At 48.5% G+C, this 69992-nt stretch overlaps 3 protein-coding genes across 4 annotated transcripts; all 3 read left to right on the top strand.

Annotated features, from left to right (window-relative positions):
- Nucleotides 1–11129: 11129 nt before the first annotated feature.
- On the top strand, nucleotides 11130–16048 carry LOC120854988 (phospholipase A2, membrane associated-like). The gene is made up of 5 exons (XM_040229451.1): nucleotides 11130–11219; nucleotides 13404–13453; nucleotides 13867–14011; nucleotides 14262–14368; nucleotides 15567–16048. The coding sequence occupies exons 2-5, from the start codon at nucleotides 13414–13416 to the stop codon at nucleotides 15707–15709; spliced, it is 435 nt and encodes a 144-aa protein (XP_040085385.1). The 5' UTR covers nucleotides 11130–11219; nucleotides 13404–13413; the 3' UTR covers nucleotides 15710–16048.
- LOC120854987 (phospholipase A2, membrane associated-like) lies at nucleotides 11176–69364 on the top strand. 2 transcript variants are annotated; one of them, XM_040229450.1, is made up of 5 exons: nucleotides 11176–11219; nucleotides 66082–66131; nucleotides 66319–66463; nucleotides 66711–66817; nucleotides 68887–69364. In XM_040229450.1, the coding sequence occupies exons 2-5, from the start codon at nucleotides 66092–66094 to the stop codon at nucleotides 69027–69029; spliced, it is 435 nt and encodes a 144-aa protein (XP_040085384.1). In that variant the 5' UTR covers nucleotides 11176–11219; nucleotides 66082–66091; the 3' UTR covers nucleotides 69030–69364. The 2 variants fall into 2 exon arrangements, with proteins under 2 accessions (XP_040085384.1, XP_040085383.1); XM_040229449.1 differs by lacking the exon at nucleotides 11176–11219 and adding an exon at nucleotides 63873–63937.
- On the top strand, nucleotides 34232–40322 carry LOC120854986 (phospholipase A2, membrane associated). Its single transcript, XM_040229447.1, has 5 exons — nucleotides 34232–34321; nucleotides 36471–36520; nucleotides 36702–36846; nucleotides 37098–37204; nucleotides 39846–40322. Exons 2-5 carry the CDS (start codon nucleotides 36481–36483, stop codon nucleotides 39986–39988), a joined length of 435 nt encoding a protein of 144 aa, XP_040085381.1. The 5' UTR covers nucleotides 34232–34321; nucleotides 36471–36480; the 3' UTR covers nucleotides 39989–40322.
- Nucleotides 69365–69992: the final 628 nt, after the last annotated feature.

Here is a 69992-nt window from a genome sequence, read left to right as displayed (position 1 = left end):
TGGAAGAAAGGCTATGACAAACCTAGACAGCATATTAAAAAGCAGAGACATTACTTTGCCAACAAAGGTCCGTCTAGTCAAAGCTATGGTTTTTCCAATAGTCGTGTGGATGTGACAGTTGGACCATAAAGAAGGCTGAGTGCCAAAGAATTGATGTTTTCAAACTGTGGTATTGGAGAAGACTCTTGAGAACCACTTGGACAGCAAGGAGATCAAATCAGTCGATCCTGAAGGAAATCAACCCTGAATGTTAATTGGAAAGACTGATGCTGTAGCTGAAGCTCTAATACTTTGGCCACCTGATGTGAAGACCCAACTCATTGGAAAAGACCCTGATGCTGAGAAAAAAATTGAGGGCAGGCAGTGAAGAGGGTGGTAGAGGAGGAGATGGTGGGATGGCAACATTGACTCAATGGGCATGAGTTTGAACAAACTCTGGGAGATAGTGAATTACAGGGAAGCCTGGCATGCTGCAGTCTATGGGGTTGCAAAGAGTCAGACACAACTGAGTCTTGTCTCAGTCTCACAACTGAGAACAAGGGAAGGTGCTCCTTACTTGGACACTAATATCTTTAATCTCCCAAATGAGCCAACCTGTGGCCCTGGACACAATCAGGAAACTGACTTGTCAGACTGAGAAGCTGCTGCAGGAGCTACCATCTCCTGAATCTTGACACCCCTGCTACAGTTGCACCAGGAACATGGGTGCCTCAGACCCCAGGATTTCTCCCATTAGATCAGCTCTGAATTCAAGACTCATGTGACTGTAACTTATTTACAGAATTTACATCTAATTCAGAAACTGAGCTGCCAAAGAAACCAGGACTGTTGCCTGCAGGAAACCCCCTTTAAATATAAAGACACACACAGCTTGAAAATAAAGGGATGGAGAAAGATATTCCATGCTATCACTAATAAAAAGAGGGTAGGAGCAACTATCTTAGTTTCAGACAAAGCATACTTCAGAGCAAGGAAAATTACCAGGAATAAAGTGGAGCATTTTCATAATAATAAAGAGGTTGGTTTTCCAGGAAGATATAACAATCTTTATTGTGTATGTCCCTATCAACAGAACATCAAAGCTGAGCAGGACCATTAATCAATTAAATGACTAATAGAGTACTTCCGTCAACAACAGCAGAATCATGGAGGACTTCAGTCAATAACAGCAGAGTACACATTCTTCCCAAGCTCTTGTGAAACATTCACTAGGATAAACCAAATTCTGGGCGATAAAACACACCTTAAATTTAAAAGAACAGAAATCATACAATGCTGTCAGGCCACAGAAAAATTTAACTAGAAATGAGCAACAGAAAGATAGCTGGAAAATCTTAAAATACTTACCAATTAAAGAGCACAGTTCTAAATAACACATGAATCGAAGAAGTCTCGGGATTAATTAAAAGACGTTTTGTGCTAAATGAAAATGAAAACACAACTCATCAAAATTTGTGTGTTACACTGAAAGCAGTGTTTGGGGAGAATTTGCAGCATTGAATGCATATATTAGAAAAGGGGATCCAAAAATCAATAGTCTAAGCTTCTACCTTTGGAAATTGAAAAAGAAAAAGCAAATAAAACTCAAAGTAAGTAGGAGAAAAGAAATAACAAAAGTGAGAGAAATCAATGGAGCTAAAAGCAGGAAATCAGCAGAAGAAAGCAACGAAACCAAAAGCTGTTTCTTTGAAAAGATTAATAAAATCAATAACCTCCAGTGAGGCATCTAAAAAGAGAGAGAATATACAAACAGTAATTTTAAATGAAAAAGGGGTCACACTATTGATCCCATGGATATCAAGAGGATATCCCATATATCCCATGGATATTAAGAAATATTATGAGCAACTCTATGCTGACAAAGTTGATAGATTAGGAGGAATGGGACAATTCCTCAAAAAACACAATGTATGAAAACTCATAAAGAAGAAACAGATCCCTCAAATAGGCTGATATTTATTAAAGAAATTGAGTTGATAACTAATAACCTTCCAAAACAAAAACCACCTGGCCCAGATGATTTCCGTGGTGAATTCTATCAAATATTTAAGGAAGAAATTACACCACTTTTCTACAATCTCTTCCAGAAAATTCTTACAGAAACTCCCTAACTCATTCTACAAGGCCAACATTATTCTGATACCAAAACCAGACATAAACATTACAAGGAAGGAAAACTACAGACCAACATCTCTTATAAGCATAGGTGCAAACATTCTGAAAGAAATTAGCAAATTAGATCCAGTAATATATTAAAGAAAAAAACGGTATTTCACAGTCAAGTGGGATTTATTCCAGATATGCAAGATTGGTTTGATATTTGAAAATCAATTAATGTGCTGTATCACATCAGCAGGTTAAAGAAGAAAAGCCACCTACTCATAACAATAGACACAGAAGGCTTTTGACAAAATCCAACACTCACTCATTTTTTCCCCCAACACTCAATCATGATTAAAAACTCTCAGAAATCAGGACTAGAAAGGGACTTCATCAGCTTGTTAAAGAACATCTAGAAAAAAATCTACAATTAAAATCAAACTTAATGATGAAAAACTAGATGCTTCTTTACCAAGATCCGGAGCAAGACAAAAATGTCCCATCTTACCATTCTTATTCAGCATGACACTGGAGGTTCTAGCTGATGCAAAAAAGAACAAAAGTATACTGATTGGGAAGAAAGCAATAAAACTATCCTTTTTCACAGATGATATGATTGTCTATGTAGAAATCAAAGAAAAACAAAGAGTCAACAGCAATGGCAAAAAAAACCCCTGTGGAACTGATAAGCGATTATAGCAAGATTGCAGGATACAAGGTCAATATGCAAAAGCCATTGCTTTTCCAGCAAATTACAGCCATTATCTTGTAATTTTTAATGGAGTATACTCTGTAGAAATACTGTATCACTATGCTATACATCTGAAATTAATATAATGTAGTATCAAATATACTTCAATAAAGTCAATTACTTCCCTATACATTAGCAATGAACAATTAGAAATTGAAATTTTAAATAATATTATTAAATTAGCCCTCAAAATGAAATAGTTAGATATAACTCTTACAAAATATGTACAAGATCTATATAAGGAAAATATAAAACTCTGATGGAAGATATCAAACAATGAAATGAAGAGATATTCCATGTTCATTGATAGAAAGTCTCAATATTGCTAAGATGTCAGTTCTCCCCAACTTGATCTATAGATTCAAAGTAATCCCAATAAAAATTCCAGCTGGTTATTTTGAGGATATTGACAAACTGATTCTAAAGTTCATGTGAAGAGATTAAAAAAAAAATCCAAAATAGCCAACACAATATTGAAGTAAAAGAACAAAGATGGAGGACTGATACGACCTCACTTCAAGACTTACTAGAAAGCTACAGTAATCAAGACAGTGTAGTATTGCCAAAAGGACAGACAAACAGATCAATGGAACAGAATCAAGAGCTCAGAAATAGATGCACACAGATGAAATCAACTGATCTTTGACAGAGAAAGGCAATTGATGGAGAATGTCCTTGACAGAGAAAGGACAATCTTTTCAACAAATGGTGCTGGAACAATGACTTCCACATTGAAAAAGAGAGAATCTAGACACAGACCTTACAATTAACTCAAAATGGACCATAGGCCTAAATACAAGACTACAAAACTTCTAGAAGGCAACATAGGAGAAACTCTAGATGAGCCTGGGTTTGGTGATGTCTTTTTAAATACATTGCACTTCATTAAATGAAAAACTTCTATACCTCAAAAGACACAGTCAAGAGAATAGGAAAACACAGACTGGGAGATAACATTTAAATAATTGAACAATATTTTCCCCACACACAGGGGCATTGGTTTGCAATTCTGAAACTATTTGATTTGCCCTGCTGCTGCTGCTAAGTCACTTCAGTCGTATCCGACTCTGTGTGACCCCATAGACGGCAGCCCACCAGGCCCCCCCGTCCCTGGGATTCTCCAGGCAAGAACACTGGAGTGGGTTGCCATTTCCTTCTCCAGTGCATGAAAGTAAAAAGTGAAAGTGAAGTCGCTCAGTCATGTCCAACTCTTCGCGACCCCATGGACTGCAGCCTACCAGGCTCCTCCGTGCATGGGATTTTCCAGGCAAGAGTACTGGAGTGGGGTGCCCTAGAGTTGGACAAATGAGTAAATACACTGTGAATAATGAAGCTCTTGTTAGAGAAAGAAGTTCTAAATAGGGAAAGGGAGTGGAAGGGAGATTCAAGATAGAGGGGACACATGTGTACTTATGGCTGATTCACATTATTTTATGGCAGAAACCAACACAACTTTGTAAAGCAATTATCCTCCAATTAAAAATAAATTTTAAATAAATGAATAAATCGGGAAAGGGAATCCTCTGGTGTTGGATTGGAATTGGAGGCTTCGATGTTAACTCATTGTGTGAGTGCGTATGAGTGTGTATGTTTGTGTGTGTGTGTGTGAGAGAGAGAGAGAGAGCGAATGTTTTACTTCCCAACTTTGACTGCTGAAAAGGCCCAGAAGTGACATCCCAGTAGCAATATGCACCCCTGGCTCCCAGATCTTTGTTTCTAAATACCATTATCAAAGGGAGAAAAACAAGAAAGAGAGAAGGAAGAAAGGAACCAGGACTTCTTGGAGAAATGGCTGATTCCAGGGCTTGGAAATGTTAAATAAAAGATAAGCTTGAAACATCTTGTGGGGACAGGAAGGATGCGCTAAGAACAAAAGATGTGATGAGTGTGCCAAAAGGACATAAACTGTCAACTTGAAGGTGCTCTCCACAACCGAGATGGAACATTTTGACCAAGAAAACAAATAATGGTTGTACTGAATTATAACCCATAGATGAAAATAATGAGTACATACTGATGCTATTGTTCAATCACTAACTCGTGTCTGACTCTTTATGACCCCATGGATTGCAGCATGCCAGGCTCCTCTGTCCTCTACTTTTCTCCCGGAGTTTGCTGAAATTCATGTTCATTGGGTCAGTGATGCTGTCTAACCATCTCATCCTCTGCTGCCCTCTTCTCCTTTTGCCTTCAATCTTTCCCCGTATCAGGGGAATGAGTCAGCTCTTTGCATCAGGTGGCCAAAGTATTGGAGTTTTAGCTTCAGCATCAGTCCTTCCAATGAATATTCAGGGTTGGTTTCCTTTAGAATTGACTGGTTTAATCTCCTTGCTGTCCAAGGGACTCTCAAGAATCTTCTCCAGAACCACATAATGATATAAATAATTGAATACATTAAAGAAAAGCTCTTACCTAGAGTGGATTTCAAATTCTTAATATTGAAGGAATGAAGGTCCCAAGAGACACCGATTATTAAACTGTTGTAAGAACAAAACATGGATTCAAGCTAAACTAGTTAGTGGACATATGAGCAGAAATGATCTCTCAGTAGCTCCCTCTGCCCAAGATAATTACGAATTTCAAAAGGAAAAATAGTAACTGTTCAGTGGAGAAACCGGGCAAATACCACCTTAACCACGTGATCAAGATGAACACCAATACACTAACATGTGTAAGCAGATACCCAATGGGAATTTGCTGTATGACTCCAGTTCAGTTCAGTAACTCAGTTGTGTTCAACGCTTTGCAACGCCATGGACTGCAGCACAGCAGGCCTCCCTGTCCATCTCCAGCTCCCAGAGTGGGCTCAAACTCGTGTCCATCGAGTCGGTGATGCCATCTAACTGTCTCATCTTCTGTTGTCCCCTTCTCCTCCTGCCTTCAATCTTTCCCAGCATCAGGGTCTTTTCCAAAGAGTCAATCCTTTGCATCAGGTGGCCAAAGTATTGGAGTTTCAGCTTCAGCACCAGTTCTTCCAATGAATATTCAGTACTGATTTCCTTTAGGATTGACTGGTTGGATCTCTTTGCAGTCCAAGGGACTCTCAAGAGTCTTCTCCAACACCACAGTTCAAAAGCATCAATTCTTTGGCGCTCAGCTTTGTTTATAGTCCAATTCTCACATCCACATGTGACCACTGGAAAAACCATAGCTTTGACTAGACAGACCTTTGTTAGCAAAGTAACATCTCTGCTTTATAATATGCTGTCTAGATTTGTTAAAGCTTTTCTTCCAAGGAGCAAGAAGAAAAGAATTAAAAGAAAATGTCTTTTAATTTCATCTCTGCAATCACCATCTGCAGTGATTTTGGAGCCCAAGAAAGTAAGCCTGTCACAGTTTCCATTGTTTCCCCATCTATTTGCTATGAAGTCATGGGACCAGATACCATGATCTTAGTTTTATGAATGTTTAGTTTTAAGCCAGCATTTTCACTCTCCTCTTTCACTTTTATCAAGAGGTTCTTTAGTTCTTCTTTGCTTTCTGCCATAACGGCAGTGTCATCTGCATATCTGAGGTGATTGATATTTCTCCCGGCAATCTTGATTCCAGCTTGTGCTTCCTCCAGCCCAGCGTTTCTCATGATGTACTCTGCATAGAAGTTAAATAAGCAGGGTGACAATATACAGCCTTGACATATTCCTTTTCCTGTTTGGAACCGGTCTATTGTTCCATGTCCAGTTCTAATTGTTGCTTCTTGACCTAGATACAGATTTTTCTGAAGGCGGATCAGGTGGTCTGGTATTCCCATCTCTTTCAGAATTTTCCACAGTTTATTGTGATCTGCACAGTCAAAGGCTTTGGCATAGTCAATAAAGCAGAAGTAGATGTTTTTCTGGAACTCTGTTGCTTTTTTTGATGATCCAACAGATGTTAGCAATTTGATCTCTGGTTCCTCTGCCTTTTCTAAATCCCGCCTGAACATCTGGAATTTCATGGTTCACATACTGTTGAAGTCTGGCTTGGAGAATTTTGAGCACGACCTTGCTAGCATGTGAGATGAGTGCAATTGCACGGTGGTTTGAACATTCTTTGGCATTGCCTTTCTTTGGGATTCATGACTCATGGAACTCAAACTGGGCCTCTGTGATAACCTAGAGGACTGGGACTGGGCGGGAGGTGGGAAGGAGTTTCAAGAGGGAGGGGACATATGTACACCTATGGTTAATTTGTATTGATGTATGACATTGTAAAGCTATCATTAATCAATTAAAAATAAAGAAATATTTTTTAAAATGGTAATGAGAGCTCTCAGTATCACGTACCATAGATTAGATCTCCTGAGAAGGGTACAATATCATTTCTATGATATTCTTGCCAAAAAATACATAACTTCATTCTGATCATGAGAAATATCAGACAAACGTAAACTGAGGAACGCTCTAAAATGCCTTAGCAGTGCTCTTCAGAAGTCTCAAGGCCACAAAAAGCAAAGAAAGACAAAGGCGCTGTTACGGATCAACAGACATGGAGCCCTAAAAATTACATGTGCTGGGAGATCCCGGGTGGAAATCTGGACTAGGAAAAGAAAAGATACTCATAGGAAAACAGATGACATTCAAATAAGGTCTGTAGCTTAGCTAATAATGCCCATTTTCTGGTTTCCATAATTGTACCATGGCTATACGCAGAATGTTAACATTCAGGGGATGAGGGGGATAGAGGAATTCTACGTTTGCAACTGTTGACCTGAAACAAAGACCTAGACTGTCAGATATTTTTCCAGCAGTGGTGGGTTTGTTTGGGATCAGCAGAGAATAACTCGGGGTCTACAACCTTGAGGCACCATATGCAAGTCCCTCCACGGTAAGGAGAGGAGAACTCTTCTATAGCAGAAAAAGGGAAGTTGGGAAGAGCTATAGGAAACAAAGCGTCCGTGGCTTTTCCTTGGCTGGGTCCTTTCCAGGAAGGAAGAGGAGTGTTTCCTTCTTCCTATCTGGCTCTGCTTTCCTTACAGGGTGTGAAAGCTCTGCCTTCTAGCTGCCCGACTCAGTTTCACTGAAATTTCTATTCATTCATTTCTTCCACAACTTTCCTGTAAATGTATTTCCAAATTAGTATTTTAAAAAAAAAAAGGAGTAAAAGAACCAGAGAGTACAGGAAAAAGTCCAGCCATAAATAATCCTGATATTGGAAGCAACCACTGATGAAAGCCTGACTCTTCTAATTATTAATAACACAAGAAAACTTTTCTGAGCACTGACTGTGCCATCTGAGCACATCCATCCCACGTAAAGGAGCAGCCATCTTCACACTCCTGCTTCCTCTCATCCATCTCTCTCCCCTTGCTCATTACCACCTAAATTTCTACAGCTGACTCTTGAACAACAGAGTTGAATTCTGCAGGTCCCGTTACACATGGATTATTTTTCCATAAAAATATGTAAATTTAGTAACTGCCCTTCAGTAACACATAATCTGAGGTTGATTGAATCTGTACATATGGGGAGTATAAGATATTAAAAGCTATGCACAGTAGCTATAACATTATGCCCAGATTTTTGACTGTGTGGAGGTCAGCATGCCTAATCCCTGTGCTGTTCAAGGATCAGCTGTGTCTCACTTGTCTATTGTGTCTTCTGTTTTATTGTCTGTCTCTCTCCACCAAAATGTAAGCGCCATGAGAGCAGAGAATTTTTGCTTCTTCACTGACGTACTCCAAGTGCTTAAATTAATCCTTGGGGGATGTCCCTGGTGGTCCAGCGGCTACGACTCCACTCTCCAAATGCAGGGGCCCGGGTTCAGTCCCTGGTCAGGGAACTAGATCCCACACGCCTCAAATAAGAGTTCACATGCTACAGATAAAAAGGTTGCCTGTGCCACAGCAAGGATCCCACATACCTCAGCATGCAAGACCTGGTGCTGCCGAATAAATAAATACAAACAAATATTTTTAAATGTATTTTTAAAAGGTATCCTTTTAAATAAACATAAATAAATATGTTGGTCTTCGGGTGAAGATGGCTGGAAAGTGAAAGTGTTAGTTGCTTAGCCATGTCCAGCCCTTTGCCACCACATAGACTGTAGCCCACCGAGCTCCTCTGCCCATGGAAGTCTCCAGGCAAGAACACTGGAATGGGTAGCCATTCCCTTCCCCAGGGGATCTTCTCAACTCGAGGATCTCCTACACTGCACGCAGATTCTTTACCGTCTGCAGCCACTTGGATGAAGGTGGCAAGACAAGAAGCCACATCATGGGCTTTGAGTTCTTCAGGGAGATCTTGAAAAGATGAGGAAAGGAGAGGCAGTGTGTGACATCACCAGGGTCTTTGGGGACTGGGGCCTGGACATGATACCGGGGCCGCCATATGGAGGGGGACATATGGAGGGGGACCAGCCTGCTTGCCATTGAACGACAGTATTCTGAACTGAGGTGCCTAACAAAAGGCCACAGTCTAGCCCATCACCTCTGAACCTTCATGTATGCCTGAAACAAATGGCCAGGAGAGTAAAAAAATCTGTTGACTAAAAAAAAAAAGGCAGAACCTAAGTCTTGAGAATTGTTTTACTTGGAGCATTACTGAGGGCTTCAGCCTGGATGCAGCCTCTCAGGTAGCTCTGAGGACAGTACTGAGGGAGGAGGGAGGAGCCAGGGTATACAGGGGCTTTGCGGAAAACACACACACACAGACACCCCAAACAGGTAGTAAAACATCAGAAACTTACTGTTAATTAAAGAAAACCCAGACATCTCAAGTTGCTGAATGTAGCGCTTTTCTCTGTGTGGGCAGATGAAGAGTCTGGCCTTGGTCTTCTCTGGTGGTCCACTGGTCACAGTCCCCACTGATGCGGGGATGCGGGGTCAATCCCTGGTCCGGGGAGAGCCCACCTGCCGGGGAGCAACTGAGCCTGAGCACAGCCGCAACTACGTCAGTCCCTCGAGAGGTCGCGGCCACCTCCAGAGCCCATTTGCCTGGAGCCTGCGCTCTGCAACCAGAGAAGGTGCCGTACTGGGAAGCCCGCGCACCGCAGCAAAGACCAGCATCCACTCGCCACGATTAAGAAAGCCCGCGCCCAGCAAAGACGACCCAACACAGCCAGTAAATTAACTAATTAACTTAAAAAGAGTTTAATGAAATCGCTTCTGTGGTATGCGCCTTACCTAACCTAGCATCAGTATCCTCTTTTTGTATCTGCCCTGAGTCCCCTCGGGATGCTCTGTCAGGGGAGGCTGATGGCTTGACAGCCACCCCATCCTTGGTTTACTGAGATGGCAGGGGGCATTCTTTGTCCACAGACCCCAGATTACCAAGACCCACAGAGATCCCCAGACGTTATATTAATTTGCGAGGAATTTGCACCAGGTAGCACGACTTGAGTAGCTTAAACAACAGAAATATCTGCTCTCTCAGTTCTGGAGCCCAGAAGTCTAAGATCAAGGTGCCAGCGAGGTTGGCTCCTTCTGAGGTCTGTGGGGGAGGGTCTGTTCCTTCCTTTCCCCAGGGTCTGGTGGTGACCTGGCCATCTTTAGGGTTCCTTGGTGTATAGAAGCATCCCCACCTTGATCTCAGCCTTCACCTTCACATGGAATTCTCCCAGTGAAGACGTATGTCTTCTCTGTCCAAACTTCCCCTCATTCTAAAGACACTAGTCGTCCTGCGTTGCTGCTGCTGCTAAGTCGCTCCAGTCATGTCTGACGACCCCACGGACAGCAGCCCCCCAGGCTCCTCTGTCCACAGGGTTCTCCAGGCAAGAACACTGGAGTGGGTTGCCATTTCCTCCTCCAAGTCATCCTGCGTTAGGCCCACCCTAACAGCCTGATCCTAGCTCACCACCTCCACAAAGACCCTCTTTCCAAACAGAGTCACGTCCTGAGGTCTTACTGGAGGTCTGAATCCAACGTAGGAATTTGGTGGGTTCACGAGTCAACCCTTAACACAGGTCTAGCTCTTCAAGGAAATTGTCTCTACAAGATGAAAGCGGCCTGGGATGGCTGTTAGTCGGTATAGACGGGTTGTTATACTGTAAACGCTGACAGTTGTTTCAGGTGTCTGTTTGGGTTTTTGTAAAGTAACTTTCTGATAGCCTCCAATTCATGCCTGATAACCTCTGATTGCCAGGCATCCACGTCCAAGACGATTATCTAGAATAAACACCTTGCCAGGCACACCTTTGTTTTAGAGATTTTAGTTAATTTGACTATTTGGGCCACCTGTTTTTTTTTTTTTTTTTCTCTCTCTCTCTCTCTTCCTGCACTTTCCATTACAGCTCAGGTACTTTAAATCCACCAATAAAAAGTGAACACAAAAAAAGCCTAGGCCCCCACCCTTGACCCCAATAAAAGTGGAACCCCAGACCCAAGATCTCAGCCTCTCTCTCTACCCTCAGCGGTGCTGTGGGGCTCCAGGCGTGCTGTGTTCTTCCAGGTCCTGTAAGTAATAACCTTTATTCTTTCAAAGATCTCTGATGATTATTGTTAAAGGGCATCTTGCAGTTGTAAAAAACTGTGTCGCCTGATCCAGCCACAGCACTGGTTAGAGATAGGCTGAGAGTGCCGTGTGACAGGTTTGCTAGTCACTGATCTCAATGACCAGTGGTGTAAGAAACCAAAGTGTATTTCTCGCTCATGCGAAGACTGTTGCAAGTCTGCAAGATTCTTCCAAATAAGTGTATTCCATGCTGGGACTCAGGGATCCAAGCTGCCTTCATCTTCTGCTTCCACCGTGAGGGGCACAGAAAGCCTGGGCATTGTAGGTGGTCTCTGCCTCACTTCAGCCTGGCAGCGGCTCTCAGCACTGACGCACACACACATTTTGCTGGCAAGATTCAGTCTCCTGAGCCTAACCTGGAGGGGGCCCTGGAGAATGTGGGGAGCAAGTGAAATGATGGTGGGCAACATCGCCTCTGCACACTGGCATTTGGGGGATGGGTGTGGGGAAGGGTTAACTGAAGGCCCCGGGAGCTAAATTCTTAGCAGTGGTGAAGGGCATGAAGAAGGCATCTATTTGGGAAATAGAGTCACAGTCTCCCTGAGGCTGAAGAAAAGAAGAAAGAGCAATAGATTCAAGGAGCATCAGTCAGCTCCATCTCCAAACAGGTGACGACTGGGGATGAAGTGTCAGCAGTGCGTGCCTGGAGGTGGGGTGGAGGGAAGCTAGAACACCCTCTAGCTTTTTCTAGAAGGAATGGAGGAAGAACAGACGATTTAGGAAGGAAAAGAGCAAGTGGAGATGCTGGTCCACGTCAGTGGGAAGACCATCTGTCCCACTGCAGTTCTGTCCCTGGGGAGGTCCCAGGGGCCACAGGGGGCAGGGCAAATCCCCAGCACCTCCTGAAAGCCTCACCCCCTGGTACTTCATGGAGGCTTAATATGTACTTCCTGTGGATGACTGATTGATTGAATGATTAATGCTAAATGCCCTATTTCTTATTCCCAAATGGCATACTTAGCGGAAGAAAGGAATCAGTCAACAGCAGGGGGCCCCTGCCCTCTCCTGAAAGTGGGTTCAAGGGGGTGACTAGTGGTTACACCCAGACCTGATTATCAGAGTTTATTCACTCAGGAGAAAGAAATTACAGAATCATCTAAAATTTGGCATCAGCTGATGGCACATAAGGTGTTTCCATCCTCAGCTCTGTCCTGCTAGTTGATTGATGAGAGGCAAAAAAGGCGGGGATTGCCTAGGGGAGAGGGATGCCAAACTCTGAGTCCAACACCTGGCCATAAGGCCACCCCGTCCCCTAACCCACCAACCCCCAAGCTCCCAGAGGGATCAGCTATTTAACTGGAGTTTGGAATAAACAAGGCGATCTCTTGGAGCTGTTAACTTGGGATCCTCTGAGAAGTAAATAGCCAGAAATGAATACCCAGTCCCTGATCACTGGCTGCCTTCAAGTGGCTATGGGGTATGTGTGTGAGAGTGTGTGTGCGTGCACATGCAGGCACCCATGAGCACAAGTCTGCACGTGCCTGATTTGCTGAGACAAGAGGGTATGGTGTGCACAAGTGTGTTGTGTGCGTACGTGAATATATTGTGATAAAGGAGGTCCGCCGTAGTAGGTGAGCACAAGAGTGTACGTTTTATCCACTCACTTGAGTGTGAGTAGGTGTGTGTGCATGTACAAGTGTAAGTGTTCAAAGAGAGGGTGCTGCTTTAGTTCTCAAGAAAAACACTGCAGATTGGACTCCATGGGCAGAATTCCCAAGCCTTGACTCCAGGGTAGAGGATGAGTAAGAAACATCTAACGCGGGACACACAGCCTAAGACCTCAGAGATCTCCCAGTTTTATGCAATGATCTGGTTGCCGCCTTCCAGAAACTCTCAGGTGGGTGAGGAGCATGGGGGTCTCATTGGCGTATATTGCGGGGAGGGGTGATCTTGACCAGCGGAAAGTTCGAGGAAGCTGGGAAGTGCCCCCTCCTCATGTACTGAGTGCCTGATGAAGGCAGTCACGCTGGATCCCGCCTGGGGCTGAGGAGCGTGTCTGCGAGTTCTTTTAAAGGCTCTCTTCATCAGAACTGCTGAATGCTAGCAAGAAAGCAGAGCCCAGGGCAGAAGCTAGTATCACGTGGGAGAGGGGTCTAGGCCGTCCTATCTGTATTTCTCCCCCACAGAACCCTCAAGATGAAGACCCTCCTACTGTTGGCAGTGATCATGTCCTTTGGTAAGAGTCCATCCTACCTCTCATCCTGGTGGCTCAGAGGGTAAAGCATCTGCCTGCAATGCCGGAGACCCGGGATCGATCCCTGGGTCGGGAAGATCCCCTGGAGGAAGGCATGGCAACCCACTCCAGTATTCTTGCCTGGAGAATCCCCTGGACAGAGCAGCCTGGTGGGCTACAGTCCACGGGGTCGCAAAGAGTCAGACACGACTGAGCGACTTCACTTTCATTGTCACTCACCAGAAGGGCGAGAGCCCAGGGAAGGAGGCTCCTTCATTCCCAAGGCTCCCTTCCGCCGTGTCTGTCCCCCTCTCTGCGGGAGGAAGACGAGGACCTTTGTGGGGAGGGGGAGAGGCAGCGAGAGGCGGAGGTGGATGTGCCATCCCAGGCCCCGCCACCAGGCAGTGTCCTTCCAGCCCTTCTTCAGGTCCATGCATATCTGTGGGATTTCGCGGCGATGATCAAGCACACAACAGGAAAGGCGGCCCTGCTCAGTTATGGTGCCTACGGCTGCTACTGTGGAGTGGGTGGCAGAGGAACCCCCAAGGACGCAACGGATTGGTGAGGCCACCCCCAGCCCTCCCGCCTCTGCCCACTGGTGGCCCCAGCTGGGGCGGGAGCCGAAGGCTGGTGCCTCACGTCAAAGAACACCAGCGAGGCTCAGCTGAAAAAGCAGCCATCCTGGTGGAAGCTGTGCTCTAGACTAGTCCCGTGTCCCCGGGTCTCTGCTCGGGGTCAAGGTGGGTGAAACCACGGCACCGGGCTCCCTGGAGCGTGCGGAGGCCGCCCCCATAGCTCAGTCTTGTCACAGGTGCTGTTGGAAACACGACTGCTGTTACAAAAAGCTAAAGTATCATGGATGTGGCACCAAGTTCCTGCAATACAATGTGTCCATGCGCCGGGGCCAAATCATCTGCGGTAAGCACAAGCCCTACCGACTGCACCCAGCCTCCTTTGTTCATTTCCCTGTGTGTTTGCTGTGCCGGGCACCAGAGCTAGATACAAAGGGGCAGGTCTCTGCCTCGAGGGGCTCACGGTTGAGTGGGAAGTAGGGAAAAGGAAAATGCAACACAGTAGACTCTGATAGCAGTAAGGACAAGGGCGGGGCTCTGAACACAGCCTGAGGGTCGAGGAAGGCTCCTCAGAATGGTGACCTCCAAGCTGCAGCCTCAAGGCGGAGAGGAGTCAAGGGGGAGGGTTGGGGCATCCCACCAAGATGACACAGCAGGGTCTGGGGGCCAGAGGGGGCTGTAGCAGTTCTGTGCTGAAGGAGGGAAACGTGAGGATGAGACAGAGCAGTGAGCAATAATGCTGGAGAGAAAGAAAGGTGTAGGGTTCTATTTACATTTTGTCCTAAAGAATTAGCGAGCTCTTGGGGAAAGGAGTGACATGACCAGACGTGCATTTCAGAGGACTTGCTCTGGCTGAGGGTGGATGGAGACTGATGGAAGGGGGTGTATTGTCACGATGCAGACAAGAGACAGCAAGCCCTTGACCTATAGCAATGGTGGTCAGCTGGGGCAGCTCCTCAGCTGTGTTGCCAAGGATCCAGTCCTTTCCCAACCTTCTGCTCTGCCACATCAGCAATGTGATTCCAAGGCACCCTTAGAGCTTCAAGAGTTGTCACTTCACCCTACAAAAGAGGCTTTCCTTTACAAGCCTCTTTTCAGAGAGAGGAAATTCATCCTTCCCGGAAGCCCCAGCAGACTTTCCCTTGGGGTTCACTGGTCAGGGCAAGGTCACGTGCTTCCCCTACACTAATCACTACAAAGAAGACAGGGACGCCCATGACCTATCAAGACCCGTTCCCCAACGCCAGTGGCCAGGGACTTGGCACCTGAACACGTCTGCTGGGGAGAAGGAAGAGACAGTGGCTAAGAGAAAGGCTTTTCACAGAATCCCAGTGCTCAGCTGCTGGTGTTCTCAGGACACTGGGCGTGGGCTTTCCGAGGGCCCACACAGGGCCCTCATCAGCCAGTAATATCTGAACGTCTATCCTTGTCCCAGACTAGAAACCCTGGGAGAACAGGGGCTGTGTCTTGTCCCTCTGAATTCCCAGAAGAAACCATGGAATATTAACTAACCCCACGCTGTTTTTATTTTCTTGTGGTTTCAGGGAATCAAGGTGTATGTAGACGTATAGTCTGTGAATGTGATAAAAAAGCTGCCAGCTGTTTTGCAAGGAACCAGAACACCTATAATAAAAGGCTCCAGTACTACAAAAACTCTCGTTGCACAGGGCACACCCCGAAGTGCTGAGAGGCCCCCGATCCTGGACGCCTTACCACCCGGTGCTGAGCCTCCACTCTAGCACCCAACTCCCTGCCCCCAGCATGTTCCCTCGCAAATGAAGAAAACCCCCTCTTCCATCCTAGAGACCAGCCAGGAGCCCTTCTCTCCCCCAACAGAAGCCTTCTGTCTAGAAAGAGAAGCACAGATCTGGGCATGTATGCCAAGCTCCTTGCCCCTGCTTCCTTGCACAGCCAGAGGTTTTGTTCCTCCCGTTTCCACTCTTCTTCAAGTCCAAAATCATGTTTAGCTGTGGCAGCTATACTCCTGGTGGGCTCTTCTGAATAAAACAATTTATTTGGCAAACTGTATGTGAGTGTGTGTGAGTGTGTGTGTGTGTGTGGGTGTGGGTGTGTGGGTGGTACTCACAGGTACCTCTAGTGTGAGAACAAACCAGGACGAGGGAATAGCGTGTAAATGGGTAAAAATATGGGCTTCCCTGGTGGCTCAGTTAAAGAATCTGCCTGCCGTGCAGAAGACCCGAGATCGATGCCTGGCTGGGGAAGATCCCCTGGAGAAGGAAATGGCGAACCACTCCAGTATCCTTGCCTGGAAAATCCCACAGACAGAGGAGCCTGGCAGGCTCCATGGGGTCCACGGTGTCCCAAAACACTGGCCATGACTGAGGGACTACACTTCCCTTAGCGTCAGGCTGGCTGAGTCAAATCCCCACCACCACCACTTCCCTAAGCCTTAGCGCCCTCATCTGAGTGGAGATCACTTTGTTCCAAGGGCCCCCTGGCTTATTGGGGAAGTTAAATGGATAATGGACATAAACCACCAGCTCTGACCTGTCTGCCTCTGTCCTTATTGTTACAAGAAAAACCCAGCCTTCCACCTCTCCTACCCTGGGCAAGAGCAGCTCCTGCTGGCCTGTTGTTGGGGAGAGACAGAAGTGCAGCTCTTGATGTTTGGGGGTCTATAATCCAAGTCTTCTGTGAGGCACAATCTTCTATGTTGCCGGCCCAGAGGTGGGTCAGTGTAACACTGGCCACCGATGGGACTCTCAGGGCACTTACCCCCTCACCCAGGGCTGGCTTCCTGGGCTTGTGACCCAGGCAGAGCCCCAGTGGGCACTGCGCCTAGTTTACGGCTCTGCCCCAGCCATTGCAATGCTGTTAATGACGTGGAATCCAGCATTTTGTTCTGCATGGGGACCCACAAAGTAGGTAGCTGGTCCATCCCTCACCTGGATGCTACTTTCCCTCTTGTCATCCAAGGTTCCTCTGAGATATTCCCACCTGGACCAGAATTCTTCAATAATCTCCATCAGAGCTGCTGACTCTGTACAGTGGGGAAGGGCTCAAGGAAACAAAGAGTCCGTGGCTTTTCATGGGCTGAGTCCTTCTCAGGAAGGAAGAGGACTCGTTCCTTCTTCCCACTGGGCTCTGCTTCCAGGATGTGAGACATCTGCCTTCTGGCTCCTTAATTATATTTCATTGAGGTTTCTGTTTATTCATTTCTTGCATAACTTTCACATAAATGTATTTCCACATTAGAAGTTTTCTTTTTAAAGAGTATTAAATAATTATTGCTCACAAAGGAAGATTAGGAATCAGAGTACAGAAAAAGTTCAGGCATAATTCTGATTTTGGAAACAATCACTTATACGAGGCTGCTGCTGCTAAGTCGCTTCAGTCGTGTCCGACTCTGTGCGACCCCATAGACAGCAGCCCACCAGGCTCCCCCGTCCCTGGGATTCTCTAGGCAAGAACACTGGAGTGGCTTGCCATTTCCTTCTCCATATACAAGGCTAGCTCTTCTAATTATTAATAAAGGAAACATTTCTGAGCGTTGACTGTCCTGTTTGAGCAGGTCCATCCCATGGAAGGGAACAGGGCCTCCCCCAGGATGCTCCTGCTGCCCCTCATCCATCTCTGTTGCCTCTTCCCTCTTGCTTCATCACCGTCTAATACCCCACAATTGACTCTTGAACAACAAGGGTTTCAAATGCTCAAGCCCATTTATACACAGATTTTTTTCAATAAATAGACATATATTCAGTTCAGTTCAGTTCAGTAGCTCAGTTGTGTCCGACTCTTTGCGACCCCATGAATTGCAGCATGCCAGGCCTCCCTGTCCATCACCAACTCCCGGAGTTGACCCAAACTCATGTCCATCGAGTCGGTGATGCCATCCAGCCATCTCATCCTCTGTCGTCCCCTTCTCCTCCTGCCCCCAATCCTTCCCAGCATCAGAGTCTTTTCCAATGAGTCAACTCTTTACATGAGGTGGCCAAAGTACTGGAATTTCAGCTTTAGCATCATTCCTTCCAAAGAACACCCAGGACTGATCTCCTTTAGAATGGACTGGTTGGATCTCCTTGCAGTCCAAGGGACTCTCAAGAGTCTTCTCCAACACCACAGTTGAAAAGCATCAATTCTTCAGCGCTCAGTTTTCTTCACAGTCCAAGTCTCACACCCATACATGACTACTGGAAAAACCATAGCCTTGACTAGACTGACCTTTGTTGGCAAAGTAATGTCTCTGCTTTTCAATATGCTATCTAGGTTGGTCATAGCTTTCCTTCCAAGGAGTAAGCATCTTTTAATTTCATGGCTGCACTCACCATCTGCAGTGATTTTGGAGCCCCCCAAAATAAAGTCTGACACTGTTTCCACTGTTTCCCCATCTATTTGCCATGAAGTGATGGGACCGGATGCCATGATCTTCGTTTTCTGACTGTTGAGCTTTAAGCCAACTTTTTCACTCTCCTCCTTCACTTTCATCAAGAGGCTTTTTAGTTTCTCTTTACTTTCTGCCATAAGGGTGGTGTCATCTGCATATCTGAGGTTATTGATATTTCTCCTGGCAATCTTGATTCCAGCTTGTGTTTCTTCCAGCCCAGCGTTTCTCGTGATGTACTCTGCATAGAACCAGCCTGTTGTTCCATGTCCAGTTCTAACTATTGCTTCCTGACCTGCATACAGATTTCTCAAGAGGCAGGTCAGGTGGTCTGGCATTCCCATCTCTTTCAGAATTTTCCACAGTGTATTGTGATCCACACAGGCAAAGGCTTTGGCATAGACACACACTACAGTACTACAAAAAGCTGGCTTAAAACTCAACATTCAGAAAACTAAGACCATGGTGTCCAGTCCCATCACTTCATGGCAAATAGATGGGGAAACAATGGAAACACTGACAGACTTTATTTTCTTGGTCTCCAAAATCACTGCAGATGGTGACTGCAGCCATGAAATGAAAAGACAATTGTTATAAGAAAAGCTATGACAAACCTAGACAGCATATTAAAAAGCAGAAACAATGCTTCACTGACAAAGGCCTGTATAGTCAAAGTTATGGTTTTTCCAGCAGTCATGTATGGATGTGAAATTTGGAACATAAAGAAGGCTGAGTGCCAAAGATTTGATGCTTTTGAAATGTGGTGATGGAGAAGACTCTTGAGAGTCTCTTGGACCACAAGGAGATCCAACCAGTCCATCCTAAAGGAGATCAGTCCTGAATATTCGTTGGAAAGACTGATGCTGAAGCTGAAGCTCCAATACTCTGGCCACCTGATGCGAAGAGCCGATTCATTAGAAAAGACCCTGATGTTGGGAAAGACTGAAGGCAGGATGAGAAGGGGATAACAGAGGATGAGATGGTTGGATGGCATCACCTACTCAATGGACATGAGTTTGAGCATGCTCCAGGAGATGGTGAAGGACAGGGAAGCCTGGCGTGCTGCAGTCCATGGGGTCGCAAAGAGTCGGACACAACTGAGCAACTGAACAGCAACAGCGCTGCATGATCTGAGGTTGGCTGAAGCCTGTATGTGGGGAATCACAGATGCTGGGGCCACCGTGAAGTCACAGGCAAATATCCGACTGTGCAGAGGGTCAGTGCCCCTAACCCCCATGCCATTCAAAGATTACCTGTTTTATCTTTTGTTTCATAACCTCTCTCCACTAAAATGTAGGCCCCATGAGAGTACTTTTGTTTTTTTATTAATGTACTCCAAGTGCTTAAATTAGTTCTTGGATGAAGGTGGCTATCAAGAGGCCAAACCACTGATTTTGAATTATTGGGAAAATTCCTGAGAAGATGGGAAAAGGCAGGGCGGTGTGTGACATCACCAGAGTCCTTGAGTGCTGGGACCTGGACACGATACCAGGGGCCACCAAGATATATGGGGGTGAGGCACGTTGCCTGCCATAGAAACAACAGTATTCCAAAGCTGAGATGCTTGACAGAAGGCCAAGGTCTAGCACATCACCTCTGTACCTGCATCTAGGCCAAAGGCAGATGTGAGAGCAAAAATCTGTTGATGGAAAAAAATGCAGAACCTAAACATTGAGAATATTGCTTTACTGGGGGCTTTACGGAGGACTTCAGCCCGGATACACACTGTTGGGTAGGTCTGAGGACTGTCCTCAGAGGGAAGGGAGGAGTTGGGATATGTAGGAGTTTTGCAAAAATAACAAGCAAACAAAAAAGCCCAGGTAGTTAAACACCAAAAGATATCTGCCAGCTAAAGAAAGACCTGATATCTCAGGTTAATAAATTTGGCGCTTTTCTATGTGTTAAAAGATGCAAGAGTCTGGCGTTGATGCAATCACTCCTGTGCCTTACCTCGTGCGCCTTACCTGCCGAGGGCTGGTGCCCTGTTTCCTTCTGTTCTGAGTGCCCTCGGGGGCACTGTCAGGGGCGGCTGATGGCTGGATGGCCACAGCGTCTTTGTTTACTGAGATGGCAGGGGGCATTCTTTGTCCTCAAATCCCATATTGTCAAGACCCATGGGGATCTTCGGAGGCTGTGTAATTTGCTAGGAATTTATACCAGGAACCATGACCTGAGTAGCCTAAACAACAGAAATATCTGCTCTCTCAGTTCTGGAGCCCAGAAGTCTAAGATCAAGGCGCCAGTGAGGTTGACTCCTTCCGAGGTCTGTTCCCTCCTCTCCCCAGGCTCTGGTGCTGACCAGGCCATCTTCAGGCTTGCTTGGTGTGTGGAAGCATCCCCACCTCGATCTCGGCCTTCACCTTCTGGAAGGTGGAATTCTCCCAGTGAAGATGCATGCGCATCTTTGTCCAAACTTCCCCTCTTTCTAAAGATACCGGTCATCCTGCATTCAGCTCAGTTCAGTCGCTCAGTCGTGTCCGACTCTTTGCGACCCCATGAATCGCAGCACGCCAGGCCTCCCTGTCCATCACCAACTCCTGGACTTCACTCAGACTCACGTCCGTCGAGTCGGTGATGCCATCCAGCCATCTCATCCTCAGTCGTCCCCTTCTCCTCCTGCCCCCAATCCCTCCCAGCATCAGAGTCTTTTCCAATGAGTCAACTCTTCGCATGAGGTGGCCAAAGTACTGGAGCTTCAGCTTTAGGTCCACCCTAATAACCTTATCCTAACTCATCATCCCCACAAAGACCCTCTTTTCCAAATAGAGTCACATCCTGAGGTCTTACTGGAGGTCAGGATTCAATGTAGGAATTTGGCGGCGACACGAGTCAACCCTTAATGCAGGTCTAGCTCTTCAGGGAAACTATATTCAGATGAAAGCGGCCTGGGATAATAGGTTACTGTAGTGTAAAGCCTGACAGTTGTGTTGGTTTTTTGTAAGGTATTTTCCTGATAACCTTCGATTGGTGCCTGATAACCTCTGGTTGCCAGGCATCCAGGTCAAAGATAGCTATCTAGAATCAACACCTTGCCAGCCACGCCTTTATTTTATAGATTTTGGTTAATTTGACTATTTGGGCCACCTGTTTTTGTATTGTTTTTTTTCCCCTCTTCCTGCACTTTACATTACTGCTCATGTATTTTAAATTCCCCAATTAAGAGTGAGCCCACAAAAGCCTAGGCCCCCACCCTCGACCCAAATAAAAGCAGAACCCCAGACCCAAGATCTCAGGCTCTCTCTACCCTCGACCTCACTGTGGGGCTCCAGCTGTGCTGTGTAACTTCCTGGTCGTGTAAGTAATAAACCTTTATTCAAGGATTTCTGATAATTATCATGAAAGTGTATCATGAGATCATAACAACCATGAGGTCTAATCCAGCCACAGAGCTGGTTATTGATGGGGTGAGACCACCATGCTTGCTGCTCACTGATTTCAGTGATCAGTAGTTTAACAAACCAAAGTGTATTTATCACTCATGCAAAGACCACTAAATGTCTGCGGACCCTCCTGGACAAGGGTCCTCCACGCGATGACTCAGGGACCCAAGCTGCCTCCATCTTCCGGTTCCATCATTCAGGGCACAGAAACTGGAGCACAGGACGTGGCCTTTACCTCACTTCTGCCTGCCGGTGACCCTCAGCACTGATGCACACGTTTTGCTGGCAAGATTCAGTCTCCTGAGCCTAGCCTGGAGGGGGGCCTGGAGAATGTGGGGAGCAGGCAGAACGGGGATGGGCACCGTAGCCTCTGGTCTCTGGCTTTTGGGGGGTGAGTGTTGGGGACTATTAGCTGAAGGTCACACAAGTTAACCTCTTAGCAGTGGTGAAGGGCTTGAAAAAGGCATCTACTTTGGAAATAGAGTCACTGTCTCCCTGAGGCTGAAGAAGAAAGAGCAATAGATCCCAGGAGCATCAGTCAGCTCCATCTCCAAACAGGTGAGGACTGGCAAGGAGGGGGCGGCAGTACACGCCTGGGTGAGAGTACCGGGACCCTGGCGAGGAGGGGGTGGCAGTACACGCCTGGGGGAGCGTACCGGGACCTCTGGACAGTCTCTTGCTTTTTCTAGAAGGGGAGGAGGAGGAAGAGAGGAACGAGGAGCCAGCAGAGAAGGTGGAGGTGCTGCTCCAAGCCAGGCGAGTAGGTGTCCTCTGCCTCACTGCAGCTCTTTCCCTGCCGGGGTCCCCGGGGTCCCCGGGGTCGGGACGAGTTCTCATCACCTCCTGAGAGGTTCACGGGGGGCCTGGCACTTTGTGGAGGCTTAGCATGTACTTCTTGAATGACTGGCTTATGGAATGAATGAATAACACTAACTGCCCCGATTCTTATTCCCAAGCGGCTTACTTAGCAGCAGAAAGGAAAAACCCTCGGTCAGCAGCAGATGGCCCTTGCCCTCTCCTGGAAGTGGGTTCAGGAGGGTCACACCCAGACCCGGTTATGGGGATTTATTCACTCAGGAGGGACACCCACAAGAAAGATGACAAAATAACCTACAATCTCGGCATCAGCTAATGGAACGTAAGGATGGAAAAACCTCAGTTCTGTACTGTTAATGAGAGGGGAAAAAAGAGGATTGCCTAGGGTGAGTAGCCTGCCAAACTCTGAGTCCCCCAACTAAGCGGGGTATCCCCACCCCATCCCCTATCCCACCAAGCTCCCAGAGGGATAAGCTATTTAACTGGAGTTCAGAATAAACAAGGTGGTCGCTTGGAGACACCGATTCAGGATCCTCTGAGAAGTAAATAGCCAAAAATGAATATCCAGTCCCTGATTACTGGCCGCCCTCAAGGGTGCCTATAGTGTGTGTGTGTGTGTGTGTGTGTACATGTGTGTACATGTGTGTGTACACGTGTGTGTACATGTGTGTACGTGTGTGTGCGTGTGTGTGTACTTTGTGTGTACATGCATACACCCATGAGCACAAGCCTGCACGTGCCTAAGTTGGTATGACAAGAAGGTATGTGTGCACAATGCATTGTGTGCATACGTGAATGTGTAAAAGGACGTGTAAAAGGATGTCCATATTAGTAGATGAGTATAGAGTGTGTGTGTGTACATATGTGTGTGTGAGTAGTTGTGTATTTGCGCATGTACATGTGAAAGTGAAAGTCGCTCGGTCGTGTCCGACTCTTTGTGACCCCATGGACGGAATTCTCCAGGCCAGGATACTGGAGTGGGAAGACTTTCTCTTCTCCAAGGGATCTTCCCACCCCAGGGATCGAACCCAGGTCTCCCGCTTTGCAGACGGATTCTTTACCAGCTGAGCCACCAGGGAAGCGTGTGCACGTTTAAGGTTTGAAAGAGACAGTGCTGCTATGGTTCTGGAGAAAAGCACCGCGGATCCAGCTCCATGGGTGCAGTTCACAAGCCCCGACTCCCGTGTGTGGGGGAGTAAGATACACCTACTGGGGGCCCCACACACAGCCTAAGACCTCAGGGATCTCCCAGTTTGGTGGGATGGCCTGGTCACAACCTTCCAGGAACTCTCAGCTGGGTGAGGAGCATGGAGGTCTCTGCAGCGTTTCATGGGGGGAGGGGGTTCTTGACCAGTGAAACTCAGCAGAGCTGGGAAGCGCCCCTCCACATGTACTGTGTGCCCGATGAAGGCAGCCACGCTGGACCTGCCTGGAGCCAAGGACCGTGTCTGCGAGTTCTCTTAAAGACGTCTTCATCAGGATCATTGAATGTGAGCAGGACAGCAGGGGCCGGGGCAGATGCTGGCGCCACCCAGGAGGGTCTGTCTGTAATTCCCTCAACATGAAGACCCTCCTGCTGCTCGCGTTGGTCGTGGCTTTGGTAAGAGTTGACAGTGACCTCTCACCATAAGGGGAGCAGCCCGTGGAGGGAGGCACCTCCAACCTCAGCTTCCATTCCCACTGCATCTGGCCCTCTCTCAGTGCGGGGAAGAGAGGTTGTCTTGTAGGGAGGGGGAGAAACAGAGGGAGGTCACAGCATCTCAGGCCCCACCAACCAGACAGTGCCCTTCCAGCCCTGCTGCAGGTCCCTGGACACCTGGCAGATTTTCAGAAAAAGATCAAGTGCACGACAGGAGGAGAACCTGTGACCACGGGTGGCTTCTGGGGCTGCCCCTGTGCAGTGGTGGCAGAGGACCCCCCAAAGACACAACGGATCAGTGAGGCCACCCCCAGCCCTCCCATCTCTGCCCACTTGTGGCCCCGGCTGGGGTGGGAGCCAAAGTCGCATGTTGGTATTCCACGATCAAAGAACCCCAGGAAGTCCCTGCTAAAAAAGCAGCCAGCCTGCTAGAAACTCCGCTCTAGACTATTGGAATGTGCCTGGGTCTCTGCCCGGGGTCAATGGGGGGTGACCTGCGGCCCTGGGCTCTCTGGAGATTGGGGGGCAGCCCGATAGCAGAAGCTCATTGCAGATGCTGCACAGAGCATGACTGTTGCTACAGAAAGCTGAAGAATCGTAGGTGTGGCACCACATCCCCGAAATGCAACTTTACTCTCCACTGGGGCCTAATCGTTTGTGGTAAGAAAGAGTCCTACGCCTCCACCCAGCCTCCGCTGTCCATTTTCCTGAGTGTCCTCTGTGCTGGGCACCAGAGCTAGATGTTAATTCAAAGGGACAGTGCCCCTGCCTCAAGGAGCTCGCGGAGGACTGGGGAGTAACAAAAATGAAAATACAACATGGTAGATTCTGATAGGAAGTGAGGCAAAGGACTCTGAACACCAAGAACGGTGACCTCCAAGCTGAGTCTTCCAGGCTGTGAGGGGTCGGGGAAGGAGGGTTGGGGACATCCAAACAAGAGGACATAGCGGGGTCCAAGGGGCCAGAGGGAACTATAATGATTCTGTGCTGATGAAAGCAAATGTGAGGATGAGACCCAGTGGTGAGTGATGATGCTGGAGAGGAAAAAAGGGGCTAGTCAAGTCCCCAAGACGGTAGTGTGTTTAGATTTTGTCTGAAAGAATTAGGGAGTTCTCAAGCAAAGACGTGACATATTCAGGTTTATCTTGCAGAGGACTGACTCTGGTTGAGTGTGGAGGGAGACAGATAAAGGGGGGCCATGCAAGAGACAGAAAGCTGTTGACCTTTAGCAATGATGGGTCCAGATGCAAGTGGTGGAGACTGCCATTATGATAGGCCCGAAACAGGGTCACCTGAGCTTGGTGCTTGACTGGGAGCTGTTGGATGGCTATACCACCGTGTGGATGGTACAACTGAGAGGGCCTTGTAGGAGAGGGCAGGAAGACTTCCACTGGGAACAAGTTGAGTTTGGAAACTTCCAGAACACCAAGGGAAATGAGCAGCAGGCAGCTGGATAAAGGAACACACAGATGAAGGGGAGGCCTGGACACAGATTCAGGAGATGGCCGCAGAGAGCAGAGACTTGGATGGACCCACCCACTTGATCATTAAAGGCCCAGAAAGGAGAAAAGCAAGGAGGTCAAGGAGTTGGGCCAGGAGGAGATGATTAACAGCAGCCAGTTTAACAGAGGGGTCTTCCAGGATAAGGGCTGACCGGGCTCCTTGGATGTAGAGGCAGGAAGACCACTGATGACTCAGTGGGAGCTGTTCCTATGGGTCTGTGAAGGCAAAGCCAGGTTAGAGTGGGTTGGAAGGTGGGTGGGAGGAAGAGAGGTTGCAAGTGTAGACAACCTTCTGGAGCAAGTTTGGCCATAAAGGGGAGGAGAGGTGGGCGGTGGCTGGGAGAGATTGCCTAATGCCCTGGACAGCTGACCCACGAGTGGGATTTTGAGAAACCATGGACTTTTCCTTAACAGCCTAAGGTCTCTGAGATCAGAAATTATGTCTTCCCATCATCACCTTTCCATAAGGTCATGTGTCTTTAGTAGGCTCTGGCTCAGTTCAGTTCAGTTGAGTCACTCAATCTTGTCCAACCCCATGGACTGCAGCACTCCAGGCCTCCCTGTCTATCACCAACTCCCCGAGTTTACTCAAACTCATGTCCATTGAGTCCATTATCCCATCCAACCATCTCATCCTCTGCCATCCCCTTCTCCTCCTGCCCTCAATTTTTCCCAGCATCAGGGTCTTTTCCAGTGAGTCAGTTCTTTGCATCAGGTGGCCAAAGTATTGGAGTTTCAGCTTCAGCATCCCTCCTTCCAATGAATATTCAGGACTGATTTCCTTTAAGATCGACTGGTTGGATCTCCTTGCAGTCCAAGGGACTCTCAAGAGTCTTCTCCAGCACCACAATTCAAAAACATCAATTCTTTGGCACTCAGCTTTCTGTATAGTCCAACTCTCACATCCACACATGATTACAGGAAAAATCATAACTTTGACTAGATGGACCTTTGCTGGCAAAGAAATGTCTCTGCTTTTTAATATGCTGTCTAGTTTGGTCATAACTTTTCTTCCAAAGAGTAAGCGTCTTTTAACTTCATGGCTGCAATCACCATCTGCAGTGATTTTGGAGCACCCCCCAAAAAAAATTTGTCACTGCTTCCATTGTTTCTCCATCTATTTGCCATGAAGTGATGGGACCGGATGCCATGATCTTAGTTTTCTGAATGTTGAGCTTTAAGCCAACTTTTTCACTCTCCTCTTTCACTTTCATCAAGAGGCTTTTTAGTTCCTCTTTACTTTCTGCCATAAGGGTGGTGTCATCTGCATATCTGAGGTTATTGATATTTCTCCCAGCATCTTGATTCCAGCTTGTGCTTCCTCCAGCCCAGCGTTTCTCATGATGTACTCTGCATATAAGTTAAATAAGCAGGGTGACAACATACAGCCTTGACGTACTCCTTTCCTAATTTGGAACAAGTCTGTTGTTCCATGTCTAGTTCTAACTGTTGCTTCCTGACCTGCATACAGGTTTCTCAAGAGGCAGGTCAGGCGGTCTGGTATTTCCACCTCTTAAAGAATTTTCCAGTTTGTTGTGATCCACACAGTCAAAGGCTTTAACATAGTCAATAAAACAGAAATAGTTGTTTTTCTGTAACTCTCTTGCTTTTTCGATGATCCAGCAGATGTTGGCGATTTGATCTCTAGTTCCTCTGCCTTTTCTAAATCCAGCTTGAACATCTGCAAACACACAGTTCACATACTGTTGAAGCCTGGCTTGGAGAATTTCAAGGATTATTTTACTAATGTGTGAGATGAGTGCAATTGTGCAGTAGCTTGAGCATTCTTTGGCATTGCCTTTCTTTGGGATTGGAATGAAAACAGACCTTTTCCAGTCCTATGGCCACTGCTGAGTTCCCCAAATTTGCTGGCATATTGAGGGAAGCACTTTCACAGCATCATCTTTTAGGATTTGAAACAGCTCAACTGGAATTCCATCACCTCCACTAGCTTTGTTCATAGTGATGCTTCCTAAGGCCCACTTGACTTTGCATTCCAGGATGTCTGGCTCTAGGTGAGTGATCATGCCATCGTGATTATCTGGGTCATGAAGATCTTTTTTGTATAGGTCTTCTGTATATTCTTGCCACCTCTTCTTAATATCTTCTGCTTCAGAAGGCTCTGGATGACAAGCAACAAGATGCCCACCTAACAGAGGCTCAGAGGGTGAGGAAGTCTGACTCTCCTGTAACAGAGTCTGGGAGAGGGCAGTGCCAGAGTGGGGGCACCTTCTCAGCTGTGTCGCCAGGGACCCAGTCCTTTCCCAACCTTCTACCCTGCCACATTGGCAATGTGATTCCAAGACACACTTAGAGCTCCAAGAGTTACGGCTTCACCTTACGGAAGAGGCTCTCCCTTCACACATGGCTCCTTTTGGAAATTCATCCTTCCCGGAAGCCCCCAGCAGACTTTCCCTTGTGGCTCGTTGGTCAGGGCAAGGTCACGTCTTCCCCTAACCCTGATCACTTTGATCACTGAAAGGAAACAGGGGCGACCATGACTGGCTTACACCCATCAAGAAGCATTCCCCGACTCCAGGGAACAGGGGCTTCGCACCTGAACACATCTGCTAGGGAGGAGAAAAAGACAAGGCTTACAGCAGGGGTTTTCACAGAATCCCAGTTCACGGCTCGTGTCCCCATCAGACTGGCTATGGGCTTCTAAGGGTAGGAATTCTGTCTCCCCATCAATCAGAAATATCTGGACATTGGTGCTTGTCCCAGACTAGAAATTCTGGGAGAACACGGGCTGTGTTATTCCCTCAGATTTCCCATGAGAAACCCAAGAATATTAACCAACCATCCAGTGTTTGGTCTTCCTGGGTGGTGCTAGTGATAAAGAACCCACTTGCCCATGCAGGAGAAATAAGATACTCAGGTTCCATCCCTGGGTTGGGGAGATCCCATGGAGAAGGGAATGGCTACCCACTCCAGTACTCTTGCCTGGAAATTCCATGGACAGAGGAGCCTGGTGGGCTATAGTCCATATAGACGCAAAGAGACAAAACTGAAGCGACTTGGCACACACATGTATCCCATGTATATTTTCTTGTGATTTTAGAGGATCGGACCTACTTTAAATGTCAATGGTGCAAATGTGATCAAATAGTATCATTTGTTTTGCAAGAAACAAGAAGACCTATAATAAAAAGCTCCAATACCACAGCAACTGTCAGTGGAGTATGCCCAAGTGCTTGAGAAGCCCTGGAGCCTGGACACCTTGCCTCCTAAAGCCGAGTTTCCACTTAGCTCCCCACTCCCTCGCCTAGCCACATTCCCTGGCAAATGAAGGAAACCCCCTCTCCCATCCTAGACACAAGTCAGGAGGTCTTCTCGCCCCAAACAGAAGCCTCTGTCCAGAAGGAGACGCTCAAGTCTGGGCGTGGATGCCCAGCCCCTTCCCCCGCTTCCTTGGGAAGCAGGCCATTTTTCCACCGTTCCTCTCCTCGTCAACTCCAATGTTATGTTTTGCTGTGGAGCTACACTCCTGGTTGACTCTTCTGAATAAAGCAAGTCATTTGGCAAACCATGCATGAGTGTGAATGTGTGTGTGTGTGAGCGTGTGTGTGTGTGAATGTGAGTGTGTGTGTATGTGTGTGTGTGAGTGTGTGTGTGTGAATGTGTGTGTGTGAGTGTGTGTGTGTGTGTGTGTGAGTGTGTGTGAATGTGTGTGAGAGTGTGTGTGTGTGTGTATGTGTGTGAGAGAGTGTGTATGTGTGTGTGAGTGTGTGTGAATGTGTGTGTGTGTGTGTGAGTGTGTGTGTATGTGTGTGAGCGTGTGTGTGAGTGTGTGTGTGTGTGTTGTGCTCCCTGGCTCTTCTGGTGCAAGAACAAACCAGTAAAAGGTGAGTGTAAAGGGTTAAAAATACTAACCTTAGAGTGAAAACGGCTGAGTCAGAGCCCCACCTCCACTTCCATAGTGCCCTTATCTAAGTAGACCACATTTTGGTACCAAGCACACCGGCTTGTTAGAGATGGAAAAGGGATACCAGGTGTGAAGCACTGGGCCTGGCGTGCCCACATCTGTGCTTCTCACTGTGAGTAAAACCCAGCCTTCCAGCCTCCTTCCCTGGGCAAGAGCAGCTCCTGCTGGCCAGCTGGGGGCAAACAGCACGGCTGCTCTCGATCTGGGGGAGGCACAGGCCCGTCTTCTGTAAGGTATGTTCTTCTCCCACGTTGCCAGCCTGCTGAAGGTGGGTCAATGCATTGGGAATTCAGACTACCACCGGCACTCTCCGGGCATCTACCCCCTCACCCAGGGCTGGCTTCCTGGGCTTGTGACCCAGGCAGAGTCCCAGTAGGCACCGCACCCAGTTCACGGCTCTGTCCCAGCCATTGCAGTGTTGTTCAGGACGTGGAATCCAGCATTTTATTCCGCACTGGGACCCACAAAGTAGGTAGCTGGTCCTGCCCTCACCTGGATGCTAGTTCTGCTTTTTTTCTTCTAGCTTCCTCTGAGATATTCCCACCTGAACCTGTACTCTTTAATAATTGTCATCAGAGCCGCTGGCTGTGTACAGTGGGGAAGGGCTCTAGGAAGCAGAGTCTGCGTCTTTCCATTGGCTGAGTCTTTTCTGAGAGGGGGTCTTTCTTTGCTTCTTTCCACTGGGCTCTTCTATCCTTACAGGATGTGAGTGCTCCCCCTTCTGGTCGCCTGACTGTATTTAAATGAGGCTTCTGTTCATTCGTTTCTTACATAACTTTCTTGTAAATGTATTTCCAAATTAGAAGGTTTGTTGTGGTTTTGTTTTTGTTTTTTTTTTTAAAGAAGAGAAATGAATATTTTTTTCCTCACAAAGGGAAGATTAGGAAACAGAGTACAGAAAAAGTTCAGCCATAATCCTGATATTGGAAACAACTGCTGGCTCTTGACTCTGGATTATTAAAAATTGAAGAACCCTTTTCTGAGCAGTGACCGTCACACGTGATCACATCCATCCCCTGTAAAGTAGCAGCCATCTGCCCCCGTGACACTCTCGCTACAGCTCTCCATCCCTGCTGCCCCTTTCCCTCTTGCTTCACCTAATATTCCACAGTTGACTCTATTTTTTTAACCTTTTATTTTCTGCAGGGGTATAGCCGATTAACAAGCAATATTCTGACAGTTTCAGGTGAGCAGCGGAAGGTCTCAGCCACACATACACACGTACCCATTCTCCCCCAACTCCCTTCCCGTCCAGCCTCATAACTTTAAGCTGAGTTCCCCGCGCTATACAGTAGGTCCTCGTTGGTTATCCATCTTAAACACAGCAGTGTACCCGTGTCCGTCCCAAACTCCCTAACTATCCCTTCCCCCATCCTTCCTCCCAGCAACCATTAACACATTCTCGAAGTCACAGGTGATTCTCGAACAACAGGATTCGAATTGTGCAGGTCTGTGTAGACTAGGATTTTTTTTCAATGAACAGGCTCTACAGTAATGCAGAATCCGTGGTTTGTTGAATCCATATATATGGTGAATCATGGATACCAAGAGCCCACTGTAAAGCTATGCACAGATCTCTGACTGTGCAGAAGCTCAGTGACCCTAAGCCCTGTGATTTTCAAGGATCAACTGTATCTCATTCACCTGTTACGGCTTTTGTTTCATTGTCTGCCTCTTAACACTAAAAAGTAAGCCTCGTGAGAGTGTTTTTGGTTTTTCACTAATGTACTCCCAATGTTTAAATTAGCTCTTGGGTGAAGGTGGCTGAACAAGACGCCACCATGGACTTTGAATTCTCAGAAAACCCTGAAGAGACGGGGAAAGGAGAGGCATGTGTGACGTCCCCAGAGTCCTTGAGTGTGGGGACCTGGACATGGTCCCGGGGCCCCCAGGATGTAAGGGGTGGGCAGTCTGCCTGCCGCAGAGGCAACAGTGTTGTGAAGCGGAGGCACCTATCAAAAGGCCCAGGTCTGGCCCATCACCTCTGAACTTCATTCAGGCCAAAACAAATGGCCATGAGAGCAAACACCTGTTGATGGGGAAAAAAATGTAGAAACTGAACGTTGAGAATTATGCTTTAGTTGGAGCCTCACTGAGGACTGCAGCCCAGATACAGTCTCTCAGTAGCTCTGAGGACTGTCCTCAGGGGCAAGGGAGGAGCCAGGATATATAGGAGGTTTTTCAAAAATAAGTAAATAAACAACAGCAAAGAAAACTTGGTAGTCAATCTTCAAAAGATTCTCCCAACTAAAGAAATACCAGACATCTCAGGTTAAGGAATTTAGTGCTTTTCTATATATGGGAAGAGGCTAGAGTCTGGGTTTCAGGACATCGCTCCAGTGATATGCACCTTGCTACCGAGGGCCAGTATCCTGTTCCCATCCTGAATACCCTCGGGGGCCCTGCCAGTAGTGGTTGCTGCCTTGATGGGCACACATCCTATTTTACTGAGATGGCAGGGGGCATTCTTTGTCCAACATCCCAGATCTCACAGACCAACAGAGATCCCCAGAGGATTTATTATTTGCTAGGGTAGTGCTCCAGGTACCACAGGCTGCTGCCAGTGGTAAAGAACCCGCCTGCCAGTGCAGGAGACATAAGAGATCTGGGTTCAGTCCCCGGCTCAGGAAGATCCTCTGGAGCAGGGAACGGCAACCCGCTCCAGTGTTCTTGCCTGGAGAATCCCAAGGACGGAGGAGCCTGCTGGGCTACAGTCCCAAAGAGTCAGACACGGCTGAAGTGACGTTGCACACACACCACCAGCTGAGTAGCTTAAACAATAGAAAAATCTGCTCTCTCAGTTCTGGAGCCCAGAAGTCTAAGATCAAGGCGCCAGTGAGGTTGACGCCTTCTGAGGTCTGTGGGGGAGGGTCTGTCCCTTCCTCTCCCCAGGCTCTGGTGGTGACCTGGCCATCTTCAGCACTGCTTGGCGTGTAGAAGCATCCCCACCTCGACCTCGGCCTTCACCTTCATGTGGAATTCTCACAGTGATGGCGTGTGTCTGTGTCCAAACTTCCCCTTCTTCTAAGTCATCTGCATTAGGCCCACCCTACTAGTGTTAGACTCTTTGTGATCCCATGGACTGTAGCCCACCAGGCTCCTCTTTCCATGGGATTCTCCAGGCAAGAATACTGGAGCGGGTTGCCATTCCCTAACCTTATGCTAACTCACCACCTCCACAAAGACCCTCCTTCCAAATAGAGTCACACCCTGAGGTCTTACTGGAGGTCAGGACTTCAGTGTAGGAATCTGGTGGAAACACAAGTCAAGCCTTAATACAGGTCTAGCTCTTCAAGGAAACTGTATCTTCAAGATGAATGCTGCCTGGGACGGCTGCGAGTCTGTACAGCTAGGTTACTGTAGTGTAAAGCCTTGAACCTGAATGGGACCTTCTGATCTTCGCCCCACTGTATCCTCTGCCTGCCTTTTGTCTGTGGAAAAATCTTAGCCAGAGAATAAGTTTAATCAGAGAAGTGAACACATGAAGAAACAAAGGAGAGCAGTCAAAGGAGACCAGATGATAATAATGTACTCAGCAAGCACGCCAAGGACTTCCAGTTCCTCCTCGAGGCTGTAGATGAGATTCGGAGTCGTCTCCTGTGTGCTAATGCACAGGTACTGAAACCCCCACCAGGTGGAAGAAGGTAGCTACATGACGGCCAGACTCTAGCTGTGATATCAGCTGCCACAATTCTGAGAACTGTCCCCACGGAAATGGAAACCAACCAAGCCTGGAACTTTCTTGCACCTAAAAGAATCGAGATGACGCTGGTTAGACCACTGATGACCAATTTCGAGATGAGCGTCAGGGCTGACTGTACTGTCTCTGTGTGTGGCCCCTTCCCTCTGCCGAATGGGCTTCACTCGCAGCTCAGCCCACAATGCCGCAGACCAGGTTCAGTCTCTGTGTTGGGAAGATCCTCTGGAGAAAGAAGTGGCAACCCGCTTCAGGATTCTTGCCTGGGAAACCCCTCTGGACAGAGGAGCCGGGCAGGCTACAGTCATTGGGGTCACAAGAGTCAGACACAACTTAGTGACTAGACCACCGGCACTGGGTTCCCCTGTCTATGGACGTTCCTCCCACCTGACTGTCCAGTGGGGAGGGCAGGCGTTTGGACAGGCACCCACCCTCCACGCCACCCACCCCCAGGATGTCAGCACCCAAAATAAAGCAAGCTTTCCTTTCTACCAACTGGCCTCTTTGTCGGCTTCTGAGCGGTGAACAGCCGGGACCTGGGTTCTGTAACATCCTAACAGTCGTTTGGGGGGTTTGTTTGGGTTTCTGTAAAGTAAATTCCTGATAACCTTCAATTAGTGCCTGACAAGCTGTGATAAGTACCTGATGTCCTCTGATTGCCAGGCATCCACTTCAGTGATGGCTATCTAGAATAAACACCTTGCCAGCCACATGCCTATAGCAACCTTGCCAGGGCCATATGCCTCCCCTCACTAAGGCGCCTTTGTATTGGAGATTTTGGTTAATTTGGTTCTTTTGGGCCACCTGCTGTTCCTCTTCCCATGCTTTACACTGACGCTCACATGGTTTAGCTTCACCAATAAAGGGTGAGCACACAAAACCCTAGGCCCCGCCTTCGACCCCAATAAAAGCAGAATCACAGACCAGTGACCTCCAGCTCTCTGTCTGCCCCTGACCTGCTGTGGGGTCCCAGGTGCACCGTGTAACTCCCAGGTCCGGTAAGTAATAGGCCTTTATTCTTTCAAAATGTTCTGCTGATTATTGCTGAAGGGCATCTGGCAGCACTAACAACCCTACCGTCTGGTCCAGCCACCACGCTGGTTACTGAGGGGTTGAGATCGCCATGCACCAGTTGTGCTAGTCGCTGATCTCAATGATCAGAGACTTAACACAAGCAACTTGTATTTCTCGCCCAGGCAAAGACCACTGAGGGTCTGCAGAGCTCTCTCCAACAGGTGTCCTCCAAGGTGTGCAAAGGGGTGTCCTCCAGTGACTGAGGGATCCCAGCTGCCTCCGTCTCTGGTTCCGCCAGGAGGGGTGGAGAAAGACTGAGGCGCTGCATATGGTTTCTACCTCATTGCAGCCTGGCAGTGGGCATCAGCATTGATGCTTACGTGTGTTCTGGCCAGATTCAGTCTCCCGGGTCTAACCTGGACGGGGACCCGGAGAATGTGGGGGGAGCAGGCTGAATGGGGATGGGCACCATAGCTTGGGCACACTGGCTTTGGGGGATGTGTGTTGGAGCGTGTTAACTGAAGGTTATGGGAGCCAAATTCTTGGCAGTGTTAGAGGGCAGGAAAGTGGCATCTGTTTTCAAAATGAAAGCTAGAATCACTCTCTCCCTGGAGCTGAGGAAGAGAGAGCAGTCAGCCCCATCTCTAAACAGGCAAGCACTGGTGATGAGGTGGCAGTATTTTCGGGATTGGGGGGAAATGCCGGGAGTCTCTGGCTTCTTCCAAATGGGGGTGGGGAGGAGAGGAGAAGAAAGAGGAGCAAGAAGAGAAGCTAGAAACGCTGTCCTAAGTCTAGGGAAGGGACCATCTGCCCCGCTGCGGTCCTCTTCCTGCTGGACAAGTTCTCACCATCTCCTGAGAGGCTTCCATGATTCCTCAGACTTCGCTGAGGCTTAGAATGTACTTCCTGTGAATGGCATGTTTATGGAATGAACGAATACCAGTAAATGCCCTGTTTCTTATTCCCAAATAGCATATTAAAAAAAAAAAAAAAACACCTTGTTCAACAGCAGATGGCCATTGCCCTCTCCTGGAAGTGGGTTCAGGAAGGTCACACCCAGACTCTATTATGGGAATTTATTCACTCAGGAGTGAGACCCATTGGAAAGATGACAAAATATTCTAAAATTTTGGCATCGGCTAATGGCACGTAAGCTTTTTTCTATCCTCAGCTCTGTCCTGGCAGTTGATAAGAAGAAAAAAGAGGATTGTCTAGGGGCTGAGGCATGCCAAACTCTTAGTCCAGTAACTGGCGGTATCCCCACCCCATCCCCTATCCCACCAAACCCCAAGCTCCCAGAGGGCTCAGCTGTTTAACTAGAGTTCAGAATAGACAAGGCAGTCACTTTGAGAAGTCAATCTGAGATCCTTTGAGAAGGAGAGAGCCAGAAACAAATACTCAGTCCCTGACTACTGCCCGCCTTGATGAGTGGCTGTGTCCTGTGTGTGTGTGTGTGTGTGTGTGCACACGCAGGCACCCATGAGCACAAGCCGGCACGTGCCTGGTCTGGTATGACCAGAGGGCATCTGTGCACAGGGGTGTTGTGTGGGAACGTGATTATATCGTGTGAAGTGATGTCCACACTAGTAGATGAGCATAGAGTGTGTGTGCGTACACGTGCATATGTGCACGAGTAGCTGTGTGTTCTGTGTACAAGTGTAAGGGGGAAAGAGATGGTGCTGCTTTGGTTCTGGAGAAAAACACTGCAGATCCGACTCCATAGGCGGAATTCCCAAGCCTGACTCCAGTGTGGGGGTAAGCTACGTATGCTGGGGGACACACAGCCTATGAAGTCTGGGATCTCCCAGTTTGGTGGGGTGACCTGGTCACAGCCCCCCAGGAACTCTCAGGAGGGTGAGGAGCATGGCAATCTCAGCAGTGTATCATGGGGGGAGGTGGTTTTGACCAGTGAGTCATGTAACAAAGCTGGGAGGCGCCCCCTGCACGTGTCCTGTGTGCCTGATGAAGGCAGTCATGCTGGACCCCGCCTGGGATAGAAGAGCGTGTCTGTGATCTCCTTTAAAGACTCCCTCCATCAAGACCGTTGAATGTGAGCAGGACAGCAGGGGCCGGGGCAGAAGCTGGACCGCCTGTTAGAGGCTCTAGGCTGGTCCTTCTATTTCTCCCCCACAGAACCCTCAGCATGAAGACCCTCCTGCTGCTGGCAGTGATCGTGGCCATCGGTAAGAACCTGACCTCTGGCCACAAGGGGCACAGCCCAGGGAGGGAGGCACCCTCAGCCCCCAGCTTCCCTTCCCACCGCATCTGGCCCTCTCTCAGAAGCGGGGACAAGGGGGTGGGGCAGGGAGAGGCAGAGGGAGGTCACAGGGTCCCAGGCCCCATCACCAGCTGCTGTCCTTCCAGGCCTGCTGCAGGTCCATGGAAGTTTGCTGGATTTCCGGAAAATGATCAAGTTCACAACGGGAAAGGAGCCTGCGACCAGTTACAGCTTCTACGGCTGCTACTGTGGAATGCGTGGCAGAGGAACCCCCAAGGACGCAACAGATCGGTGAGGCCACCCCAGCCCTCCCTCTGCCCACTTGTGGCCCCAGGGGGGCCAGGAGCTGGAAAGCTCCTGTTATCCCATTTGCACAGAACCCCAGGAAGTCCTGGCTGAAAAAGCAGCCAGACCTTTGGACATTCTGCTCTAGACTGTACCAATGTCCGGGGGTCTCTGCCCAGAGCACAGGCCTGAGGCCACAGGACCCTGGGCCCCCCGCAGCCTGGGGAGGCAGCCCAACGAGCACAGTCTCGCCACAGGTGTTGCAGGGCACACGACTGCTGCTACAGAAACCTGGAGAGGCGCGGCTGTCGCACCAAGTTCCTGAAATACAACGTCACTTACCAAGAGGACCAAATCATCTGCGGTAAGAAACAGTCTCAGCTCCTCTCAGCCTCCTTGGCTCACTTTCTCCTTCTGGGCACTCTGCTGAGCAAAAAGGTAGATACCAAGGGGGTGTTCCTGCCTCAAGAATCTCACAGTGGGCTGGAAAGTAAAGAAAGCCAACACGCAGCACGGTAGACTCCGCTAGGAAGTGAGAAAGCTGGCAGGACTCTGCATGCAGCCTGCGGTTCGAGGAAGCTCCCCGAGAACGGTGAATTCTAAACTGAGTCTGCAAGGCTGAGAGCAGTCAGGGGAAAGCAAAGCTGCGAGCATCCCAACAGGAGGACACAGCAGAGTCCAACGGACCAGGAGGAACCGCAGCCATTCTGGGCTGCAGAAGGGAAATGTGAGGATGAGACAGAGTGAAGAGCGATGATGCTGGAGAGACGGGAAGGGGCTGGGTCAAGTGCCCAAGGCCATGCTGTGCTTAGATTTTTGTCCTGAAGCAGTTCAGTTCAGTCAGTTCAGTCATTCAGTCGTGTCCAATTCTTTGCAACCCCATGAACCGCAGCACGCCAGGCCTTCCTGTCCATCACCAACTCCCGGAGTCCACCCAAATCCATGTCCATTGAGTCAGTGATGCCATTCAACCATCTCATCCTCTATCGTCCCCTTCTCCTCCTGCCCTCAATCTTTCCCAGCATCAGGGTCTTTTCAAATGAGTCAGTTCTTCTCATCAGGTGGCCAAACTATTGGAGTTTCAGCTTCACCATCAGCCCTTCCAGTGAATATTCAGGACTGATTGCCTTTAGGATGGACTGGTTGGATCTCCTTGCAGTCCAAGGGACTCTCAAGAGTCTTCTCCAACACCACAGTTCAAAAGCATCAATTCTTCAGCGCTCAGCTTTCTTTATGGTCCAACTCTCACATCCATACATAACTACTGGAAAAACCATAGCTTTGACTAGACAGACCTTTGTTGACAAAGTAATGTCTCTGCTTTTCAATATGCTGTCTAGGTTGGTCATAACTTTCAACAGTCCTTAAGGAAATGAGTTAAAACCCTGAATTGCATTTCAGAGGCTCTTGCCAAGTGTGGATGGAGATACATATAAGGGGAAGCCAGGAAAAGGCCATTGCCATCGTGCAGAAAAGAGACAGGAGAACTTGACCTATAGCAACAGTGGTCAGGATGGAAGAGGTGGAAAGTCCTGTCAAAATAGCTTTGAGATAGAATCAGTGGAGCTTGGTGGTTGACTGGGTAGGGTTACTGGGAGTTGTTGGTTGGCTCTAGTACTGCATTGGTGGTATAACTGAGGAGGGCCTGGTAGGAGAGGGCAGGAGGGGTTCCACTGGGAGCATGTTGAGTTTGGAAGCCTCCAGAACATCCAGGGAGATGGGCAGCAGCAGGCTGCTCGAGAAAAAACTTACAGCTCAAGGTATGGTCTGGACACAGATTCAGAAGGCAGCTGCAGAGAGAGGAGAGTTGGTGGTACCCACCCATTTGGTGTTTAAAGACCCAGAAAGGAGACAGAGGGGGGACAGTCAGAGAAGGAAGGGAGGAGACAAGAAGGCCGAGGGGTGGGCCAGGAGGAGAGAGTTAACAGCTGCCGGCTTCACAGAGGGGTCCTCCAGGATAAGGGCTGACCGGGCTCCTTGGGTGTAGAGGCAGAATGACCACTGAGGACCTCAGTGGGAGTTGCTTCCATGGATCTGTGAAGGCAAAGCCAGATTAGAGTAGGTTGGAAGATGGGTGGGAAGTGAAGCAGAGGTAGGAAGTGTAGACAAAGTTCTGGAGCAAGTTTGGCTGTGGAGGGGAGGAGAGAGATGGGTGGTGGCTGGAAGGGATTGCCTAGTGCCCCAGACCTACTGACTCATGAGTGAGATTCTGAGAAATGACAGGCTATTCCTCAACAGCCTGAGGTCCCTAAGATCAGAAGTCATGTCTTCCCATCATGACCTGCCACAGGGCTCTGTGGCTTTAGCAGGCTCTGGATGCCCACCTAACAGAGGCGCAGAGAGTGAGGAAGTCTGACTCTCCTGTAAGAGAGCTGGGAGAGGGCAGTGCCAGGGCGGGGGCAGCTCCTCCACTGTGTTGCCAGGGGTCCAGTCCTTTCCCGGCCTTCTGCTCTGCCACGTTGGCAGGGTGATTCCAAGGCACAGTCCAGGGCTCCGAGAGTTATGGTTCACTCTACAGAAGAGGCTTTCCCTTTGCACATCTTTCTCTTTGAGAGAGGAAATTCATCCTTCCTGGAAGTGCCCCGCAGACTTTCCCTTGGGGCTCACTGGTCAGGGCAAGGTCATGTGCTTCCCCGGGCACTAATCACTACAAAGCAAACAGGGATGACCATGACTGGCTTTCACCCATCAAGACCCATTCCCAGAGCCCAGGGGCCGGGGGCTATGGACCTGAACACACCTGCTGGGGAGAAGAAAGAGACAGAGTCTGACAGCAAGGCTTTTCACAGCATCCCAGGGCATGACTGCTGTATCCCCATGAGACCGGGTGTGGGCTTCCTGAGGGCAGGAGTTCTGTCTCCCCATCAGTCAGAAATACCTGGACATCGGTGCTTGTCTCAGACTAGAAACCCTGGGAGAACAGGAGAGTCTTTCCCCCAAGAATTCCCATAAAAATCCATAGACTATTAATGAACATCTGTTCTGTTTATTTATTGTGATTTCAGAGGATACGGATGACTGCAAGAGTCAAGTGTGTCAATGTGATAAAATAGCGGCCAGTTGCTTTGCAACAAACCTGAAGACCTACAATAAGAAGTTGCGTTTCTACAGCAGGTTTTCGTGCCGAGGGGCTGCCCCCAAGTGCTGAGGGCCCCTCAACCTGGAAGCCTCACCACCAGATGCTGTTTCCTTCCCTAGCACCCAACTGCCTACCCTAGCCTTGTTCCTTGGCAAATGAAGGAAAAGCTCTTGCCCACCCTAGAGACCAGCCAGGAGTCCTTCTCTCCCCAGACAGAAACCCTCCATCCAGAACGAGAAGCTCAAGGTCTGGGTGTGTATACTGGCCCCTTTCCTCTGCTTCTTTGGACAGCAGGATTTTTCCTCATTTTCCACTCTTCTTCAAGTCCAAAGTCATGTTTAACTGCAGCAGCTACACCCCTGGCTGGCTCTTCTGAATAAAGCAATTCACTTGGCAAACTATATGCATATGCGTGTGTTTGTATATGTACTCGTGCACACCTGGGTATAGGCACTCACACACCACCCCAGGCCCTTCTAGTGTGAGAACATGTTAGTACTAGTAAGGTAGTGCAAGTGTAAGGACTTGGAAACACAAGCTTCAGTGTCAGACTGGCCGAGTCAAATCCCCACCACTGCCACTTCGCTGAGCCTTAGCAACCTCACCTAAGCAGAGGTCACTTCGGTACCCAGTGCGCAGGCTTCTTGGAGAATAAAAGGGATAACAGATAAAGCCCTGGGCCTGACACGCCTGCCTCTGTCATTATCACACACAAAACCCAGCCTTCCTCCTCTCCTACACTGAGTAAGGGCAGCTTCTGCTGGCCTGTTAGGCAAAAATGGAAGTGCTGTTCCTGGTGTCTGGGGGTCTAGAGTCCCAGCCTCCTGTGAGATATGTTCTTCTCCTATGTTGCCGGCCCAGAGGTGGGCCAGTGTAACGCTGGCCACCAGTGGGACTCTCAGGGCATTTGTCCCCTCGCCCAGGGCTGGCTTCCCGGGCTTGTGACCGGGCAGAGTCCAGGTGGGCACTGCGCCTAGTCTCCGGCTCTGTCCAGCCGTCCCACATTGTTGATGACGTGGAATTCTGCATTTTACTCTGCACGGGGACCCACAGATTCGGTAGCTGGTCCCGCCCTCACAGCTACTTCCACTTTTCTAATCTAGGGTACCTCTTGAATAGTCCCACCTGGACCAGAAGTCTTTAATAATCGTCATCAGAGCCGCTGGCTGTGTACAGCGTGGAAGCACTCTAGGAAGCAAAGAGTCCATGGCTTTTCATGGGCTGAGTCCTTACCAGGAAGGATGAGGAGTCTTCCCTTCTTCCCACTGGGGGTCTTCTATCCCTACAGGATGTGATAACGCCCCCTTTTTGGTCCCCTGACAGTATTTGATTGAGGTTTCTGTTAATTCATTTATTACATAACTTTCTTTTTGTAGGCTTCCCTGGTGCCTCAGACTGTAAAGAATCTTTCTGCAATGCAGAAGAACTGAGTTCAATCCCTGAGTTGGGAAGATTCCCCTGGAGAAGGAAATGACTACCCACTCCAGTATTCTTGCCTGGAGAATCCCGTGGACAGAGGAGCCTGATGGGCTACAGTCCATGGGGTTGCAAAGAATCAGACATGACTGAGTGACTAATACTTTCACTTTGGGGCTTCCCTGGTGCCTCAGATAGTAAAGAATCTGCCTTCACTGCAAGAGACCTGGGTTTGATCCTTGGGTTGGGAAGATCCTCTGGAGAAGGGAAAGGCTACCCACTCCCATATTCTTACCTAGAGAATTCCATGGACAGAGGAGCCTGACGGGCTGGAGTTCATGGGTTGCAAAGAGTTGGACATGATTAAGTGACTGACACTTCCTTTTGTAAATGTATTTTCAAATTAGTTTCTTTAAAAAGCAGAGTAAAGAAAAAATTAGGAAACAGAGAGTATAGAAAAAGTTCAACAATGATCCTGATATTGGAAGCAACCACTGATGATAGGCTGACGCTTCTAATTATCAACAGCTTCAGAAAACTTTTCTGAGCGCTGACTGTCCCATGTGAGCAAGTCCATCCCGTGTAAAGCGGCAGCCTTCTTCCCCGTGACACTCCCGCCATCCCCACCCATCACTGCTGCCTCGTTCCCTCTTGCTTTATCACCACCTAATATGCCACAGTTGACTCTTTTTTTAACTTTTTATTTTCTATTGGGGTATAACTGATTAATAAATAACGTGAGAGTTTCAGGTGAGCAGCCCTACATACACATGTATCCAGTCTCCCCCAAAACTCCCTTGCCATCCAGCCTGCCACATAACAGTGAGCTGAGTTTCTTGTGCTACAGAGGAGGTCCCTGTCGATTACTCACTTTAAATATAGCAGTGTGTACCTGTCCATCCCAAACTCCCTAACTATCCCTGCTCCTCATCCATCCCCTGGCAACCATAAGCTCGTTCTCAAAATCACAGTTGACTCTTGAACAACAAGGATTTGGCTTCCACTTATACTAGGACTTTTTTTCAATAAATAGGCACTACAGTAACACGTAATCCAAGGTTAGTTGAATTGACATATATGGGGAACCGTTGACACCGAGAGCAAACTGTAAAGTTGGGTGCACATTTGGGACTGTGTAGAGGATCGGAGCCTCCAACCGTCGTGTCTCTCAAGGGTCAGCTGCGTATCGCTCACCTACTATGCCTTTTGTTTTATTGTCTGTCTCTCTCCACCAAAATGTAAGCCCCGTGAGAGTATTACACCAAGTGCTAAAATTAGTCCTTGGATGAAGGAGGCTGAACAAGAAACCAGACAATGAATTTTGAATTCTTAGGGAAAATCCTGAAAGATGGAAAAGGAGAGGCAGTCTGTGACATCACCAGAGTCCTTGAGTGCGGTGACCTGGACATGATACCAGGGGCCCCCAGGATACATGGAGGTGGGGCAGTTTGCCTGCCACTGAAACAACAGTATTCCGAAATTGAGGTGCTTAATAAAAGGCGAAGGTCTAGCCCATCACCTCTGAACTTCACTTAGGCCTAAAACCAATGGCAATGGGAGCAAAAATATAGACGGAAAAAAAAATGCAGAACCCAACAATTCAGAATTATGCTTTATTTGGGGCTTTACTGGGGACTTCAGCCTGGATACAGTCTCTCAGATAGGTTTGAAGACTGTCCTCAGGGGCAAGGGAGGAACCAGGATATATAGGAATTTTTGCAGAAAAGGCAAACAACAACCCAAAAAAAAGCCCATGTAGTTAACATCAAAAGATATCTGCCAACTAGAGGAAAACCAGATATCTCACGTTAATGAATTTGGCACTTTTCTATGTATTATAAGAGGCAAGAATCTGGGCTTAATGCGATCATTCCTGTGATATACCCTTACCTACCTGGGGCCGATATCCTGTTTCCCTCCGACCCAAACCCCCTCGGGGGTACTGTCAGGGGCGGCTGCTGGCTTGATGGCCACGCCATCCTCTGTTTACTGAGATGGCAGGGGGCATTCTTTGTCTTCAAACCCCAGATTGCAAGGATCCACAGAGATCCCTGGGGTTTTTTTTTTATTTCCTAGGAATTTGTACCAGGTACCACAACCTGAGTAGCTTAAGCAATAGAAATTTCTGGGCTCTCATTTTGGAGACCCGAACTCTAAGATCAAGGTGCCAGTGAGGTTGGTTTCTTTCTGCGGTCTGTGGGGGAGGGTCTGTTCCTTACTCTCCCCAGTGTCTGGGGATACTGGCCATCTTTAGGCTTCCTTGGTGTATAGAAGCATCCCCACCTCGAGCTCTGCCTTCATGTGGAATTCTCCCAGTGAAGATGTGTGTCTTTGTCGAAACTTCTGCTTCTTCTGAAGACACCAGTCATCCTGCATTAGGCCCACCCTAATAACCTTATCCTAACTCATCACCTCCATAAAGACTGTGTTCCCAAAGACATCCTGAGGTCTTAACGAAGGTCAGGATTCAGTGTAGGAATTTGGTAGGGACAAATTTGGTGGTCAACACTTCACACTGGTCTAGCTCTTCAAGGTCTAGTATCTTCAAGATGAATGTTGCCTGAAATGGTTATGAGTCAGTATATATAGGTTCAGTACAGTCGCTCTGTTGTGTCTGACTCTTTCTGACCCCAGGCCTCCCTGTCCATCACCAACTCCTGGAGCTTACTCAAACTCATGTCCACTGAGTTGGTGATGCCATCCAACCACCTCATTCTCTGTTGTCCCCTTCTCCTCCTGTCCTCAATCTTTCCCAGCATCAGGGTCTTTTCAAATGAGTCAGCTCTTCCCACCAGATGGCCAAAGCACTGGAGCTTCAGCTTCAACATCAGTCCTTCCAATGAATATTCAGCACTGAAGGTGGCAAGAATACACAGAAGAACTATACAAAAAAGATCTTCACGATCCAGGTAATCATGATGGTGTGATCACTCACCTAGAGCCAGACATCCTGGAATGTGAAGTCCAGTGGGCCTTAGGAAGCATCACTACCAACAAAGCTAGTGGAGGTGATGGAACTCTTGAGCTATTTCAAATCCTAAAAGATGATGCTGTGAAGGTGCTGCACTCAATATGCCAGCAAATTTGGAAAACTCAGCAGTGGCCCCAGGACTGGAGAAGGTCTGTTTTCATTCCAATCCCAAAGAAAGGCAATGCCAAAGAATGCTCAAACTACTGCACAATTGCACTCATCTCACATGCTAGCAAAGTAATACTCAAAATTCTCCAAGCCAGGCTTCAAGAGTATGTGAACCGTGACCGTCCAGATATTCAAGCTGGATTTAGAAAAGGCAGAGGAACCACAGATCAAATTGCCAGCATCTGCTGGATCATTGAAAAAGCAAGGGAGTTCCAGAAAAACATCGATTTCTGCTTTAATGACTATGCCAAAGCCTTTGACTGTGTGGATCACAACAAACTGTGGAAAATTCTTCAAGAGATGGGAATACCAGACCATCTGACCTTCCTCCTGAGAAATCTGTATGCAGGTCAAGAAGCAACAGTTAGAACTGGACGTGAAACAACAAACTGGTTCCAAATTGGGAAAGAAGTACATCACGGCTGTATATTGTCATCCTGCTTCTTTAACTTCTATGCAGAGTACATCATGAGAAACACTGGGCTGGAGGAAGCATAAACTGCAATCAAGATCTCCAGGAGAAATATCAATCACCTCAGATATGCAGATGACACCACCCTTGTGGCAGAAGGCGAAGAAGAACTAAAGAGCCTGTTGATGAAAGTGAAAGTGGAGAGTAAAAACGTTGGCTTAAAGCTCAACATTCAGAAAACTAAGATCATGGCATCTGGTCCCATAACTTAGTGCAAATAGATGGGAAAACAATGGAAACAGTGACAGACTTTATTTTGCAGGGCTCCAAAATCACTGCAGATGGTGACTGCAGCCATGAAATTAAAAGAGGCTTGCTCCTTGGAAGAAAATTTATGACCAACCTAGACAGCATATTAAAAAGCAGAGACATTACTTTGCCAAAAAAACGGTGCATCTAGTCAAAACTATGGTTTTTCCAGTGGCCATGTATGGATGTGAGAGGTGGACTGTGAAGAAAGCTGAGCACCGAAGAATTGATGCTTTTGAACTGTGGTGTTGGAGAAGACTCTTGAGAGTCCCTTGGACTGCAAGGAGATCCAACCAGTCCATCCTAAAGGAGATCAGCCCTGAATATTCATTGGAAGGATGGATGCTGAAGCTGAAGCTCCAATACTTTGGCCATCTGATGCGGAGAACTGACTCATTTGAAAAGACCCTGAGGCTGGGAAAGATTGAAGGCAGGAAAGAAGGGGATGACAGAGGATGAGATGGTTAGATGGCATCACCGACTCAATGGACTTGAGTTTGAGTAAGCTATGGGAGTTGGTGATGGACAGGGAAGCCTGGCGTGCTATAGGCCATGGGGTCGCAGAAAGTCGGACACAACTGAGCGACTGGACTGAACTGAATAGCTTTTGGCACCAGGTGACCCCAGTATTGTAGCTTCAACCTCTGCATCAATCCTTTCAGTGAACCTTCAGGGTTGATTTCCTTTAGGATTGACTTGGTTTGATCTCCCTGCGGTCTAAGGGACTCTCAAGAATCTTCTCCAGCACCACACTTCAAAAGCATTGATTCTTTGGCACTCAAGCTTTCTCCATGGTACAACTCTCACATCCACACATGATTACTGAAAAAACTATCTCTTGACTACAAAAGATAAACTGTACCTAAAACAATCCAGGTGATGTTGGTAAGACCACCAATGACCAATTTCAAGATGACTCTGAGAGCTGACTGTGCAGTTTCTGCATGTAGCCCTCTCCCTCTCTCTGTAAAAGCGTATACCTGATTGTCTGTTGGACAGGTGTCTGCCCTCTGCACCCTACCCCCACCCCGTTGTCAGCATCCAACAGAAAGCAAGCTCTCCACCAACCTCTCCTCTTCATGGCCTTTTAAGTGGCAAGCAACCGGACCTCGGTTCCGTAACATCCTGACAGTTGTTTCGGGATTTGTTTGTTTTTTTGTAAATTAAGTGCCTGGTGACCTTTGCCTGGGGCCTGACAACCTTTGATTAGTGCCTGATATCTTCTGATTGCCAGGCACCTACTTCAAAGATGGCTATCTAGAATAAACACCTTGCCAGCCACATGACTACATAAAGGGCCATATTGCTTCCCCTCTAAGGCGCCTTTGCATTGGAGATTTTGGTTAATTTGACTCTTTGGGGCCACTTGGTTTTCCTCTTTCAGCACTTTACAGTGCCACTCACATGGTTTAAATTCACCAGCAAAGAGTGAGCACACACAACCTTAGGCCCCCACCCTCAACCCCAATAAAAGCAGAACCCCAGACCCGAGATCTCCAGCTTTCTCTCTACCCAACCTCCCTGTGGGGTCCCAGGTGCACCGTGTAACTTCCAGGTCCTGTAAGTAATAAAACTTTATTCTCTCATTTTTCTGATGATCATGGCTGAAGGGTGTCTTGCAGTAGTAATAACCGTACGGTCTGGTCCGGCCACAACATTGCTTTTTAAGGGGTTAAGAGTGCTATGCAACACTTTTCCTCATCACTGATCTCAAAGATCCGTTGTTTAACATAAGAAACTTGTATTTCTCGCCCAGGCAAAGATCAGTGAAGGTCTGTGGGCCTTTCTCTGATGGGTGTCCCCCATGCTGTGACAGAGGGATCCAAGCTGCCTGCAGCTTCTGGTTCCAACATGAGGGGGCAGAGAAAGCCTGGGGCATTGCACACACATTTACCTCATTGCAGCCTGGCGTGGTCGTCAGCAGTGATGCCCATATTCTCCTGACCAGGTTCAGTCTCCAGGGCCTAACCTGGAGTGGGGGCTGGAGAAGGTGGGGAACCAGCCAGAAAGGGGATGGGCATCACGGGCTCTGCTCTCTGCCTTTTGAGGGATGGGTGTTGGGAAGTGTTAACTGAAAGCCATCGCAGCTAAATTCTTAGTGGTGAAGGGCTTGAAAAAGGCATCTCTTCTGGAAATAGAGTCACTGTCTGTCTGAGGCTGAAGAAGAAAGAGCAATAGATCCCAGGAATGTCTATCAGCCTCAACTCCAAATGGGTAAGGACTGGAGATGAGGGGGTGGCAATACTTGAAGGGGAAATTCTGAAACATTCTCTGGCTTTTTCCAGATTGGGCAGGGGGAGGAGAGGAGAAGAAAGAGGAGCAAGAAGGTGGAAGTGCTGGTTCAAGTCATAGGAAAGGGACCACCTACCCCACCGCAGTTCTTTCCCTGCCAGGGTCCCTGGGGGCAGGACAAGTTCTCATCACCTTCTGAGAGGTTCACGGGGGGTCCTGGCACTTTGTGGAGGCTTAGTATATACTTCTTGAATGACTGGTTTATGGAATGAATGAATAACACTAACTGACCTGCTTCTTATTCCCAACTGGCGTAATTAGCAGCAGAAAGGAAAAACCCTTGGTCAGCAGCAGATGGCCCTTGCCCTTCCCTGGAAGTGGGTTCAGGAAGGTCACACCCAGACCCAGTTATGGGGATTTATTCACTCCGAGAGAGAACCACAGGAAAGATGACAAAATAATCTTCAGTTTTGGCATCAGCTAATGGCACATAAGGATGGAAAACCCTCAGTTCTGTATTGTTGATGAGACGGGAAAAAAGAGGATTGCCTAGGGGCAGTGGCATTTCAAAGTCTGAGTCCAGAAACTGGTGGTATCCCCACCTGTCCCCTACCCCACCAATCCCAAGCTCCAGGAAGGATCAGCTATTTAACTGGAGTTAGGAATAAACAAGGTAGTCACTTGGAGCCGTCAACTCAGGATCCTCTGATAAGTAAATAGCCAGAAATGAAGACCCAGTCCCTGATCACTGGCCGCCTTCCAGAGTGGCTGTGGTGCCCATGTGTGTCCATGAGAGTGCACATGCTTGATTTGGTGAGACAATAGGGTGTGGTGTGCACAAGTGTGTTGTGTGCTTACATGAATAAATTATGCAAAAGAATGTCTACACTAGTAGATGAGCTCAAGACTGTGTGTGTGTGTGTGTGTACACATGTGTGTGTTTGTGCACGTACCTGTGTAAGGGTTCAAAGAGAGGATGATGCTTTATTTCTGGAGAAAAACACTACGGATCCGACTCCATGAGTGGAATTCCCAAGCCTTGACTCCATTGTGGAGGGTGAGTAAGATAAATCTAATGAGGGACACACAGCTTAGACCTTAGAGATCTCCAAGTTTCTTCTGATGGCCTGGTCACAACCTTCCAGGAACACTTATTCAAATGAGAATCATGAAGGTCTCAGGGTTTCATGGGGTGAGGGGTGGTCTTGAGCAGTGAAATGTTTACCAAAGCTGGGAAGTGTCCCCTCCACGTGTACTCTGCGTCTGATGAAGGCTGTCACACTGGACCTGCCTGGATTGAGAAGCAAGTCTGCGAGTTCTTTAAATACTCTCTTCATCTGAACTGTTGAATGTGAGCAGGACAGTAGTATTCTGGGCAGAAGTTAGTATTCCCCTGGAAGAGGCGTCTAGGCCGTTCTATCCGTATTTCTCCCCCACAGAACCCTCAACATGAAGACCCTCCTGCTGCTGGCAGTGATCACGGCCTTTGGTAAGAGTTGACCCTACTACCAGAAGGGGAACAGCCCAGGGAGGGAGGCACTTTCAATCCCAAGGCTCTCTTCCCACTGCATCCGGCCCCCTCTCTGTGGGGAGGGGAAAGGGATTGGCAGAGAGAAGCAGAGGAGTGCACACTGCCCCAGGCCCCATCACCAGCCATTCTCCTTCCAATCCTCCTGTAGGTCCATGGAGATACGGTGGATTTGGGGACAATGATCAAGCACACAACAGGAAAGGGAGCCCTGTTCAGTTACGGCGCCTGCGGCTGCTACTGTGGAGTGGGTGGCAGGCAATCCCCCGAGGATGCAACAGATTGGTGAGACCACCGCCCAGACGGTGAGACCAGCCCTCTGCCCACCTGTGGTCCCAGCTGGGGTGGGAGCTGAAGGCTCATGCCATCGTCAAAGAACTCCAGGGAGTTCCGGCTGAAAAACCAGCCAAGCTGGTGGAAACGGTGCTCTAAACTATTCCCATGTCCCTGGGTCTCTCCCAATGGGGGCAGAGACCGTGGGGCACCGGGCTCCCTGGAGCGTGGGGAGGCAGCCCCGATAGCTCAGTCTTGTCACAGGTGCTGTTGGGCGCATGACTGGTGGTACAGAAAGCTGCAGAGTCACGGGTATGGCACCACGTTCCTGAAATATAAAGTTGTTGGCATGGCCAAATCATCTGTGGTAAGAACGAGTTCCACAACTGCACCCAGACCCCTTTGTTCATTTGTTATATTTTGTTTGTTCATTTCCATAGTTCTCAGCCTCCTTTGTTCATTTTCCTGTGTATTTGCTGTACTGAGCACCAGAGCTAGATACAAAGGTCTCTGCCTCGAGGGGCTCACGGTTGAGTGGGAAGTAAGGAAAAGGAAAATCAACACAGTAGACTCTGATACGCAGTAAGGACAAGGGCGGGGCTCTGAACACAGCCTGAGGGTCGAGGAAGGCTCCTCAGAATGGTGACCTCCAAGCTGCAGCCTCAAGGCAGAGAGGAGTCAAGGGGAAGGAGGGTTGGGGCATCCCACCAAGATGACACAGCAGGGTCTGGGGGCCAGAGGGGGCTGTAGCAGTTCTGTACTGCGGGAGGGAAATGTGAGGAAGAGTGGTGAGCAATAATGCTGGAGAGAAAGGTGTCGGGTTCTATTTACATTTTGTCCTAAAGAATTAGCGAGCTCTTGGGGAAAGGAGTGACATGACCAGACGTGCATTTCAGAGGACTTGCTCTGGCTGAGTGTGGATGGAAACAGAAGGGGAGGGGGACATTGTCATGATGCAGAAAAGAGACAGGAGGAGCTTGACCTGTAGCAATGGTGGTCAGGATGCAAGAGGTAGAAAGTACTATCAAGATATCTTTGAGACAGAATCAACAGAGCTTGGTGGTAGAGTGGGATTGTTGGTTGGTTATACGACTGTGTCAGTCATAGAACTGAGGAGGGCCTGGTAGGAGACAGCAAGAGGAGTTCCATAGGGAGCATGTGGAGTTTGGAAGCTTCCAGAACACCCAGGGAGATGGGCAGCAGGCAGCTGGATAAAGGAACTGGCAGCTCAAGGGAGGGTCTGGACACAGATTCAGGAGGTGGCTGCAGAGACAAGAGAGCTGGACGTACCGCACCCCCCCCACCCCGCCCCATTTGATGCTTCATTTGATGCTTAAAGGCCCAGAAAGAAGAGAGAGAAGACAGTCAGAGAGAGAGGAGATGAGCCAAGAAGGTCAAGAAGTTGGCCAGGAGGAGAGGATTAACAGCAGCCAGTTTAACAGAGAGGTCATCCAGGATAAGGGCTGAGCAGGCTCCTTGGATTTGGAGGCACGAAGACCGCTGAGGACTCAGTGGGGGCTGTTTCCATGAGACTGTGAGGGCAAAGCCAGATTAGAGCAGGTTGAAAGGTGGATGGGAAGTGAAGCAGAGCTAAGAAATGTAGACCGCCATCTAGAGCAAGTTTGCCTGAAGGAGAGAAGGGCGATGGGATGGTGGCTGCAAGGGATTTCCCAGTGCCCCAGACAGCTGACCCATGAGTGCAGTTTTCAGACACCATGGACTATTCCCCAACAGCCTGAGTTCCCTAAAATCAGAAATTTTATCTCCCCGTCATGACCTTTCCATTGAGTTATGTGCCCTTAGAAGGATCTAGCTAGCAAGCATCAAAATTCCCAACCAACAGAGGCTCCGACAATGAGGAAGTCTGACTTTCCAGCAGCAGAAGAATGGAGGACACGGGGTCAGGACTGGGGCAGCTTTCCCAGCTGTGTCGACAAGAGTCCGGTCTTTCCTAGACTCTCTGCTACGTTGGCAATGTGACGCTAAGGCACGCTCAGAGCGCCAAGAGTTGTGGCTTCACCCTGTGGAAGAGGCCTTCCCTTTACACGTCTCTCTTTCTGAGAGAGGAAATTAACCATCCCTGGAAGCCCCAGCAAGCTTTCCCTCGTGGCTCACTGGCCAGGGCAAGGTCACATGCTTCCCTTACACTAATCACTACAAAGGAAACCGGAACGACCGTGACTGGTTTACACCTATCAAGAACCATTCCCGACACAGGGGCCAGGGGCTTTGCATCTGAAAACACAGCTATGGAGATGAAAAGACAAGGGCGAACAGAGAGGTTTTCCACAGAATCCCAGTGCTCAGCTGCTGCTGTACCCATCAGACGGGGTGTGGGCTTCCTGCGGGCAGCAATTCTGTCTCCTCATCAGTCAGAAATATCTGGACAGCGGTGCTTTTCCCAGACTAGAAACCCTGGGAGAACACAGGCCGTGGCTATCCCCCAGGTTTCCCACAAGAAACCTTAGAATATTAACGAACCCCCATCTGGTGTTTGCTCTTCCTGAGTGGCACGAGTGGTAAAGAATCTTCCTGTCAACAGAGGAGACATAAGAGATTCAGCTTCCATCTCTGAGTCGGGAAGATGCCCTGGAGGACAGTATCTTTCCTAGAGAATTCCCTGGACAGAGGAGCCTGCTGGGCTACTGTCCACAGGGTCACAAAGAGTTGGACCCAACTGAAGTGACTTGCACACACACACTCATCCCGTGCTTATTTTCTTGTGATTTTAGAGGATCGGACCTACTTTAAATGTCAATGGTGCAAATGTGATCAAATAGTATCATTTGTTTTGCAAGAAACAAGAAGACCTATAATAAAAAGCTCCAATACCACAGCAACTGTCAGTGGAGTATGCCCAAGTGCTTGAGAAGCCCTGGAGCCTGGACACCTTGCCTCCTAAAGCTGAATTTCCACTTTGCACCCCACTCCCTAGCCTAGCCACGTGCCCTGGCAAATGAAGGAAACCCCCTCTCCCATCCTAGACACAAGTCAGGAGGTCTTCTCGCCCCAAACAGAAGCCTCTGTCCAGAAGGAGAAGCTCAAGTCTGGGCATGGATGTCCAGCCTCTTCCCCTGCTTCCTTGGGAAGCAGGCCATTTTTCCACCGTTCCTCTCCTCGTCAACTCCAATGTTATGTTTTGCTGTGGGAGCTACACTCCTGGTTGACTCTTCTGAATAAAGCAAGTCATTTGGCAAACCATGCATGAGTGTGAATGTGTGTGTGTGTGTGAGAGAGTGTGTGTGTGAGTGTTGTGTGTGAGTGTGTGTGTGAGTGTGTGTGTGTGCGTGTGAGCATGTGTGTATGTATGTGTGTGAGTGTGGTGTGTGTGTATGAGAGTGTGTGTGTGAGTGTGTGTGAGCATGTGTGTGTGTATGTGTGTGAGCATGTGTGTGTATGTGAATGTGTGTGTGTGTGAGCATGTGTGTATGTATGTGTGTGTGTGGTATGTGTGTGAGTGTGTGAGTGTATGTATGTGTGTGAGTGTGGTGTGTGTGTGTGTGAGTGTGGTGTGTGTGAGTGTGAGCGTGTGTGTGTGTGCATGTGAGCATGTGTGTGTATGTGTGTGAGTGTTTGTGTGTGAGTGTGTGTGTATGAGCATGTATGTATGTGTGCGTGTGTGGTGTGTGTGTGTGTGTGAGCGTGTGTGAGTGTGTATGTGTGTGAGCGTGTGTGTGTGTGAGTGTGTGTGTGTGAGCGTGTGTGTGTATGTGTGTGAGCGTGTGTGTGTAAGTATGTGAGTGGGTGTGTGAGTATGTGTGTGCGTGAGTGGGTGTGTGAGCATGTATGTATGTGTGTGTGGTGTGAGTCTGTGTGTGTGTGTATGTGTGTGAGCGTGTGTGTATGTGAGTGTGTGAGTGTGTGTGTGAGCGTGTGTGTATGTGTGTGAGCATGTGAGTGTGAGCATGTGTGTGTGTGAGTGTGTGTGTGAGTGTGTGTTGTGCTCCCTGGCTCTTCTGGTGCAAGAACAAACTAGTACAAGGCGATCAAGTGTAAAGGGTTAAAAATACCAGCCTTAAAGTGAGAACGGCTGAGTCAGAGCCCCACCTCCACTTCCATAAGCCTAGTGCCCTTTTCTAAATAGACCATTCTTTGGTACCAAGCACACCGGCTTGTTAGAGATGGAAAAGGGATACCAGGTGTGAAGCACTGGGCCTGGCGTGCCCACATCTGTGCTTCTCACTGTGAGTAAAACCCAGCCTTCCAGCCTCCTTCCCTGGGCAAGAGCAGCTCCTGCTGGCCAGCTGGGGGCAAACAGCACGGCTGCTCTCGATCTGGGGGAGGCACAGGCCCGTCTTCTGTAAGGTATGTTCTTCTCCCACGTTGCCAGCCTGCTGAAGGTGGGTCAATGCATTGGGAATTCAGACTACCACCGGCACTCTCCGGGCATCTACCCCCTCACCCAGGGCTGGCTTCCTGGGCTTGTGACCCAGGCAGAGTCCCCGTGGGCACCGCACCCAGTTCACAGCTCTGTCCCAGCCATCGCAGTGTTGTTCAGGATGTGAAATCCTGCATTTAATTCTGCAGTGGGACCCACAAAGTAGGTAGCTGGTCCTGTCCTCACAGGTATGCTAATTCCCTTCTTGTTATCCTGGGTTCCTCTGAGATATTCCTACGTGGACCTGTATTCTTTAATACTTGTCATCAGAGCCGCTGGCCATGTACAGTGGGGAAGGGCTCTAGGAAGCAGAGTCCGCTTCTTTCCATGGCTGAGTCTTTTCTGAGAAGGGAGTCTTTCTTTCCTTCTTTCTTGGGCTCTTCTGTCCTTACAGGGTGTGAGAGCTCCCCCTTCTGGTCCCCTGACTGTATTTCAATGAGGCTTCTGGTTATTCTTTTCTTACAGAGTGAAAGTCGCTCAGTTGTGTCCTACGCTTTGTGACCCCATGGATTATACAGTCCATGGGATTCTCCAGGCCAGAATACTAGAGTGGGGAGCCTGTCCCTTCTCCAGGGCATCTTCCCAACCCAGGGATCGAACCCAGGTCTCCCACATTGCAGGCAGATTCTTTACCAGCTGAGCCACCAGGGAAGCCCAGAGTTTCTTCCAGTTCAATTCAGTCGCTCAGTCTTGTCCAACTCTTTGTGACCCCATGAACTGCAGCAAGCCAGGCCTCCCTGTCCATCACCATCTCCCGGAGTTCACTCAGACTCACGTCCATCGAGTCAGTGATGCCATCCAGCCATCTCATCCTTTGTCATCCCCTTCTCCTCCTGCCCCCAATCCCTCCCAGCATCAGAGTCTTTTCCAATGAGTCAATTCTTCACATGAGGTGGCCAAAGTACTGGAGTGTCAACTTCAGCATCATTCCCTCCAAAGAAATCCCAGGGCTGATCTCCTTCAGAATGGACTGGTTGGATCTCCTTGCAGTCCAAGGGACTCTCAAGAGTCTTCTCCAACACCATAGTTCAAAAGCATCAATTCTTCAGCACTCAGCTTTCTTCACAGTCCAGCTCTCACATCCATACATGACCACTGGAAAAACCATAGCCTTGACTAGACAGACCTTTGCTGGCAAAGTAATGTCTCTGCTTTTCAATTTGCTGTCTAGGTTGGTCATAACTTTTCTTCCAAGGAGTAAGCGTCTTTTAATTTCATGGCTGCAATCACCATCTGCAGTGATTTTGGAGGCCCCAAAAATAAAGTCTGACACTGTTTCCACTGTTTCCCCATCTATTTCCCATGAAGTGATGGGACTGGATGCCATGATCTTCGTTTTCTGACTGTTGAGCTTTAAGCCAACTTTTTCACTCTCTTCTTTCACTTTCATCAAGAGGTTTTTTAGCTCCTCTTCACTTTCTGCCATAAGGGTGGTGTCATCTGCATATCTGAGGTTATTGATATTTCGGCAATCTTGATTCCAGCTTGTGCTTCTTCCAGTCCAGCGTTTCTCATGATGTACTCTGCATAGAAGTTCAATAAGCAGGGTGACAGTATACAGCCTTGACGTACTCCTTTTCCTATTTGGAACCAGTCTGTTGTTCCATGTCCAGTTCTAACTGTTGCTTCCTGACCTGCATATAGGTTTCTCAAGAGGTGGGTCAGGTGGTCTGGTATTCCCATCTCTTGAAGAATTTTCCACAGTATTGTGATTCACACAGTCTTGTAAATGTATTTTCAAATTAGAAGATTTTTTTAAAAAGAAGAGTCAGGAATAATTTTTCCTCACAAAGGGAAGATTAGGAAACAGTACAGAAGTTCATCCATAATATTGCCATTGGAAGTGACCGCTGATAATAGGATGACTCTTCTAATTATTAAAACGTAGGAAACCTTTTCCTAAGGTTTAGGAGTGCTGACTATCCCATTGGCGCTCGTTCATCCCATGTGAAGTAGCAGCCTTCTTCCCCCATGACGCTCCCGCTGCCCCAGCAGAGATGTTCCTTCCTCTCAGCTTCGCCAAACATTCCACAGTTGACTCTTGTTTTTTTAACTTTCTATTTTCTACAGGGGTTTGCAGACTAACAAACAATATTGTGGCAGTTTCAGGGGAACAGGGAAGGGTCTCAGCCATGGGTATACATGTATCTTCTCCCCCAAACTCCCCTCCCATCCAGCCTGCCACATAACATTCAGCTGAGTTCCATGGGCCATACAGTAAGCCCTCATTGGTTATCCATTTTAAATATAGCAGAGTGTACATGTCCATCCCAAATTCCCTAACTATTCCTTCTCCCCAACCTTCCCCAGCAACCATAAGCTCACTCTCGAATGCACAGCTGACTCTTGAACAACAAGGATTTGAATTGTACAGGTCCATTTACACATAGAATTTTTTTCAGTCATAGGCACTACAGTGATACATAACCCAAGGTTGGTTGAATCCATATATACAGGGAATTGCGGATACTGAGGGCCCACTCAGATTTCTGACAGTGCAGAGGGTCAGTGCCCCTAACCCCCGAGCTCTTCAAGGACCAATTGTATATCATTCACCTATTGTATCTTTTGTTTTCTTGTCTGCCTCTCTCCACTAAAATGCAAGCCCTGTGAGAGTATTTCTTTTTGCAATAATGTACTTCAAGTGCTAAATTAGTCCTTGGATAAAGGTGGCAGAACAAGAAGCTAAACCATGGACTTTGAATTCTTAGAGGAAATCCTGAAAAGATGGACAAGGAGAGGCAGTGTGACATCATCAGAGTCCTTGAGTGCGGGGACCTAGACAAGGTACCAGGGCCCCCAGGATGTACGGGGTGGGGCGGTCTGCCCACCATAGAAGCGACAGTATTCTGAAGCCGAGGCACTTATCAAAAGGCCACGTTCTAGCCCGTCATCTCTGGACTTCATTTAGGCCTAAAACAAATGGGCATGAGAAGCAAAAACCTGTTGATGGGAAAAAAAATGCAGAACCTAAATGTTCAGAATTATGTTTTATTTGGGGCATTACTGAGGACTTCAGCCTGGATACGGCCTCTCGGGTAGGTCTGAGGACTGTCCTCAAGGGTAAGGGAGGAGCCAGGATATGCAGGTGCTTTGGCAAAACAAGCAAGCAAACAAAAACCCCCAGGGAGTCAAACATCAAAAGATTACTGCCAGCTAAAGGGAAACCAGATATGCACAGTAAGGAACTCGTCACTTTTCTAAGTATGGGAAGATGCAAGAGTCTGGGCCTACCACACTCAGGCCTGTGGTCAGCCCCTCACCTGGCAGAACCCGTGCCCTCTTTTTTCTCCATCCTGAACCCCCTCGGGGTGCACGGTCAGGGGTGGCTGACGGTTTGATGGCCGCAACCAGATCCCAGATTGCAGAGACCCGGAGATGACCTGAGGGTTTTTTATTTGGTAAGAATTTGTACCAGGTGCCACAACCTGAGTAGCTTAATAGAAAGCTAGAATAGAAATTTCTGCTCTCTCAGTTCTGGAGGCCAGGAGTCTCAGATCAAGGTGCCAGCGAGGTTGGTGTCTTCTGGGGACTGTGGGGAGGGTCTGTCCCTTCCTCGCCCCAGGCTCTGGTAGTGTCCTGTCCATCTCTAGGACTCCTTGGTTTATAAAACACCTCCAGCTCGGTCCCTGCCAGGCCTCTCTGTCTCTCACCATCTCCCAAAGTTTGTCCAAGTTCACGTCCATTGCGTCGGTGATGCCGTCCAGCCATCTCATCCTCTGACGCCCTCTTCTTTCCCAGCATGGGGAACTGTTCCAGTGAGTCAGCTGTCAGCATCAGATGACCAGGGTACCGGAGTTTCAGCATCAGTCTTTCCAACGTGTATTCAGGGTTGATGCCCCTTAAGTCTGACTGGTTTGATCTCCTTGCAGTCCATGAGACTCTCAGGAGTCTTCTCCAGCACCACAGTTCCAAGGCATCAATTCTTCGGTGCTCCACCTTCCTTACGGTCCAGCTCTCACAACAAAGGACTGTACAGACCTTTATTGGCAGAGAAATGTCTCTGCTTTTCAATGCACTGTCTAGGCTTGTCGTAGCTTTCCTGCCAAGAAGCAAACATATGACTTCATGGCTGCAGTCACCACCGGCAGTGATTTTAGAGCCCAAGAAAAGGAAATCTGACGCTGTTTCTACCTTTTCCCCCTCTATTTGCCAGGAACTAATGGGACCAAATGCTGTGATCTTAGGTGTTTTTTTAAAATATAAATTTATTTAACTGGAGGTTAATTTCTTCACAATATTTAGTTTTAAGGCAGCGCTTTCCCTCTCCTCCTTCACCCTAATCAAGATGCTCTTTAGTTGCTCGTCACTTTCTGCCATTAGGGTGATATCATCTGCATATCTGAGGTTGTTGATGTCTCTCTCACCTATCTTGATTCCAGCTTGTAACTCATCCAGCCTGGCATTTCTCACAATGTGCTCAGCATACAGGTTAAACAAACAGGGTGACAGCAGACAGCCTTGTCGTGCTCCTTTCTCGATCTTGAATCAATCAGTTGTTCCATGCAGGGTTGGCCGTTGCATCCTGGCCTGCATACAGGTTTATCAGGAGAAGGTAAGATAGTCTGCTATTGCCATCTCTATAAGAGCTTTCCACAGTTTATTATGATCCACACAGTCAAAGGCTTTGGCGTAGTCAAGAAACAGGTGGATGTCTCTCTAGAATTCCCTAGTGATCCAGCAAATGTTGGCACTTTGATACTTGGTTCCTCTTCCTTTTCTAAAGCCAGCTTGGACATCTGGAAGTTCTTGGTCTGCGTAAGGCTGAAGCCGAGCATGCAAGATTTTAAGCATGACCTTATTAGCATGGGAGAGGAGTACAACTGTTCAGCGGTTAGCACACTCTTCAGCACTACCCTTCTTGGGGACTGGGATGAGGACTGATCGCTTCCGGTTCTGTGGCCGCTGCGAGTCTTCCGGATTTGCTGACATCGTGAATGCAGCACTCGATGGCATCATCCCTTAGGGCTTTGAATAGATCTACTGGGATTCCGTAGCATCCTCTAACTTCATTAACAGCAGTACTTCCTAAGGCCCACTTGACTCTGCTCTGCAGAATGTCTGGCTCTGGGTGGCTGAACACACCATCGCAGCATTCCGGTTCATTAGGATCTTTCTTATACAGTTCTTCCAAGTATTCTTTCCATCACTTCTTGATCACTTTAGTGCCTACTAGGTCCCTACCGTTTATGCCCTTTATTGTGCCCATCTTTGGGCAAAATATTCCCTTGATATCTCCAGTTTTCCCCAAGAGATCTCTAGTCTTTCCCCTTCTGCTGTTTTCTTCTAGTTTTATATCCCATTCATTGAAGGCCTTCTTTTCCTTCCGTACTGTTCTTCAGAAATCTGCATTTAGTTGCATAAACTAGTGCTTTAGTTGCATAAATTAGTCTTTTCCCTTTCTCCTTTGCTTTTCAATTCTCTTCTTTCTTTAGCTAGGACTTCCCTGAAGCTCGGTTGGTTAAGAATCTGCCTGCAATACAGGAGACCTGGGTTCAATCCCTGGGTCAGGGCAATCCTCTGGAGAAGGGCATGGCAATGCACTCCAGTATTCTTGCCTGGAGAATCCCAGGGACAGAGGAGCCTCTGAAAACCAGTTTGCCTTCTTGCTTTCCTTTTTCTTTGGGATGGCCTTGCTTGCTGCCTCCTGTATGATACTACAGACCTCCATCCATAGTCCTTCAGGCACTCTGTCTACCAGACCTAATCCCTTGAATCTATCCGTTACCTCTGCTGCACGTTCATAGAGGATCTGATTTAAGTCATACCTGGCTGGCCTACTGGTTTTGCTCACTTTCTTTAAGTCTGAACTTTGCTATGAGAAGTTGATGATCTGAGCCATAGTCAGCTCCAAGTCTTGTTTTTGCTGACTGTATACAGCTTCTTCATCTTCAGCTACAAAGAATGTAGTCAATTTGATTTCGGTATTGGCCATTTGGTGACGTCCATGTATAAAGTCATCTCTTGTGTTGTTGAAAAAGGTATTTTCTCTGACAATGCATTCTCTTGGCAGAATTCAGTTAGCTTTTGTTCTGCTTCATTTTGTTCTCAAGGCCAAACTTGCCTGTTCCTCCTGGCATCTCTTGATTTCCTACTTTTGCATACCAATCCTCAGTGATGAATAAAATATCTTTTTTTCTGGTATTAGTTCTGGGAGGTCTTCTAGGTCTTCAAAGAACAGATCAACTTCAGCTTCTTTGGCACTGGAAGTAGGGGCATAGATTTGGATTACCATGGTGTTGAACGGCTTGCCTTGAAAACGAACCAAGATCATTCTGTCATTTTTGAAGTTGCACCCAAGTACCACATTTTGGACTCTTTTTTTGATTATAAGGGCTACTCCATTTCTTCTATGGGACTCTTGCCCACAGTATTATATATAATGTCATCTGAATTAAGTTCACTCATTCCCATCCATTTTAGTTCACTGATTCCTAAGATATCAATATTTATTCTTCCCATCCCCTGCTTGACCGTGTCCCACTGACCTTGATTCATGCTCCTAACAATCCAGGTTCCTATGAGATATTGTTCCTTGCAGCACCGGGCTTTACTTTCATCACCAGCCTCATCCACAGCTGGGCATCATTTCCGCTTTGGCCCAGCTGCTGCATTCTCTCTGGGACCATTAGTCGTTATCCTCCACTCTTGCCCAGTAGCACATTGGACACCTTCCAACCTGGGGAACTCGTCTTTTGGTGTCAAATCTTTCTGTCCGTTCACGAGGTTCCCACAGAAAGTACACTGGGGCGGTGTCCGTTCACGAGGTTCCCAAAGTACACTGGGGCGGTGTCCGTTCACGAGGTTTCCACAGAAAGTACACTGGGGCGGTGTCCGTTCATGAGGTTTCCACAGAAAGTACACTGGGGCGGTGTCTGTTCATGAGGTTTCCACAGAAAGTACACTGGGGCGGTGTCGTTCATGAGGTTCCCACAGCAAGTACCCTTGGTGGTGGTTTGCCATTCCCTCCCCCAGTGGGTGGCGTTCTGTCAGAACTCCCACTATGACCGGTCCACCTTGGATGACCCTGCATGACATGGCTCACAGCGTCATTGAGTTATGCAAGCCCCTTTGCCACAACAAGGCAGTGATCCATGAAGGGCATACCGCATTAGGCCCACCATGAAATCTTGTCCTCTTCTCCTATGCCTTTCGCTTCTCTTCTTTTTTTTTTTAATTAATTTATTTATATTAATTGGAGGCTAGTTACTTTACAGTATTGTGGTGGGTTTTGCCATACATTGACATGAATCAGCCATGGGTGTACATGTGTCCCCCATCCTGAACCCCCTCCCCCCTCCCTCCCCATTGCATCCCTCAGGGTCGTCCCAGTGCACCAGCCCTGAGCGCCCTGTCTCATGCATCGAACCTGGACTGGCGACCTGTTTCACATACAGTAATATCCATGTTTCAATGCTATTCTCTCAGATCATCCCACCCTCACCTTCTCCCACAGAGTCCAAAAGTCTGTTCTTTACATCTGTGTCTCTTTTGCTGTCTCGCATACAGGGTCATCGTTCCCATCTTTCTAAATTCCATATATATGTGTTAATATACTGTTTGGGTGTTTTTCTTTCTGATTTACTTCACTCTGTATAATAGGCTCCAGTTTCATCCACCTCATTAGAACTGATTCAAATGCATTCTTTTTAATAGCGAGTAATATTCCATCATGTATATGTACCACAACTTTCTTATCCATTTGTCTGCCAATGTACATCTAGGTTGCTTCCATGTCCTGGCTGTTGTAAAGCTTCTCTTCTTTTCTCAGCTATTTGTAAGACTGCCTCAGACCGCCATTTAGCCTTTTGCATTTCTTTTTCCTGGGGATGGTTTTGACCACCACCCAGATGGGTTTGACTGTGTGGATTACAACAAACTGTGGAAAATTCTTAAAGAGATGGGAATACCAGACTACCTGACCTGCCTCCTGAGACACCTCTATACAGGTCAATAAGCAACAATTAGAATCAAACATGGACCAACGGACTGGTTCCAAATTGAGAAAGGAGTCCGTCAAAGCTGTATATTGTCACCCTGCTTGTTTAACTTATGTGCAGAGTACATCATGCGAAATGCCAGGCTGGATGAAGCACAAGCTGGAATCAAGATTGCCGGGAGAAATATCAATAACCTCAGATATGCAGATGACGCCACCCTTATGGCAGAAAATGAAGATGAACTAAAAAGCCTCTTGATGAAAGTGACAGAGGAGAGTAAACCCAGTAAACAAATTCCTTCAACCAGGAATTTGGTGGAGACACAAGTCAATGCTCGATACAGGCCTAGCTCTTCAGGAAAACTGTATCTTCAAGACAAACACTGCCCAAGGCGGCTGTGAGTCAGTGTGGATGGACTGCGACGGGCAAAGCCTTGGGCCCTGCGGTCCTGGCCCCCTCTACGTCCCCTATCTGCTTCTTATCTGTGGAAAAATCTGAGCCAAAGAGTAAGTTTAATCAGATAAGTGAGAACGTGCAGAAACAAAGGAGAGCAGCCAAAGAAAGAAAGAAGGTGAAGTTGCTCAGTCGTGTCCAACTCTACGGCTCCATGGACCGCAGCCTGCCTGGCTCCTCCTTCCAGGGGATTTTCCAGGCAAGAGTACTGGAGTGGGGTGCCATTGCCTTCTCCAGGCAAAGGAGACCAAATAATAATAACGTAGTCATTAAGCAAGTCAAGGATCTTTAGTTCCTCCTCAAGGGCCACAGTAAACATCCTGAGCCATCTCCTGAGAGCTGTCTTATAGAAACTGAAGCTCTCTCCAGGTGGAAGAAGTTAGCCGTGTGGTGACCAGACTGTACCTATGACATAACCTCCATAGTTGCAAGATCTGGCTTCACGGAAAGGGAAACAAACCAACCATGGAACTAAAGATGAATGCCTTGTTGTTGTTCAGCCACTAACTCACATCCAACTCTGTGATTCTGTGGACTACAGCATGCCAGGATTCCCTGTCCTTCACTGTCTCCTGGAGTTTGCTCAAATTCATGTCCATTCAGTGAGTGATGCTATCGAACCATCTCATCCTCTATCATCCCCTTTTCCGCCCTCAATCTTTCCCAGCATCAGGGTCTTTTCCAGTGAGTCAGCTCTTGGCACCAGTTGCCCAAAGTATTGGAGCTTCAGCTTCAGCATCAGTGTTTTCAATGAATATTCAGGGTTGATTTCCTTTAGGACTGACTGATCTGATCTCCTTGCATTCCAAGGGAGTCTCAGCACTACAATTTGAAGTATCAGTTCTTCAGCTTTCAACCTTCTTTATGGTCCAGCTCTCACACCTGTATATGACTACTGGAAAACCCATATCTTTGACTATAGAAAATAAAGAAGAAGAAAGCCTCTCAGTCGTGTCCGCCTCTTTGAGACCCCATGGACTATACAGTCCATAGAATTCTCCAGGCCACAATACTGGAGTGGATAGCCTTTCCCTTCTCCAGGGCATCTTCCCAACCCAGGGATCGAACCCAAGTCTCCCATATTGCAGGCAGACTCTTTACCAGCTGAGGCACAAGGGAAGGCTTTGTGGGCTCCTAAAACAGTAAAGATAAAATGTTCCTAAAACAAGCAAGATGATGCTGGTTAAACCACTGATGACCAATTTCAAGATGATTCTGAGAGCTGACATACATGTTTATACATATAACGCTTTTCCTCTCTGTAAAAGCCTATATCTGATTGTTCTCAGGCTTTGGACAGGCAGCTGTCCTCCACAACCCTGTCCCACCCATTTCCCGGCATCCAACATAAAGCAAACTTTCCTTTCCACCAACCTCTCTTCTTTTGTCTTTCGAGTCCTGAGCAGCCGGACCTCGGTTCCACAACATCCTGACAGTTGTTTGGGGGTTTGTTTAGTTTTTGGGTAAAGTAAATTCCTGATAACCTCAGATTAGGGATTGATACCCTCTGATTGCCTGCCACCCACTTCAAAGACCACTGTCTAGAATAAACACCTTGCCACATATGACTACATAAAGGGCCATATGCCTCCCCTCACTAAGGCGCCTTTGTAATGGAGATTTTGGTTAAGTTGACTATTTTGGGGCCACCTGCTGTTCCTCTTCCCATGCTTTACACTGACGCTCATGTGGTTTAGCTTCACCAATAAAGGGTGAGCACACAAAAACCTAGGCCCCGCCTTCGACCCCAATAAAAACAGAACCCCAGACCCGAGATCTCCAGCTCTCTCTCTACTCCGACCTCCCTGTGGGGGACCCGAGATCTCCAGCTCTCTCTCTACTCCAACCTCCCTGTGGGGGACCCGAGAGATCTCCAGCTCTCTCTCTGCTCCGACCTCCCTGTGGGGTCCCAGGTGCGCCGTGTGACTCCCAGGTCCTGTAAGTAATAAACCTTTATTCTTTCAAAGTTTTCTGCTGATTATTGCTGAAGGATTTCTGGCAGTAGTAACAACCCTACAGGCTTGTCCAGCCACAGCCCTGGCTACTGAGGGGTTGAGATCACCGTGCAACAGTTTCTCCTAGTCACTCATCTCAAGGATCAGTGGTTTAACACAAGAAACTTGTATTTCTCACGCAGACAAAGACCCCTGAGGGTCTGCGGGGCTTTCTCCAATGGGTGTCCCCCATGCTGTGACTCAGGGACCCAAGCTGCCTCCAGCTTCTGGTCCCACTCGGGGGGGCACAGAAAGACTGGGGCATGGCACCCATATTGGCCTCACTGCAGCCTGGCAGTGGTCTCAGCACTGATGCCTGTATCTTCTAAGCCAGATTCAGTCTCCTGGGTCTAACCTGGAGGGGGGCTTGGGGAATGTGGGGTAGGGGCAGCAGGCAGAATGGTGATGGGCAACATAGCCATGCCACACTGGCTTTTGGGGAGATGGGTGTTGGAAAGTGTTAACTGAAGGCCTTGGGAGCTGAATTCGAGCACTATTAAAGGGCTGGAAAAGAGTTTCAGAAATGAAAACTAAAGTCACTGTCTCCCTGAGACTGAAAAAGAAGCAGCAGTAGATCCAAGGAGACTCAACCAGCTCCAGCTCCAAACAGACAGGAGACAAGATGGCAGCTGTGGGTGAAGGGGAAATCCCAGGGCAGCCTCCGGCTTTCTCCAGGTGGGCGGGGCAAGGAGGGCGGCGGGGAGGAGAATATAGAGAAGCGAGAGGAGAGGGTGGAGGCGCTGGTCCCAGTCGGAGGAAGGGACCACCTGCTCCCCTGAGGTCTGTTCCCTGCTGGGGCCCCCAGGGTCCCAGGTCACAGGACAAGTTCTCATCGCCTCCTGAGAGGCTTACATGATTCCTGCCACTTTGAAGAGCCTTAGTACGTACTTCCTGTGAATGACTGGTTTATGGAATGAATGAATACCAGTACATACCGTGCTTCTTATCCCCAGACGGCCTGCTTAGCAGCAGAAACGAAAACTCCTTGGTCAGCAGCAGATGGTCTTTGCCCTCTGCTGGAAGTGGGTTCAGGAGGGCCACACCTGGACCTGGTTATGGGAATTTATTTGCTCAGGAGGGAGACCCACAGGAAAAATGACAAAATAATCCACAATTTTGGCATTAGCTAATGGCACGTAAGGATGGAAAAACCTCAGCTCTATAAGGCCAGCTGAGAGGCAAAAGAGAGGGTCACCTAGAGGGAGGACCATGCCAAACTCTGAGACCAACAACCCCCAAGCTTCCAGAGGGATTAGCTATTTAACTGGAGCTCAGAATAAACAAGGCAGTCACTTGGAGATTTTAACTTGGGATCCTCTGAGAAGTAAATAGCCAGAAATGAATACCCAGTCCCTGATCACTGGCTGACTTCAAGAGTGGCTATAGCGTGTGTGTGTGTGTGTGTGTGTGTGTGTGTGTGTGTACAGGTGTGAGCACAGGCCTGCACATGCCTGATTTGGTGAGACCAGAGGGCAGGTGTGCATAGGTGTGTTTTGTTGGAACTTGAATATATTCTTTAAAGGATGCCCACACTAGTAGATGAGCACAGAGAATGTGTGTGTGTGTGCACAAAGTGTGTGTGAGTGTGTGTTTGTGCATATACAGGTGTAAGGGTGAAAGAGATGGTGCTGCTTTAGTTCTGGAGAAAACCACTGCAGATCCGACCCCATGGGCGGAATTCCCAAGCCTCACTCCAGTGTGAGGGTGAGTAAGCTACGTATGCTGGGGGACACACAGCCTACGAAGTCTGGGATCTCCCAGTTTGGCAGGGTGACCTGGTCACAGCCCCCCAGGAACTCTCAGGAGGGTGAAGAGCATGGCCATCTCAGCATTGTATCATGGGGGGAGGTAGTCTCAACCAGTGAGTCATGTAACAAAGCCGGGAGGCGCCCCCTGCACGTGTCCTGTATGCCTGATGAAGGCAGTCATGCTGGACCCGGCCTGGGATAGAAGAGCGTGTCTGTGATCTCCTTTAAAGACTCCCTCCATCAAGACCGTTGAATGCGAGCAGGACAGCAGGGGCTGGGGCAGAAGCTGGACCGCCTGTTAGAGGATCTAGGCTGGTCTGTCTGTATTTCTCCCCCACAGAACCCTCAGCATGAAGACCCTCCTGCTGCTGGCAGTGATCATGGCCATCGGTAAGAGTTGAACCTGACCTCTGGCCACAAGGGGCACAGCCCAGGGAGGGAGGCACCCTCAGCCCCCTGCTTCCCTTCCCACCGCATCTGGCCCTCTCCCAGAAGTGGGGGCAAGGGGGTGGCAGGGAGAGGCAGAGGGAGGAGGTCACAGGGTCCCAGGCCCCATCACCAGCTGCTGTCCTTCCAGGCCTGCTGCAGGTCCATGGACGTTTGGCAGATTTCCACAAAATGATCAAGTTCACGACAGGAAAGGACCCTCTGACCACTTACGGCTTCTATGGTTGCCACTGTGGTGCGGGTAACAAAGGAACCCCCAAGGACGCAACAGACTGGTGAGGCCACCCCCAGCCCTCCCTGCCCTCTGCCCACCTGTGGCCCCAATGTGGGTGGGAGCTGAAGCCTCCTGCTTTAGTACCATCAGCAGAGAACCCAGGAAGTCCTGGCCTAAAAAGCAGCCAGCTTGTTGGAAACTCTGCTGTAAACTATTCCAGTGTCCCAGAGCCAAGGGGCTGAGGCCACAGGGCACTGGGCTCCCTGGAGCTTCTGGGAGGCAGCCCCAATAGCTCCGTCTTGGCACAGGTGTTGCAGGGCGCGTGACTGCTGCTACAAAAACCTAAGAAAACGCGGATGCCACACCAGCTTCCAGAGCTACAACTTTATTTTCCAACGGGGCCAAATTGTTTGTGGTAAGAAAAGAGACCCACAACACCACCCAGCCTCACCTGTTCATTTTACTGACTGTCCGCGGGGCCAGGCCCTGTGCTGGGCATCCGAGCTAGAAAAAAGGGACCGTGTCCCTGCTGCAAGGAGTTCATAGGGGACTGAGAAGAAAAGAAAATCAAAATCGAACATGACAGTCTCAGATGGGAAGTAAGAAAAAGGTCAGGGCTCTGAACACAGCCTGAGGGTCAGGGAAGCCTGGAAGCTTCCTGAAAGTGGTGATCTCCAAGCTGAGTCTTCAAGGCTGAGAGGGGTCGGGGGAAGGAACATTGAGAGCATCCCTACAAGAGGATCAGGACAAGGGGCCAGAGGGAGCTGCAACCATTCTGTGCTGCTGAAGGAAAAGGTGAGGATGAGACAGGGCGGTGAGTGATGTTGCCGGGGAGACAGGAAGGGGCTAGGTCAAGCCTCCAGGCCGTCTTGTATTTAGGTTATGTCCTAAAGAATTAGGGAGCTCTTAACCAATCATACTTGCATTTCACACTTGGTCTTTGTCATGATGCAGACGAGAGACAGGAAGCCCTTGAGCTTTAGCAATGGTGGGTCAGGATGCAAGCGGTGGAGAGTGCCATCGAGATGCATTTGAGATCGGATTGGTAGAGCTTGGTGGTGGATTGGTTATGGTGCCTGGGAGCTGCTGGGTTGGCTACACCATTGTGTGGATGGTTCTACCAAGGAGGGCCTGGTGGGAGAGGGCAGGAGGCATTCCATTTGGAGCATGTTGAGTTTGGAAGCTTCCAGAACACCCAGAGAGATGGGCAGAAGGCAGCTGGATAAAGGAACTGGCAGCAAGGGAAAGTCTGGACACAGATGCAGGAGGCGGCTACAGAGAGAGGAGGTACCCACCCATTTGGTGTTTAAAGGCCCAGAAAGGAGACAGAGGAGGAGCAGTCAGAGAAGGAAGGGAGGAGACAAGAAGGCCGAGGGGTGGGCCAGGAGGAGAGGATTAACAGCAGCCGGTTTCACAGAGGGGTTCTCCAGGATAAGGGCTGACCGGGCTCTTGGGGTTCAGAGGCAGAACAACCACTGAGGACCTCAGCAGGAGTTGCTCCCATGGATCTGTGAAGGCAAAGCCAGATTAGAGCAGGTTGGAAGGTGGGTGGGAAGTGAAGCAGAGGTAGGAAGTGTAGACAAAGTTCTGGAGCAAGTTTGGCTGTGGAGGGGAGGAGAGAGATGGGTGGTGGCTGGAAGGGATTGCCTAGTGCCCCAGACCTACTGACTCATGAGTGAGATTCTGAGAAATGACAGGCTATTCCTCAACAGCCTGAGGTCCCTAAGATCAGAAGTCATGTCTTCCCATCATGACCTGCCACAGGGCTCTGTGGCTTTAGCAGGCTCTGGATGCCCACCTAACAGAGGCGCAGAGAGTGAGGAAGTCTGACTCTCCTGTAAGAGAGCTGGGAGAGGGCAGTGCCAGGGCGGGGGCAGCTCCTCCGCTGTGTTGCCAGGGGTCCAGTCCTTTCCCGGCCTTCTGCTCTGCCACGTTGGTAGGGTGATTCCAGGGCACAGTCCAGGGCTCCGAGAGTTATGGTTCACTCTACAGAAGAGGCTTTCCCTTTGCACATCTTTCTCTTTGAGAGAGGAAATTCATCCTTCCTGGAAGTGCCCCGCAGACTTTCCCTTGGGGCTCACTGGTCAGGGCAAGGTCATGTGCTTCCCCGGGCACTAATCACTACAAAGGAAACAGGGATGACCATGACTGGCTTTCACCCATCAAGACCCATTCCCAGAGCCCAGGGGCCGGGGGCTATGGACCTGAACACACCTGCTGGGGAGAAGAAAGAGACAGAGTCTGACAGCAAGGCTTTTCACAGCATCCCAGGGCATGACTGCTGTACCCCATGAGACTGGGTGTGGGCTTCCTGAGGGCAGGAGTTCTGTCTCCCCATCAGTCAGAAATACCTGGACATCGGTGCTTGTTCCAGACTAGAAACCCTGGGAGAACAGGGACTGTGTCTTCTCCCCTAGAATTCACCCAAGAATCCATAGGATTTTAACAAACCCCCATCCTACATTTATTTTATTGTGATTTCAGGCGATCAGGACTACTGTAAGCGCCATCTGTGTCAATGTGACAAAAAAGCTGCCGATTGTTTAGACAGAAACCGGAGGACCTACAATAAAAAACTCCAATACTACAACAACCTTCTGTGCTTTGGGAGTGCCCCCAAGTGCTGAAAAGCCTTCATCCTGGAAACCCTGCCAACCACTGCCGAGTTTCCTTCTCTAGCACCCCACTTCCTACCCTAGCCACATTCGCCAGCAAATGACGGAAAACCCCTCACCCGCCCTAGAGACCAGCCAGGAGTGCTTCTCCTCCCCAGACTGAAGCTTTCTGTCCAGAATGAGAAGCTCAAATTTCTGGCGTGTATGCTGGCTCCTTCCCCCTGCTTCCTTGGGCAGCCAGAGACGGTTTCCCAACTCCTACTCTTGAATCAAGTCCAACGTCATGTTTAACTGTAGCGGCTACATTCCTGGTTGGCTCTTCTGAATAAAGCAATTCGTTTGGCAAACTGTGTGTGTGTGCGGGGGGGCTGGGGGGGTCAGGGTCCTCACAGGCACTTCTAGTGTAAGAACAAACTAGTACAAGGCAGAAGAGAATACGGGGTTAGAAACACAGACTTTGTACCAGACAGGCTGAGTCAAGTCCCCACCGCCACCACTTCCCTAAGCCTTAACAGCCTCATCTAAATGGAGATCACTTTGGTCCCAAGTTCATGGGCTTGAGGGAAAAGCAAAAGGGATGTAAAGTACCGAGTCTAGCTTGTCTCCATCTGTCCTTATTATTACAAGTAAAACCCAGCTTCCACCTCTCCCACCTTGGATACGAGCAGCTCCTGCTGGCCTGTTGGGAAAGAACAGAAGTGTTGTTCCTGGCATCTGGGGGTCTATAGTCCAAGCCTCCTGTGAGATACGTTCTTCTCCTATGTTGCTGGCCCAGAGGTGGGTCAGTGTAACTCTCAGGGCACTTATCTCCTCACCCAGGGCTGGCCTCCTGGGCTTGTGACCCAGGCAGAGCCCCAGTGGGCACTGCACCTAGTTTACGGCTCTGCCCCAGCCATCGCAAGATTGTTAAGGATGTAGAACCCAGCATTTTATTCTGTATGGGGACCTGCAAATTACGTAGCTGGCCCTGCCCTT

The sequence above is a fragment of the Oryx dammah genome, unplaced genomic scaffold (assembly GCF_014754425.2).
Source record: "Oryx dammah isolate SB20612 unplaced genomic scaffold, SCBI_Odam_1.1 HiC_scaffold_27, whole genome shotgun sequence".
Taxonomy (NCBI): domain Eukaryota; kingdom Metazoa; phylum Chordata; class Mammalia; order Artiodactyla; family Bovidae; genus Oryx; species Oryx dammah.
Note: the sequence above shows the minus strand (reverse complement) of the source record. Positions and strands in the feature narration are given on the sequence as shown.

What these genes read in the sequence shown, in the direction of transcription:
- LOC120854987 (XM_040229450.1), top strand. Translation starts at nt 66,092, where the DNA reads ATGAAGACCCTCCTGCTGCTGGCAGTGATCATGGCCATCG. An exon ending in GGCAGTGATCATGGCCATCG is followed by an intron (nt 66,132 to 66,318) that starts GTAAGAGTTGAA and finishes CTGTCCTTCCAG; the next exon opens with GCCTGCTGCAGGTCCATGGA. An exon ending in CCCAAGGACGCAACAGACTG is followed by an intron (nt 66,464 to 66,710) that starts GTGAGGCCACCC and finishes GTCTTGGCACAG; the next exon opens with GTGTTGCAGGGCGCGTGACT.
- LOC120854988 (XM_040229451.1), top strand. Translation starts at nt 13,414, where the DNA reads ATGAAGACCCTCCTACTGTTGGCAGTGATCATGTCCTTTG. An exon ending in CCCAAGGACGCAACGGATTG is followed by an intron (nt 14,012 to 14,261) that starts GTGAGGCCACCC and finishes GTCTTGTCACAG; the next exon opens with GTGCTGTTGGAAACACGACT. An exon ending in CCGGGGCCAAATCATCTGCG is followed by an intron (nt 14,369 to 15,566) that starts GTAAGCACAAGC and finishes TTGTGGTTTCAG; the next exon opens with GGAATCAAGGTGTATGTAGA.
- LOC120854986 (XM_040229447.1), top strand. Translation starts at nt 36,481, where the DNA reads ATGAAGACCCTCCTGCTGCTGGCAGTGATCGTGGCCATCG. An exon ending in CCCAAGGACGCAACAGATCG is followed by an intron (nt 36,847 to 37,097) that starts GTGAGGCCACCC and finishes GTCTCGCCACAG; the next exon opens with GTGTTGCAGGGCACACGACT. An exon ending in AGAGGACCAAATCATCTGCG is followed by an intron (nt 37,205 to 39,845) that starts GTAAGAAACAGT and finishes TTGTGATTTCAG; the next exon opens with AGGATACGGATGACTGCAAG.